This window comes from Neolamprologus brichardi, chromosome 3, assembly GCF_056152115.1.
Source record: "Neolamprologus brichardi isolate AB-2024 chromosome 3, ASM5615211v1, whole genome shotgun sequence".
NCBI classification, from domain to species: domain Eukaryota; kingdom Metazoa; phylum Chordata; class Actinopteri; order Cichliformes; family Cichlidae; genus Neolamprologus; species Neolamprologus brichardi.
This window is the reverse complement of record NC_142106.1, coordinates 43543097-43606026: the sequence shown is the minus strand read 5'-3', so window position 1 is coordinate 43606026 and position 62930 is coordinate 43543097. Positions and strand designations below refer to the sequence as shown.

General features: G+C 40.4%; 1 protein-coding gene across 1 annotated transcript; it reads right to left on the bottom strand.

Moving 5' to 3' along the window:
• Positions 1-54595: 54595 nt before the first annotated feature.
• On the bottom strand, positions 54596-61344 carry LOC102794487 (up-regulator of cell proliferation-like). The gene is made up of 2 exons (XM_087837703.1): positions 61283-61344; positions 54596-59580 (listed from the first exon to the last, which is right to left on the bottom strand). Exons 1-2 carry the CDS (start codon positions 61287-61289, stop codon positions 54893-54895), a joined length of 4695 nt encoding a protein of 1564 aa, XP_087693829.1. The 5' UTR covers positions 61290-61344; the 3' UTR covers positions 54596-54892.
• Between the last annotated feature and the right edge of the window lie 1586 nt (positions 61345-62930).

Genomic DNA, 62930 nt, shown 5'->3' with positions numbered 1-62930 from the left:
ATACAGTAATTCATACTTTAAAATATGCATTGCATTTTTAATTACCACTGGTGCTTAAAGTTTTAAAGGGCTACACCCATACTCATTCCACCTGTCCACATGCCTCAGAGTGGTTGGGTCTACTGCCTACTATTTTGCAACCTATGATCACAACCCTATATGAACCTGTATGATGTATTAATACAACCTATGTAACTTTGCTCTGCTTCACTTCAGCAGCATTAAGTAATGTTCATATGTTGATTCATAGTTTTCATCCATTTTTGATCTACTTCAGAATATTTTTAAGGCGGTTATCTGCTATAAAAAGCCAGGCCAAGAAAATCTCCTTCATGTTTTTCTGTGTTTTATCCTCAGTTACTTTGACACAAAGGCATCTGCTGTGATGCTTACACCTTTGATGAAGTGTATGTTTATACATAGATATAAAAATATGGATATGTACTGATAAATGATCAGAATTATATTTCTGACTGAGTCAAAACTGAATCAAATCAGTCATAGAAATCTGTAACAATACTGAGCCTCATGTATCACCGTGTTTTCTTGTCACTGTAGGTCAGTGGTTCTCAAAGTGTGTGGCGCACCTTACTGTTGGGGCGCAGAGTTCTGACAGGTGAGGCGCAAGTTACCTGACACATTAGTCATGCGGAACTAATGTTTAAAATCACTTTTACGGCAGAACAAAGAAATTTGCAGCAGTTTAATAATAATATGAGCATCCGCTGCATCTGCTGAAAAGCTGCACGGGCTGTAAAGCTGCAGCCGCGTGTGTAAGTTGACAGCTGCAACAAAGAAGTGTACTGAAAAGTGCGAACATGTGGTCGGGTCTGTCGTGCATCGTATACAGCGGTGCCAAAACCCAGGATTGGGGCACGAGAGACCCCACCACATGTTCACACTTTTCAGTACACTTTATTGTGGCTGTCGACCTAAACACACGGCTGCAGCTTTTTGGCTACAGCCTACACACATCAACAACAGGGCCTAGTTTATTCTTTTTTAAGCCGGCGAAGCGTGATTGCGGATGCTAGAGATGTGTCGGTCGTGAACGGATCTTTGAAGTGAACGACGGGAGCTGGTTCCTTATTGGGAGCTGTGGGAGCCAAGTTAAGATAGTTCATATGTTTTAGTATTTATATTTCGCTATTGTTAAGCTTGTTTGTGTAATTAATAATTTAAGAAGTAACTGCATGTTTATGGTGGAACTAAAATTATTTTATTGCTGTGTTGGTTTGGTTATGTAGTACATGAATACATGTGCCTTAAAGACTCGTGTTTATAGTAAAATCCGGGCAACACAGATATATGCAAATTAGCGCATGCGGTGGGGGAGGGGGGAGAGAGAAAAAGAGTTAATACGGCATAAGCTATACGCGGCAGCAGGGTAGAACAGAGCCACGTGGTTTTCCTACCGTAGTAGGTTATTTTGTTGAGGATAAGTTAAGCCTGACCACTCCTGTAAGATGCAAACTGTGGAATAAATTTTTTGTTACATCTTTTCACATCGGAGTCCCGTGGAGTTCTTTTTCCTCTTCACACGAGTGAAGCAGGGGAAAACTGGTCTCACGGCTTATACAGGAGCTGTGTGTCATTTTTTCTATCTCTCACCCTCGCTCTCTCACTTTGTTTCCTTTCATGCTGCACGTGAGCCTTGTGTTTGCGCTGAGCATAGGGGGTGGTAGCTTACTGAAAAGAGGGGGCGGTTGTTACACTTGCAGTAGCACAGGAACAGAGCAGGAGGGAGAGGGAGAGAAAGAGAGCCAGGGGCAACAACAAGAGACAACATCATCACATTAGAAAGGTATAGTAATGAAAATGAGTGACACCAAGAAAAGAAGCAAAATCTGGAACCATTTCAATTTTACTGACAATACATAGGCAGAATGTAGAGTCTGCAAGAAAAGGTTATCATATAGAGCCGGCTCCACAAACAACCTGCACAGGCACCTGAGAACTGTCCACCATCAGTGCAATGGAAAGATAAAACCCAGTCAGTTGAGTGTGATATTAACGAAGGTGCCAGTGTGTCTACTGCAACTGTTGCTCCTGCTGCTGCATCTATAGCATCTTGCAGTATACCACCACCTAACCCAATCCAGAGCTCTATTAGACAGTTTTTGCAGAAATCTGTGACCCCAGCAAGACAGAACTCAATTGATAAACCCTGGCAAAAATGATTTCCAACGATTTTCAGTTCTGGATGTTAAAGGATTCAGAAAGTTTATTCATGCACTGAATCCTATGCAATTCCAAGCAGGAAAACACTCTCCCAAAAAAAATCATCCCAGGACTATATGACAGAGAACGTGCATCTTCTTTTGTTTTGCATATTAATTTATATTTTATTGTGTTGTGGTTTGCAGTGTTTAGTGTTGTTTCACTTTAAATTTGTTTAAAAGAAAAAAGCTGAAAATGTAAATAGTTAAAAGTAGAATTGTAAAGAGTTGATTTTTGTATTCTATAATTTATTTTTTACATTTTATGTGGAGTGAATAAATAAAAGCATATTTATATAATGGATTGGATGGATTGGATTTATATAGCGCTTTTCAAGGCACCCAAAGTGCTTTACAACTCGCGCTTTATTTATATAATAATAATAATAATAAACATATATGAATAAAAACACATTTTTTGTGATTTCTTTTCTGCATAATTTTCTATTGTGTTGATAATACATTAATTAAAGCAACAAAACAACCTGAAGAGCCAGTTGGGAGCGGAAAGAGCCGGCTCTTTTTAGTGAGCCGAGCCAAAAGAGCCGGTTCTCCAAAAAGAGCCAGAATTTCCATCACTAGCGGATGCCGCTCAGGTGCTTCTGCCTCCCCCGCAGCCGCACTTTAGACCACGCCCTCTCTGCAGCTGAAAACAGGCTCACTGCAGCCACTAAGTGTGGATAGTATTAAACTCTCACTAAATTATATATTTTTCATCTCTGTTCACAAGTTCTGGATTTCTTCTTTTTTATATATATAAGACTAAGACTGAACTTTATTTTTCCATTTGCATTTTCCATTTTCCCAATGTTCCTAACAAGAATAAATTCTGCAGTCAAGCTGTAAACAAGCTCATCATCTGTGCCTCTTTGTTTAAATGTAAAAGGAGGTTAATGATGACTCAAAATGATGCTGCAGTTAGCAAGTACATAAATAGCTAATGAACATTTTATGAAGAGGATTCTTGTACATACCACAACCACAAACCACAATGTACCAAAAACATCAGAGCAATGGCAAAACGGAAGGGTGCAGAAAATGGAAGAATAAAGGGATGCAGACTTTGAAAAGTGTGGGTGCATTTAACAGAAAACAAATGTGAATCCAGACTGTGCACGCTACAACATTTCTTTCATAGCAGCACTCACATAGCAGCCCTATTCACATAACACCCACCCGAGTGCTTCTTTTTATGGATCAAGAACCCATAAAAAGAAGAAATCTGCGTTCAATCACCTCAGTGATGTGTAAAAGTAACTAACACTGAAAGAGACATGAGAAGCAGACAAATAAAAATATGGTTTAAGCTAAAACCCTCCTGTCTCTGATGAACTTGTGAAATAGCAGTTTCATTCTCTAAGCAGAATTACCATCTTAAAATCTCACCCACTACTGTGTCATAACACTGACTTAATTTTTTTTTTTTAAAAAAAACCTATTCCCAAGTATTAATATAGGTATCATAATAAATGGGGCAGTGTGGCAAAATAATGAGACCATAAGTAATAATAAGTCAGTGTCAATACTATTCTACCTTTGCACCACTTCACCATCTTGGGGGTCTCGGGAGACTGCAGCCTCTCCCAGCATTAGACTGATTAGAGTTGTTACACAAAGCATCTCTGCTATAGCTCTGTTTTAGTCTTCCATGTCATGCACATAACAGAACCACGAGTGACAAAAAAAAAAAAAAATAGCATAAAAATGACAAAAAAGCATACCTTTATAGAAGAGATCAGTCCGTTTTTGAGTTTCCTGTTTTTATCCTGTTGGCAGTAGAATTGTTGTTCCTTTGCTGTTGATATCTTTGAGCACATATAGAAAGTGGAGCAGGGAGATTGTGACCACTGCTTTTATGCTGTGAGGTGAACACTTTCACTTTCACTCAAGATCATGCGATTTTTTTGTTAAGCCTTTACCAGTAAACTGCCTCTGATGATATGGTGCAGAAAGGATTTCAGCTGTGTTAAAGATTGAAGGCTATTTATTATAAATTGAATTCTGAAACTATTAAACAGGTTAAATACACACCTTTCCGGCATAATGAAGTATTAAACGTCATGGTTATATTCACAAAAAAAGTGAGAGTTTATTTAATGAAATCTCCACAAACACACAAACTAAGAAGGGGAATACCAAAATATGTGATTTACAAAGTTTATAATCTTCTTTTAAATCAGTGCACTATAATAAAAATACCCATTTTGCCAGTTTTATTTTATATGAAAACTAAAATGCTGGTTAGTGGGTGGTTATTGAAAATACATTAAATGAGTTTTTAAACAAGAAAAATAATTTTTATGTTTTTCTTACTAAAAACTTTTTTTTTTTAAAAAAAGAGAGAGATCAATGTGTTTCACATTTAAATGCGGTATTCTATAAGCTGCAGTTTTTGACAGTTCATTAAATACATTAACCAGAGCAAACTTAGTAACTGTACTGACTTTCACTTATAGATCCTGTCACAGAGCTGACTGTGCGAGGGCATGAAGGTGAGGACCCGGGTGTGGACACAGAAGGAGACGGAGCAAAGACTTGATCCAAAAGCAAGACATTTTATTTAGGCTGGTAAACATGAACAAAGGTGAAAACAGGAGCGACAACTAAACTGCAACCCATACTGGGAAAACTAAAAGATAACTGACCAAACATGATTACTGCAACTACTAAGACTGTTATGATTTCAATGACTTGCTATGATGACTATGACTCGATGTGGGCGTTTGGACAAGGACAGGATGGAACACGCAGATTAAATACACACGAGGTGATCAAGGGAAGTGGCCCCACATGGGGAAACAGCTGACACAAATGAATCATAATGACACCACAGGGGAAGTGTAAACTAAGCGCATAGAACATGGAAACAAGACTTTAAAAATAAACAGGAAACATGACTGGACGCAGACATGACATGAGCTTGACCACAAGAAACACACAACAGACATGAAACATGACAGGTTAACAGGTTAATAAAATCACAGGGGGTGATGACACAAAGGGATCTAAAAAACAGAACTTAAGACTGAACAATTTAGGAGATTAAGATAACTAGATGAACTTAACATAAACAATGAATAACAAAATGCACAGACATAACACAACACATAAGGGATTCAAAATGCCCAGCCCCTGACAGATCCCCCTCGGCCACAAACACACACACACACACACACACACACACATTTGTTAGAAAATGAAAAATGAAAGCAAAGACTTTTTTTAAAAATCTGCCTTTTAAAGAAATATTGATGTATTGATGTGACCTAATAATCACAGTAATAACTGTACCTTTGAAGAGTTGTTACATTTATGGTTTAAACAGTGTTTGAACCATTCAAGTACATTTTGAGTGCTAAAGTTAAATGTCAGAACAAATTAATAATAGTACAAATATGTTGTTCAAGGCAAAGAGAGGATACGTGTTGCTGCCCGTTCTCACTCGAGGCGTATCATACCGACGATTTGTCACGTCCCGCGGCGTTCCTGAGGAACGCGAAAGGTGACCTTCGGCGTTCTTATGGTACGTGGCGGATTATGGCCGAAATCCAGTAGAATGACGGTCCCGCAGTAATACATGTTCCAGCCATGTATTCCAGCCCTAAACCTAACCTTACCCCTAACCCTAACCAGAACTTTAATGACATAAAATAGTGTTTTCCAAAGCGATTTTAAGAAAATGAACGAACATGTGTAGATTGAGTCCAAATGGTTCTCATGTTTTCTAATTTTTCTGATCTCGTCATTTAGGAACGTGCTGGGTAGCCGAAAGTGTAAAATATTGACAATTTGTCACCTAGCGTAAAATATTACACCTAGGGAGTGAGAACGTGTTGCGTGTTGGAAGTGTATCTCTACATTTCAGTTTCATATGAACACTAACCACAATGCTTAACACCAGTTTAACACCAGAATTTGATTGGACGTTGCTCATACAAGTACAAAACAGCTGTGCACATTCAAAAGGAGGTGCACTATGGGCAGAACTTTTTGCCATCAGAAATTGAATTTAAATAAGTTAAATTTCAATTTCAATTGCTCAGATGGAATCTGAATTGCTCAACTTTAATAAAAGCTTCTAAAACTCTGTATCTTTGTGTTACAACAGGTTTTTGTCCCACAGCCTTTTGCTGGGCAGAAAGCAACTCCCACTACTTTTCCCAGGAAGCTCGTGGCACTGGTCTGCCTGGGGGTTTTGTCCTTCTACACCCTAACAGTTAGCAGATAACATAGTGAAACATTGTTAAGCAAAGCTAAGCATTTTCCACCAGGTCATATTGACACATACACACATCCTTTATCTAAGAAGGAAAAGGTCATACAAAATTCTACAATAAAATTCTAAACACCTAAATCTAAATTTGAGGATAAACTAGAATTTTCCCCATTACATTCCACTCTTTGATTGTTGTTTAATCATACAAAAATCACCCCCCAAAAAGGTTCTAATTCAACACCAATTAACATTAACAACATTGCTTACTCAGAGAGGTTCACTATGTGGATAATTCTTTTTTTTTTTTTTTTTTTTTTTTATTGATTTTAGTTAGTATTGAAAATGTTAGAGTAAAGAACATTACAAACAAGAAAACAAACAGTCTGGGGTTTACATTTCTTTTTTCACCTTTTATGATATGCAAATCTCTTATGTCTTGTTTTTGGTACCACTTAAAAATGCTTTCCACTTCCCCCATTGTCTATCATATTTACACCTGTTGTGGAAGTTTTCCATTTAAATAAAGCCTGCAGACGAGCGGTGAGCGGAAATTCCTATACAATCCCATCCTTTGATTCTTAAATCAAGAATCACATTAATACCAGAATTTCTTTCCTGACATTCTGTATATTACATCAACATTATTGTACACTTAAAGGAGTTTCACACTGTGTATCCTCACTTCACTGTTCTCCCACCACCCTTTGTTCATCTTTAATCTTCCCCACAATCTAAGCTCTCACATGCAAATGGCAACAACAATGATGCAGAGGAAAGGTCTTCTCCAGAGTGTCAAAGTACTTTGCATGGCAATGTCATTCTCAGTCACGGTCATGGCTCCTGGTGTCTGTGCCATTTACAGAGTCATAATTCCAATGCTGATCTCCCTCTGCGCTGTCACCTTTGGAGCTTGGCACACTCTCTTCATCCCTCGATTTCTGTTCCAATGCGGCTGTAGATTTAAGGCAGAGCACGTCGTACACCTTAGTTGTCTTCCGTCAACGTCAAAACTCTTTCATTTTAGTTTTAAAGATTTTGCTGTGCGAAATCCCCCCGTGACAATCCTTTGGAAGCCCAGTGGTGCAGCCCACTGTCGTTTGTCTGCTGTCCTGCAGATGGTCCCTGCTTCTCACTGGTCCTCTTGAAGCCTTCTCTCCTGGTCATGGTCTGCATCTGCACCTCAGTCTCTTCTTCCATATCCCTCATGTCACGGTCTCTGCAATTTAAAAATGAAAGCTCCCCGGAAAACCCTCTTTTGCCCTCTGTCAGCTTATCACAATTAGACATGCACAATGAAGTTGTGCATTGTCTCTTAAAAATTCCAGGGATTCTCCACTGGAGTAGTTTCACTCCAGGCCCTGTTGTAAGAAAAAAACATTAGCCAGTGGTGTGTCCTGCTGTAAATAATGTGATTGGATCATATGATTAGTATCTGTATGAACACTTTCTCACAGTGACCTCTGCACTGTAAACAATACAAGGTCATGAATAACACACTGCTGGTAAATTCACAAAGACACAGAAAGTGGCAATTAAAAGGTTAAGTCAGCACGGCCCAAAACCTCATGCCTCAGGATGTTGCTGTCACCTTTCTGCTCCTGTAAAAAGAAACATACATACATCCACCCTTTTGTCACTCTGGGTGGAGGTGCAATCTTGCATACTGGTGTCAAGTCAGCCAAAGCTTTTGTCAGTCCAGTCAGTCCCCATTTTTTATTTGCTGATAGTAGAACCTTTCGTGATGCAATAAGTTTCTACTGCCAGCAATGACATCATTTCAAAAAAAGAAAAAAAGAATTTAGACTGGATTACCTCGCTGAATCCTTTTTGAAAGGAACTTGTTTTCTGATTGTCCCAAATAAGTGGCTTTCTCCCGAGCCCATTTTAATTTTGGAGAAGCTCACTTGCGATTGTTCAACATGTTGTGTAGCGCTTTCGATTCCGATCTTACAGGCCTGCTTGAAAAAGAAAAAATTGCCAAACAAAAATCTCCGTGCACTGTTAAAATCAAAAAATGTTAAGGCCTCTTTTAGAAGTTGTCTAAGCATACTCGTTCACTTAGAACGATAGATCAAAAGTTCAAAGTGGTACCAAAAGAAATTGCATCAGTAAACTTTCATCCACCAGTCACACACCTAACACAACAGCAATATTCTATTAGATGATGAGTTTCTTCCCATGTAACCAGATGTGTGTCATGATAAGATCTCACCCACACATCAGAAACAAGAAACTCAATAATCTATTAGTCTCCACTCATCCCCTGCAACATTCTGTTCACCCCTGCAATGATTCAATCATCCTTCCCCCAAAATAATACTAGTTCACTAGTCTAAGTATCACTTCTTAACCTACTAAGTGAACCGGACAAGATGATGGTAACAGAAACGCATGCTTAAAATGTTATTTGATCTTCATGAGCTTCATTGCATGTGTGTATGTGTGTGGTGGGGGGTGGTCTGCGGTGCCGTGCGGATGCACCTGCATGGCATCCGCAATCATGCCCGCCGTGTTAAAACACAGGGACTCAGGGGTTGGGGTTGTGTTGTGGTGAGTGTAAATAAAGATGGCTCTAGATGATACTCCGTGGTCCCGCCGTGCCTTATTCTCGCCACATTGGTGCCGAAACCCAGGAGGCGGCACGACGGGCCCATCCGGCCGAACCTACTCCCCCCCTACGCGCCCGGCCTATGGATCACCTTGAATTTAAAGGGCTGCAGAGCCAGATATCACCGAGTGATCCGGGCGTTGGCATCCTTCATGCGGTGGAGCCACTGCAGCGGGGCGTGGTCTGAGCAGAGGGTGAACGGGCGGCCCAGGAGGTAGTAGCAAAGGGAGTCGACCGCCCACCGGATTGCCAGGCAGTCCTTCTCCAGGGTGCTATACCGTGACTCGCGGTCCATCAGCTTCCGGCTGATGTAAACGACCGGCCGGTCAACTCCCCCTACCTGCTGGGACAAAACGGCCTCCAGCCCTCTGCTCGAGGCGTCAGTCTGCAGACAAAAAGGGAGGGAGAAGTTAGGTGTGAACAGCAGTGGCTGCTTCAGAGAGCCCGCTTCAATGTGTTAGTAGGATTAATGCATTTTTCTGTTTGTGTAATTTTTGTGTACCTCTCCTCTTTGCGGCACTCCAGACACTTTTCAATTCTCCATGCAAGGCAGTCGTTTTTTATTCCTAGTTTCCTAAACCCAAATTTCATTTCACACACTAAAATAGCTTCCTCCATGTCCTCCCCTGCTCCTTCCACTGTGGTCTCATTTCATCTCCCCCCCTTGCAGCAGTCCAGTGAGAGTCAGTTGTCTTTCAGCTTTGTCCTGTGTCTTTAACACTCTCATCTTGTCATTTTGCTCCAAAAGTGGCAAATGTCTGACTCAAGCAGTCTTTTCAAAAGTCCATTCACACACAGTGACGTTGCAGCTCGTTGGAAATGCACATCCATCCATCCAGTCATGATGATGCCATTTTCCTCCTTGCTGTCGCTGTCTTGCACAGCTGCTGCTGCTGGACCTTTTCTTAACTGCTCAGGATACTGCTGTAAGCTCTTGATATCCATCGTTGTTCTGGAACTGCATTTCTTGTCTTCAGAGAGAGATTCTTGGAGCTTGTGTTCTCAGGGTGACAAACACATGGAAGTTAAGCTTCATTTTGATCATTGTTCTCACTGCTTAAAACAACACGTCTCCCCTCTCTGGTTCTGAATTCCCCTTTCTTAAAATCCCAGAGAGATTTTAGTTGTTCTACGTTGAAAAACACCAAACCCTCTTCCTATTTTTTTCTTTTTCCTTTTTTGCTTATTTTCATCAACAAGTCTGCTTAAAAAAGAAATTTTCGTGTGTCCACCCTAGAGGAGCTGGTGGCCTGCAGTACCACCCTCTCCCTCTAGTTGGAAACAAGTTTTACACACATTTCTACACTCCTCTCTTTTTTTTTCTTGTTTTTGTTCCCCATTTTCAACATTTTTTAAAATCCCATTCTTCACTGTTTTTTTACACACACATCAATGTTTCCCACACAACCATTCTCTGCAATCTTACACACCACACATTTACTCAGTTCTTACCATACAGTCACGCATTGAGTTTTGTCCCTGGCTGCCCGGTGGAGCGCTTGCCGCAGCCGCCTCTCGAGCCGCTAATCCGGCTCCGCTGACTGCCCCTGGAATCTAGATTCTCTTTTACTGCACGAGACGTCTCTCGTGAGGTTCCTTGCCTTCTACGGACCAAGGAACGAACACCGCCACCCCCAGTCTCCTTTGAAGAAGTTAGGATCTTTTAGAAGACGCTAGGGATGTCACTCCGTGATTCTACACAAAGACTCTCCGTGATTCTACACGAAGACTCCTTCGGAGCTCTTGCCCAGGAAGGTCGTAACACCTTCACCTTCTTGAGCTCCCGGAAGGCTGCAACACGCTCACCTCTTTGGCCAGACACAAAACCTTCCATGACTGTATACAAGTTAGCTACAACGCACCCATCTGCAGGAGTCCCCTCAAAATGGTCTCGGTGGTGACTGAAACACACGGCTCCATGACTCCTCCATTTCCTTTGCTTCAACAGCTGGTAGGACAAAGGTACCTTTTTCCTCAGGGGTGATCAGCCCGTCCACGGAACCGTTGTTCAGCGACCACACGGACCATCCCATCCTCGTCGCCATTTTGTTGTGGAAGTTTTCCATTTAAATAAAGCCTGCAGATGAGCGGTGAGCGGTAGCTAACATTCTTTAATCAAAACACACAAAGAACATACAACCAAGCTTGTGGAGAGCCTATATGACTGCGGGACAGACGGTCAGCAGAGTTCTCCCTGAGCCTAGCATGGCTCTCAGTTAAATACCGTCTCCAGGAACAAAAGGCAGTACACAGCTGTTTCACACCTTAAGATTCACACTCCTTTGCTACCTCCCAGAGTCCTCGAAGAGACAAAAGACTCTTCCTGTGGAGTGTTTCCCCCAACCTCCTTACTACACCCCCTACCATTTGTCTTACTGTATGAGTGTCACACATGTTAAAATCCAGTGGCACCAAGGCATTATACAATGAAATGTGATTAATGCATAAGTAAAAGAAATTCCTATACAACACCCCATCAGTCTAATATTGTATGTAATTCTTTCCATCTCTGAGATCCCTTCTATAATGCTAATCCAATCTTGTTGAGTGGTAGGGTCTGGTTATAACCAGTTCTTTGTGATTGCTTTCTTTGTTGCGGCTAGAATTATTTTTACTAGATACATGTCCTCCTTCTTTACCAGTTCCTTTATGTTTCCAAGGTACATCACTTGACAAGTGTTTGGGAGTGCACAACCAAGAATATTATCTATGTTCATTTTGAGATCTTCCCAATACTTTTTTATTTTTATCCACTTCCAAAATACGTTTAGATGATCCACTATGTGCGTCATTCTATAGTCTTAAAGGTACAATTTTACACTTAGTGTTCATCCTCACTTGCACTATCCCTTCTTCTGAGACTAAAATTTGTCTGCAAAATATTAGTAATTATACTCAGGAAAAACTTCCAAAAATATCAGATTACACATGGAAATACGAAACAGCATTAGTTGTTCACCTGCAAAAAGAGAGAAAACCTCTAAAACCTTTGTTAAATTAATTTGTTCATTAAAGAGAAACTGTTGTTAAGATAAGGAAACCTTCAGTGAGAGACATATTTATCAAACCTCATCATTAAATCCATCTGCCAATGTTTCCAATTTAGTAACTGTTTCTGTAAAAGAAGCATTATCATCAGTACTGTTAGGGATGAGGATACACACACATCATGCTTATGGGTTACTTATCTGTACCACCTGTAGAGTTTTAATTCGTGTACATGAATTTTTAGTAACACAAATTATAGGAAAATCGCCAATTAGTTTTATTAGAGTATGCCTGGAATGGTCCTTCCCATGCGTCAAATGAGGAAAAGAAAAAGGTTCCGTAAATTTCGATCTTCTCCTGTGGAGTACCTTCTCTCCGGCCCATAAAGCTCTGATAGGAAATGAAATTAGTGTGTTTTTCATGTTAAGTCTGCTTTCGCCACCACATCTGCTCTATAATTGCCTAGTTATACAGAATCTTTGATTTAATATAAACTTCCCATTTACAACCAACTGTAGATCAGAGGAGTAATAAAGCATCCAGCACTACAACCACAAGTTTTTTATGTGCAATGGATTTCCCTAATTCAGTAAAAACACTATTTTGCCATAATGTGTTTATTCAGAATTACTGTAAGTAGAGACTAATCTTAAAGTAATGTCACTTTCTTGTTCTAATGTTATGAGCTAAGCAACTTGAAATAAATAATGATATAATAATGAGCCCAACTCTAAGATCTTCTTTGATCACTGAACATCCTGCTTTATTTTTACTCGTGTCTGTCTAAGTGATGCCAAATCCTCCACAAAGACCTTCGGAAAAAAAACAAAAAAAACAAAACATTAGCCAGTTATGCGGCCTGTAGATCAGATCTGGACAAACCTATTTTAGAAATGGCTGCAACAAAATCATGTGTTTAACCATCTGCTTCTTTGAAATAAGTGATGCTGGGTTTAACACAGTACATTTTTTTTACCTGTGACATTGGGGTGGCTGTAGCTCAGGTGGCAGAGCGGATCAGCCACTAACCAGAAGGTCGGTGGTTCAATCCCAGGCTGCTCCAGTCTGCATGCCGAATATCCTTGGGCAAGATACTAACCCCATGTTGCTCTCCGATGCATCCATCGGAGTGTGAATGTGTATGAATGTTAGCTACTTAGCACTTAAGTTTACAAGTGATTGGGTGAATGAATTAGCTGTATAAAGCGCTTTGAGTGCTCGGACAGAGTAGAAAAGCGCTATATAAGAACCAGTCCATTTACCATTTGGCATTGTCAGCAATACATTGTGGCATCATAAGGAACAACAGCTAGTAAATACATAGTTTTCCTTTACAAGAATCTGTGACACAGTAAGTGGCAGCTAAAGGTTTAAGTCTGCATGGCCCACAACTCATGTGAACCTAGAAAGTCTTCCCATTTCTGGTCACTGTCATTCCCTGCTTCTGCAAAACAAAACAAAACAAAAAAACAAAGAAAAACAACAAAACAAAGCACATACATCCACCCTTTTCGCAGTGTCTGGGTGAATTGTTTATTAGCATTTGCTAAACCCAAAGTTGGTGCAGCTTTAATCTCGGTTTCAAGTCTGTCGGAACTTTATTTACATCTTCAGTGTGTCATAGTCCACTCAGTCCCTTCACATGTATCATTGCTCATAGTGGAGTCTCTTGTGCACATATTAGAGTATCCACTGACAGCAATTTGACGTCATATCAAAAAAGAAAAAGAATTGTTTATTATTTTGCATCGGATTTAATTGTTGCAATCCCACTTGTCCCAGATAGGTGAATTTCTCCAAAGTCCATTATAATCTGGAGAAGCTCACTTTGTGACTGTTGCCAGTAAGAATATTTCATAATACTTTTAATTTTGATCTTGCAGGCCTCCTTAAAAGAGAGGTGATTATTAAATCATCAACACACAAAATATCACTCCCTGGAGGGATGATTCCGATCTACAGTCAGTAGACCTAGCAAGGGAAAGGTGTGAGGTGGATGTATCCGTTATAAACACCTTTTTTGTTACTCAGTGCGTCAAATCGCAAGCGCAGCAAATGTAAAGCTGCAAAAGAAACATTTCACTGTTAGTTTATCATTTTAAACTCTGTACCACTCCTTCTTATGTCTTTCATCGGGGCCCTGTGAAGCACAGTAAGACGTGCAGTTCAGGCCATAGAGCAGGCATCTGGAGGCATGCAGTCACGTGCTGTCTATGAAAAAAAACTTTCAGCAAGCGGCCCTGCCCCCAGCCTCCATTCATACATGAAAGCAGGGTTCACAGGGCTGTATTTCACCATTGCATAGTCACATTCTGACTGTGTGATTGTTGTCTGCATCACTTCTCATTGCACCAACATGTGCATGTGTGTATGCGTGTATGCATTTGCATCACTTCCCTATTTTGGTGTCTTGGGCAAACCACCGCTTGAAGCGTCCCCTGGGATCCTGCCCTCCTCCTCTCAGTCTGCTTGCGACCACTGCTGCTGCTGGTCACAGAGCTGTCCACTCTGGTTCTGACCCCGATTAGGGCAGTCCTTTCTCCAGTGTCCATTCTGGCCGCAGGGGAAACATGCATCTTGGTCTAAGTTTTGTCTGTTCTGAGGTGGCTTTTGACCTCGATTGGTCCTTCTGCCTCTGCCACGCCCTTTTCCTATACTGCCAGATCCTCCGTTCTGGTTTGCCATGGCCTTGTACAGTGGTAATGCAGAGTTATGGAGGTCAGCATTCTGTTGCTCTGTCTTGCTGTCACGGGTGTGACGTCGCAGCTCTGTCAGCTGAGGCCCTCTGGTGATCTCCTCCTGTCCATCTCCGCTGGGTGAGGTCTCCCCCCCGGCAAACATTTTGATCATGTGCATGTTGATCTGGTGGGTCCTTTACCTACAGCCTCAGACAGAGGCCCACCAGTTAGCTCCAATCACACCCAGTGTGAGGTGAAGTCAGAGGGTTAGATTTTGGCGCCTTGAGTGTTCAGCTGTGTTAAGCCAAGATTAAAGTTGGAGTGAAATATTGGGATCTCTCGTGTCGTCCTTGCATACCTCCACAATACATTTTATTAATTAGTGATTTAGTTCCTATTTTAATTAACTATTGAAACATTTAATCAGTCATTTATTTATGTATTTAATTAATTCACATTAGGACTCCTGGCCCAGCTGCTGTGTTCATGAATTGGATTTTATTTCAATCTAACCCATCATAGTCCATGGGCGGGGTTAACATTGATAAAGTCAAAACCATTGGTTTGGACTGATAGCCAGTCTTTTAGTGGGAGTTTTGTATTTGTCTTACCAAATAGGCCCACACACAGCTGCTTGGACCCAAACTATACGTAATGTTTCAAAAACATTACGTAAACATTACGTGTTTCAAAAATACCCTGTACCATGTTAAAGGTACAGGGTAAAATAAAACACAAGGAGCACGTAGAGTCCAAAGCAAAATAGCTCAGGAGGTCAACTGCACTGGAGTTCAGCACAGTTCTGGAAGTAGACATGGAGCCAGCAGCGGTGATGAGACAGTAAAGGGAGGAAAGTGGCGGAGGCGCAGGCAAAGTAAGTCCAGATTCCAACCACAGGGAAAGCGGCAGCCTTGGGAAAACAGGTCCGGAGGTCTATCATGATGGAGAAGATCCTCAGCCGATGGCCTGTAAATCTGAATCTAATTGACTTACATATAAAAAAATGCATTGTATATTATGCACAAACAGTACTGACACAAAAGTGTTCAGTTTCTTGTGTGAGTGTATGTAAAAGGGCAGTGGAATTTACTCCGATGCAGGGAGGGTGCCGACTAAAATCTTATCTAGGGTCCCAGGACTGTAGGTAGGGCCAGGACTGGAAATGTTGTAATAAATGTAGTGATCAGTTCAGTGTGTTACATTAAAAGAAAGACTCTTAATATGTGTTCTTATTGTAAGCACTACTAGTATGGCGTTATTTTTGTGCCACTATTCTGAGTGCACATAAAAAAAAATTGAGCGCACGTAAAAAAGTTTGCAGGTGCAAGTGTTGTATTTTGAGGAGAAATTTATTTTGAGTGAAGAAAAGCTGAATTTGTGTCACGGTCTGGCTGGCGGACCGTGGGGATGACCCAAAACGCAGGACTCTGCGATGCCACAGTGCACTTTATTTACAGTGAATAGACAGGTAAGTCCAACAATTAACTCGTTAATTTGCCAATGGTGCTCATCCCTTGCTCCCAGTGCGTACCGTGATGTAGCTTCCTTAGTGTGTGTGCTCCCCAACTTGCTTCTTCGCTCGACTTTCCTGGAGGAAGAAGGACTAGCCACACACGCTAGCCGACTACCAAGACCACACGCCTAGCACAGACTATACCGGTCAGGAGTAATAATCCCACATCGACTGTCGCCGCGAGTCCAGGTTAAATACCTCTTCCTAGCCGGGAGGGATGATTAGCTGCAGGTGGGCCGGCAACAGCGAAGAGGGACTCCCGATGACGACAGTCGCCCGGACACGCCTCTCCCACGACGCGCACTTCCGTCAACAGCCCCGAGGACCAGGGGGCAGTAGCGGTTGTAGATACGGGGGACACAGGCGGTTGCCCGGGGCGGCATCGTGGTGGGGGCGAAGGGCGCCCTTACTCCCAGCAAACGGGCGATAGAAAACCAATCGGTGCTTATGCCATTCCCAATATGCGCTGGCTGACGTCGGGGCAGCATGAGTACGAGCATTTTTTTTTTTGCTTCATCACCGGCAACGGCAAAAAAAAAAAATGCTCGTACTCATGCTGCCCCGACGTCAGCCAGCGCATATTGGGAATGGCATAAGCACCGATTGGTTTTCTATCGCCCGTTTGCTGGGAGTAAGGGCGCCCTTCGTTTGCGAGGTGCGCCTGCTGCTTGTGAGGAGAGGGCGGGGCGGCGGGGGATTTTCTGACCGGCTGGAGCAGCGTCTAATAACCAACTCGCAAAGTAAAACAAAATAAAAACAAACCAACAAACATGAAAACACCAGACATTATGATACAGACTTATAATTTGCACCGATGTTTTTTCGAAATTCTATACACAGAAAGTGAGCACGAGAGCCCTCGGTGCGCCTGCTCGCTGCTGAAGTCAAAGTAAACTTTATTGTCATCTCCGTTACATACAGTCCAGTATATAGAGAGACGAGACGACGAGGCTCCAGTTACAGCAGTGCAAGTAAACAAACAATATATATAAGAAGAGTAAGAAAATAAATATACACTTTAGGACTCGGGGTAAAGGGATCAATAACAATTTAGAATTTAAAATTTACAGATTGATGATTTAAAGTCTCACACACAAGCTGTCGAAAGGGGGGGGGGGGGGGGGGGGCTTGCTGCTTTCAAATAGAGCACATTTCATTCATAATGATGTGAATCCACGCCCATCATGTATTCATGATTTGAATCCTGGGTTGTGTGAAATCTCAGAAATACACCCTAGACAAAGCAAATCTGTGAACTAAGGTGTTGGTCTATTAGGTTATGTTGTGGTGATCCTCGGGTTGAGGGATGGGTGTTCATACTGGAGTGCAAAATTAAAACCAATGGAAGATGGACAAGAAAAGTTCAAAGCCATCAGGTCCTCAGTTTAGAAAAAAGAGAAAAGAAGAGGAGGAGAAACGAGCAAAAGATACAGGTAAGCAGATGTGTCATTGGATAATGGCAGGTCATCCTGAAACAATCAGAATCAGAATACTTTATTAATCCCTAAGGAAATTATGTGGGTTACAGTTGCTCCAAGAAGAAATGGTAAAAATAGCAACAGTAACAGACTAAACTCCAAACAATACATTATGTTACAGATTTCAATATTTAGTCATTGTCAATTGTTGATTTGTCCTGTTCTCATTGTATGACGAATTATGATGGCTGTTTGGTAGCCGTTTGTATACTATGCATACTCTCTCTCTCTTCATATGTGTGTGTACAACAGTTTTACAGTGGGGCAAAAAAGTATTTAGTCAGCCACCGATTGTGCAAGTTCCCCCACTTAAAATGATGACAGAGGTCAGTAATTTGCACCAGAGGTACACTTCAACTGTGAGAGACAGAATGTGAAAAAAAAATCCATGAATTCACATGGTAGGATTTGTAAAGAATTTATTCATAAATCAGGGTGGAAAATAAGTATTTGGTCACCTCAAACAAGGAAAATCCCTGGCTCTCACAGACCTGTAACGTCTTCTGTAAGAAGCTTTTCTGTCCCCCACTCGTTACCTGTATGAATGGCACCTGTTTGACCTCATCATCTGTATAAAAGACACCTGTCCACAGCCTCAACCAGTCAGACTCCAAACTCCGCCATGGCCAAGACCAAAGAGCTTTCGAAGGACACCAGGAAAAGAATTGTAGACCTGCACCAGACTGGGAAGAGTGAATCTACAATAGGCAAGCAGCTTGGTGTGAAAAAATCAACTGTGGGAGCAATCATCAGAAAATGGAAGACATACAAGACCACTGATAATCTCCCTCGATCTGGGGCTCCACGCAAGATCTCATCCCGTGGGGTCAAAATGATCATGAGAACGGTGAGCAAAGATCCCAGAACCACACGGGGGGACCTGGTGAATGACCTGCAGAGAGCTGGGACCAAAGTAACAAAGGTCACCATCAGTAACACACTACAACGGCAGGGAATCAAATCCCGCAGTGCCAGACGTGTTCCGCTGCTGAAGCCAGTGCATGTCCAGGCCCGTCTGAAGTTTGCCAGAGAGCACATGGATGATACAGCAGAGGATTGGGAGAATGTCATGTGGTCAGATGAAACCAAAGTAGAACTTTTTGGTATAAACTCAACTCGTCGTGTTTGGAGGAAGAAGAATACTGAGTTGCATCCCAAGAACACCATACCTACTGTGAAGCATGGGGGTGGAAACATCATGCTATGGGGCTGTTTTTCTGCCAAGGGGACAGGACGACTGATCCGTGTTAAGGACAGAATGAATGGGGCCAAGTATCGTGAGATTTTGAGCCAAAACCTCCTTCCATCAGTGAGAACTTTGAAGATGAAACGAGGCTGGGTCTTCCAACATGACAATGATCCAAAACACACCGCCCGGGCAACAAAGGAGTGGCTCCGTAAGAAGCATTTGAAAGTCCTGGAGTGGCCTAGCCAGTCTCCAGACCTCAACCCCATAGAAAATCTGTGGCGGGAGTTGAAAGTCCGTGTTGCTCGGCGACAGGCCCAAAACATCACTGCTCTTGAGAAGATCTGCATGGAGGAATGGGCCAAAATACCAGCTACTGTGTGTGCAAACCTGGTAAAGACCTATAGTAAACGTTTGACCTCTGTTATTGCCAACAAAGGTTATGTTACAAAGTATTGAGTTGTATTTTTGTTATTGACCAAATACTTATTTTCCACCCTGATTTACGAATAAATTCTTTACAAATCCTACCATGTGAATTCATGGATTTTTTTTTCACATTCTGTCTCTCACAGTTGAAGTGTACCTCTGGTGCAAATTACTGACCTCTGTCATCATTTTAAGTGGGGGAACTTGCACAATCGGTGGCTGACTAAATACTTTTTTGCCCCACTGTATGTTAATGTACAATCCTTAATATGTTTTGTGTGTGTGTGTGTGTGGGGTGGTGGGGTGGGGGGGGTGGGGTGGTGGAGGGAGTGTTCGCCCAGGGCGCCAAACAGGCTAGGACCGCCACTGCCGGGGAGAGAGAGAGAAGCAGACACACGCACACACACTCTTCATACAAACGTGGACAGAACAGTAGACGACACAGACCCCAAATAATAGTCGTAATAATAATAATAATAACCACTGCTCACGGACCCCTGAGTCCTCCAGAGCCGGGTCCGTGACAATTTGAGTGAACAAAATTAATTCCTGCATGCAAAAAATGTATTTCAGTGTTTGCTATTATCCATACACACACACAATAGCAGCCCATCTCGCTCATTTGCGCTCGCTCGCAATGTGTTGCTCGCGCTCTCAACATTTTTGCCCGTACGCGCTCAACTCTTTCTTTACACCGTTATATTTGTGCCACAAAACCAGCCAATCACAGACTTGGATGCAAAAAAAATCTGATTGGCTGTTCTGGTCTCCAATCAGCTCGAAATGACGAAATGCAATATCCCAGAATCCATTTCGTCCAAAACTCAAACGAGGCAGTGGCGGAGGAACACAGAGTGGCAGAGTTTGAAATATTACTCTTTCAGGAAACCTGCGGAGCTTATCTAGTTAATTTCTACGATGCCTAGGTTGCTGTTTTATTTCTTTGTTTTTTAGATCCTTTTGTGTCATCTCCCCCTGTACTAAGTCTCCCTGGTTCGTGAGTCTTCCTGTCATGTTTCATGTCTGTGTGGTTCTTGTTGTCAAGTTTGTAGCATGTCTGCGTCTCGCCATGTTTCCTGTTTATTTTTAAAGTCTTGTTTCCATGTTCTATGTGGTTAGTTTACACTTCCCCTGTGGTGTCATTATGGTCAGTCAGCTGTTTCTCCATGTTTCTTCACTTCCCTCTATTACCCTCCTGGGTAATTGTGTGGATGCTGATTAAGCATCCACACTATTGAGTTCCTGTTTCTCTTCATGGCTTCCCAAGCAGCCAATCATATCTGAGTGCTGAGACATTCAATTTTGAATATTGGGGTCTTCATGGCTTCTAACCAACCAATCATCCATGTCATATATCTCTAAAAATTCATATTTTTCTTTTAAATAGACAACACTTAAAGATTCCCCCATCTCTTCTGAACAAAATGGTATAAGAATGATAGTTCTAGACCCTACAGTTAGGAAATTACAGCCATTTGTTTGAGTGGAATCCTCAATATGAGAAAATAGATATCAAGAACCGGTCTCTCTCTCTCTCTTCCTGCATGTGTGTAAGGGTGCACCTGTTTTGGCAGGAAAAATACACAGCCTCTCTGATTGGTGGATTCAAATTGAGCAGCTCCAGGCTTTTTGACCCACCTAGAAACATACAGGAAACACTGCATGTACAGCCCCTGTTTGTTCACTTGCTGCTCCTGCTGCTGCTGTGTGTGTGTGTGTGTGTGTGTGTGTGTGTGTGTGTGTGTGTGTGTGTGTGTATGTGTGTTTGTGTGTGTGTGTGTGTGTGTGTGTGTTACAGAGAGAGAGAGGGGGACCCTTTTTTACAGCATCTCATTGTAGGAATGACATTGAATATATTCAGACTGGTCTACTGGCATCGATCCTGTATGTTTCTGTCTGTGCATGTGTGTTTACATATGTGTCTATATTTGTAATTGTGTGTATCTGCTTGCTCTTCTTTCTTGGTTTTTTTTTTTTTATTTCGGCCAATTTTTCACAGTTGAACAACCAGCAGTTTTGTAACCTAACCATGTTCAGGTTTTTTCAGATTTCCATTTTGTATTTCCAATATTTCTATGTAAGTTATTAGTATTCTGCTAAATCATAGCTTTTCTGTTAAGTTATAATATTTCTGACACTTTTCAGTGTTTGTGCTAAATATAGTATTTCTGCTATTTTATAGTATTTATGCTAAAACATAGTTGTTAAGAGATATATTCTAAAACACTACTTCAGCAGAGAATCAGAGAGGAGAAACACACAGAATTTCTTGCTAGCAAGGGCAGCCTAGAGTGAGACTCAGAGACTCGCACTGAGGACTTGCCCTGGTCCTTTATTTATACACTTCAGTGGGTGCTTGTTTGGTGTGTGTGTGGTGTGTGTGTGTGAGGGGGGGTCAGAGTGTGACCCCATAAAGACTTCCCTAAAACTGCTGGTCTGGAAAATCCAGCAGTTCATCAAACCAAAACCACTTAGACTGGAAACAGATATAACTACGTTAATCCTACCGTAAAACAATAAAACAAGGTACGAACTTTCTCATGCTCCTAGGATGTGGGGGTGAAAGCCAGAACACCCTGGAATGTTACAGACTTCCTAGGATGAGACATCTTTTCAATAAACACAAATGGTTACATGCAGTATTCTACCATATTCAAACTTATATCATTAAAAGATTATACTGACTACTAAGTACAATTTTCCATTGACATTCCCTCCTGTTGTCAGTATAAATTTAAATGAGATATCAGTATGTAACATCTTATTGTACATTTTCTGTCACATCGTCATTGGTCACACAAAGTCTTCATGTTCCAACAGGTCAGAGTCATTATCATCACTTGTCACGGCTATATATGCAGCAACAGTGGAAAATATTATGCGGTTAATCAAGAGTTTTAAACATGGCAGTATACACGTTACAAAAACACAAAATAAAAGTAGAAATATCCCAACTCCGATGAGTAGTCTTTTTAGCACCTGTAACCAGGAGCCAGTGTAAAGCCAAGAAAACCAGTCACTTGTATCGCTTACATAGTCCTGATTTTGGGCCTGCTGGATTTGTCTCAAAGGCGTGCTGGGCATATGAGAGCAGACATAATAGTCTGTATTTGCCGATTCTGTCTTTGTCCTGTAAAGGTGAGCGTCGTAGTCAAGGTAACCAGGAGGGTCCACCTTCCCATGGCTACGTACAGGTCCGTCACACCCTACTACTTGGTTACTCTAGAGTTGGCCAATGGCTGGAGGTTGAAGTGCGAGCAATTCCCTACGGGCGCCCAATCAGCACTTCCCCCTCGCCACTGAAGCAACCAAGTGAGGGTGAAACTTTCCTCTACTAGTTGATTTCTGTAAAGGAAGTGGAATCCTCTGGGACCTCAACCTTTTTGCAGTGGCTCTGATGTATCCAGGAGGGTCTCTCCGCTATTTTGCAGGCAGTTGGAGTGGTCAGAAGCACTTGAAATGGCCTCTATCAACCCCCATCACCTCACTTTAGGCCTTTGTCCTGCGATAGGAATACTTATGACTCTTCTATTGTCCATCCTCTGCAGAAAAACCCCTCTGTGGAAAGGGTGCTGGGACAGTTATCTTACTGCTGTTATGATCCCAGCAGTCTTCAGAGTGTCATCGTATGCACAGTACAGTGACACAGCATTAGGTGATGTTCATAGGAAACTGCTGTCATCACCACCATAGCTTCTGGTTCCTGTGCTTTTCACAGAATCATGATGTCATCCTCGGACTCCCCCTGCGCTGTCGATGGAGCTTGGCACGCTCCCCTCATCCTTCAGGTGCCCGTCTGTTGTCCACAATCTCCTCTGTTGGCCTCTGGAAATCCCCCTTGGCACAGCTCTCATTCCAACGCAGTTTCGTGGTCCTTGCTGTGGCTCCAAAGTCTAATCTCATGATGGGCCCTAACCAGCTTGACCTTTGACCTCAACCACTGCCTGGGCTGTCAGCTATGCCTGGAATGATTCTTGTTTCTCACTGGGCCTCTGAAGATTTCTCAGGAGATGACTGCTGCACCTGTATTTCCTTGCTAGGAGGAAAAACTTCTATTTGGAGAGCATGTCAACAATCATCAAACCACATTCTTTAGTTCAGTGAACTTCACTTATAGGCCATCAAAGCCTCATCTGAACATGGTTGCACCACTTGTATAGGTTTAATACCCGTTGAATGAACTGTTAATCACACAAATCGCTGCAAAAATCATATAAAATATAGTTTAATGTTAATTCATTGTTTCATGTTAATCCTGGGCCCCTCCTCTTGACGCATGGACACTCCCATGAGTCAACTCATCAAAACCAGATTCCTGTCTTAAAGAAAAAGGTTAACTAGCTCACGTCCCAGGCAACATCAGGGCATCTCCTCCTCTGGAGCAGCACCACCTTGGACCTATAATCCTGCAATAAAAGATGTTAGTGTGTTTTGCATATTAAATTTACTTAAAAACTGGCTCCGCCAGGAGCCGGCGTACACACCATCATGGCCTGAAAAACAAGATCTGGAAGTGAAATCAAACTTCACACTTATAAACAACTATATCATAAGAGTAATAAAGCATTCAACATCAGCAAGACAAGTATCATGTGCAGGTTTTTTCAAATCAGTAAACTACAATTATTTCCATAAACACTGCATCTCTTATTTGTTTTTCTCATGTTACTTGTCCGCTTCTGCTGAATTCTCTACATGTACTCTTAGAAAAACAAACATTAGCAATACACATTGACCATCCCGATGGTCAGACACAGGTCGACAGTTTCCAGAGGTGCCATAAAAAGACCATAAAGTTAGCCATCCATAGCTGTGGAAAGAAGTGACACTAGTTTTCAACACAGGAAACTTCTCATCAACATATAGCCTGTAACTACAATTTTCTTCATACAAAATCTCAGTAATCCTGTGGTAGAAAAACATTAACTAGTTGTCCTGTTATAAATTACATGATCAAACCACATGAAGAATTGTAATGCTGTAGAAAAGAAATGTAAATGTTAGCGCTGCGCGGGTGTATACACTCTTTCTCACAGTAATCTCTGTGAGCAACACAAACCCATGAATAACACACCCCTGGTAGATTCACAGACACAGAAAGTGGCATTTAAAAGTTAAATCGGTATGCAACCTCGAATGTTGCTGTCATCTTTCTGCTCCTGTAAAAAGAAACACATAAATTCATCCACCCTTTTGGCCTGTCTAGGTGGAGGTTAACTTTGAGTCGTGGTCAAGTCTTGTCAGGTTTTATCAGTCAGTCAGTTTGTTTTCATTTCCATTTCACTCATTCATTCATTCATTCATCCATTCTTTCTTTCTTTGCTGATAGTGGAAACTATCGCCGCATTTGATTTCCACCCTCAGCAAAATGACGTCATTTCAAAAGAAAAAGAAGAATTTTAGATCGGATTACCTCGCTGAATCCTTTTTAGGCAGGGACTCTCATTTTCTAAATGTCCCAGATAAGTGGCTTTCTCCTGAGCCCATTTCAATGTGGAGAAACTTACTTATAACAATTTTCTTGACGACGTATCGTATAGCGCTTCTGTTCTAATCGTGCAGATCTGCTCAAACAGAGATTATCAAACAAAACTTTCAGTGCACTGTGAAAGTATCAAAATAAAAAGGCCTTATTAAGTCATGACACAAGCTCCTCATCTCAGGAGGGTAAATCATACCATTAGCATGGTTTATCATCATACTAATTGGCAGGCTCAACTTCACAACAAAAGAAAAATCATCAGCTAGATTCACTCCAAACCAACCATCAGCTGCACAACACACAACATCAGCCTAATATGTCATTAGCTATGAGTTTAATCCCCAGATCTGTGCTTTTCACTCATTTGGGCCACAGATCCATATTATCCAGTTTTTCTTTTTTCCCGTCATCATAAAACGTGAGACATGTCATCAGCTATTTCACAAAAAATGTTTGTTCTTATGTATTCAGAGTTGTGTATCTAGGTACAGGATTCACTCGCACATCAAAACAGGAAACTCAGTGTTTTAGAGTCTCCACTCTAACAAACTCCAACACATCTCATTCACTCGTGCTAGAATTCAGTCACCTTTCATTAATCTAAAAACGATCAACTAAGTTGCATATCAGCTATTAACCCACTAAGATGACAGGACAACAGAAATGCATGTTCATAATATTATCACAAAAATAGAATTTCCCTCATACAGTAAATTATTTGTGCTGCATCAATCAAGCAGGAAGCACCTCCCAATTTACTATATTAACAACTAAATTTATTGTCTGATTTCTGGGTGGTCAAACCAGAATCTTTTTTCCCACAAAAGTTAAACTGTTGTCCTGCAACCTAGAGAGTCAATTTTTTGCATTGGATAAATTCAGCATTTGATAACAAGTGTCTGTTAAATTCACACTATTTTAACACTGATAAGAGATAACAAGCTAATTTTCATTGCATGTGTGTTTGTGTTATTAGGCAGGTTTAATGCATGTCTGTGGAGCTGCATCTCCAGCAGAGCATGTTCTTAAAGCTGCCTTTCCTACACATTTCTCTGCTATTATTTAATCATTTTGTAACAGATGTGCTATGAGTCCACTGATCTTTGCATCACTTCTCGTCACACTGAGTGACTTGGACAAGATGGTAAACAGACTCACATGCTTAAGATGTTGTCTAATCTTCATGAGCTCTCTTGTGTTTGGAAGTGTTAGTAGGGTTAATGCATGTTCTGCTTGTGTGTGTGTGATTTCTTTTTGCAGTGTTTCAGACTCTTTCACAATCTTCCCACTTAAGCAGTCAGTTTTCTTTTCCCCAGGTTTGCTAACCCAAATTTTGATTTCCCAGATTAAACAAAATTCCTATGTGATCTCAACACTCCTCTCACTCTGTTGTCCTCTCCCACTTCAACAGTCCAATAGCAGGCAGTTCTCTTTCAGCTTTGTCCTGTGTTTCACTGTCTCTTCTTGCCGTTTTCTCCAAAGGTGGCAAATGTCAAACTCCAACAGTCTCCTCAGTTCTCCTCAAACGTTCTTTTCACCTGCACAGTGAAGTTGCAGCTTGTTGGAAACACAGTGCCATTCATCCAATCAGGCAGGATGATGGGTTTGCTCTTCTTCTCTGATGCTGTTTGTCCACACTGCTGCTGCTTGCTGGGACTCTTTGCCCAGGACTTTGCTGCTGTCTCTTTATCTGCCATGTCATTGCTCTTTGGAGCTGCATTCCTTGTCTTCAGGGAGGAGTGAGAGCTCGCTTGTGAGTTTGAGAGACACATGGTGCTGTAAATAAGTTAGTCAGAAACTTGGCCTGAATGTTTCTAATGATGTTAAACTATAACTTTCTTCCGACTGCTGCATGTGGAAAATTGATTCAGGTCTGCTTGTCACCTGAAAGTGACAAACTAAGACATTTTCATTATTATTATCACTGCTTAATCAACACACACAACTCTCTCTCTCTCTCTCTGTTTTTGTGAACAGTCCTTTCTTAAAAGCAGAAAATAAAATTGTAGTTGTTCTTGGCTGATAAACACAAAACCTTTTTCCTATGATTATTTTTCATCTACAATGTAAATTTTGTCTCTTTTTCACTCTTTTTTTTTTTTTTCTTTACAAATAGCTGGTGACCTGCAGAATCACCACTCTCACAATCAGAGGCAATTACTTTTACACAGCGCACAAAAACACTGTGACGTCAGACACATTCACACTCACTTTTTTCATCTGCGTAAATAAATAATTTGGCCAATGGCATGTGCCATTGTGATCCATAAATATGATCACAAATTTATTGAATTATTTTTCAACCCAACAAAACAAATAAACAAAAACATAATGCTGATGCTATGAACACGCTACACACATGAGTCAAGATGCAGGAAAACTGCTCACGGAAACTCTGCACACTCCAGTTATCACAGTTATCATAGTTTCGTTTCCCTCTCTTTTATGAGTTCTTAGCCAGATCTCAATCTGATAATGTGTAGCTTGCTCATCAGCTCAGAAGAGACCACAACGCAACCTCACACAGTGGTTGCGTGCTTTGCCCCACAGTGGCAAAGACTTGCACTTTCATATTCAATTCAGCTTCTCCATCATGTAGTTTTCAGCTGCTTCATACAGGGTTCAGCATATTAGTTGTTTTCATAGGTGTGCTCTATATCTCAACAATGGCTCATATTAGGATGACAGTTTTTCAAACAGGTCAAATGCCTCTATGCACGTAATTAGTTAAAGTATTTACCTATTTTACTTCATATGTCATTGTACTGAATTTGAGCAACCCTAAGCTTAATGCAGATTACTTTCAACAATTATCCACCTCACATCATAACTGACTGAGGTGCCTCTTCATATTAATATTATTTCATCATTAATACCAGTTTACAGGTTGTTATCCTTGCTATTATTAGTATGAATACATTAAAGATAAGTTGTAATTTAGCCTTTTGTTTATTTTACTTTATTTCTCTTGTATTTATATCTATTCAGTCGGGTCTGTTTCCAACCCTTTTTAAACTACTACTACTTTGATCTCTAATTTTCACTTGGTGAGGGATTAGTACGTTCTTCCTAGTCTGAACTGCTCTCTTCACCTGAGCTGCTATCCGATTCTGAGTTACTGTCTTTGTTTCTTACAGTCACGTACAAAATGTCCCTCTTTTCCACACCTCCAGCATGTAGTGCTAAAGCCACTGTTTGGTGTGTGTGTAGCTCTGCCTCTACCTCTTGCTCTTCCACTATGCATTCCTCTCCCTTTCTTTTGGATTAGTCCTGCTCCGGCTTGTTGTTTTTCTAAACATTTCCCATCAGGTGTTAATTTCGCTTGTTTATTCTCCATTTTCAAAGATTTTGCTGGGCCGTCGCTGGCACGCTTGACTTCAGAGTGGTTTACTGATACGGCCTTCGACTTCACCCTAATGGTGAAGCGGTATCAGTTTTATGAGATGAAACTCAACCGTTCTCCTTTGTCCCCAGTACTTGAGCCTCAGCAAAGAAAACAAAAATGGAAGTAATTCAGCAGCTTATTGTGCTGTAAAATCAATTATTACTTCCAGACACACACACATATAGACATTTGCGCGCTAATTTGTCACGAAGTATTTCACGGCTACCTCTAAACCCAGTCTAAACACAGTTCCTTTTGGCGAACTTAAACCTAATTTGTCACGAAGTATTTTCAGCTACCTCTAAAACTAGTCTAAACACAGTTCCTTTTGGCCAACTCAACCTATTTTATCACGTGACTTTTTTAAACCTTTGCGGCCGTTTTATATACCAAAATAGTGTTTCTCACCCTCCGACGTCTCACTGGTGGTTCGGATCATCAGACTGAATCCCACCGCCGTGGACCAGACTAAAAACACCGGCCCAGACCCGAATTCACGTCCTGGGGCTCTCTCCTCGTCTAAGAGGGCTGTCGACAGGCTTCGGTGCTGGCTTCCCACGGCGTCAGGAATCAGTGCTGGATCTTGGAACAGAGTCACAGATAACAGTTCTGATGTTTTCTGCTCCGGCTACGAAGGACCAAATAATGTTAAGAGATATATTCTAAAACACTTCTTCAGCAGAGAATCAGAGAGGAGAAACACACAGAATTTCTTGCTAGCAAGGGCAGCCTAGAGTGAGACTCAGAGACTCGCACTGAGGACTTGCCCTGGTCCTTTATTTATACACTTCAGTGGGTGCTTGTTTGGTGTGTGTGTGGTGTGTGTGTGTGAGGGGGGGTCAGAGTGTGACCCCATAAAGACTTCCCTAAAACTGCTGGTCTGGAAAATCCAGCAGTTCATCAAACCAAAACCACTTAGACTGGAAACAGATATAACTACGTTAATCCTACCGTAAAACAATAAAACAAGGTACGAACTTTCTCATGCTCCTAGGATGTGGGGGTGAAAGCCAGAACACCCTGGAATGTTACAGACTTCCTAGGATGAGACATCTTTTCAATAAACACAAATGGTTACATGCAGTATTCTACCATAATCAAACTTATATCATTAAAAGATTATACTGACTACTAAGTACAATTTTCCATTGACAATAGTATTTCTACTAAATGTAGTATTTCTGCTTAATCATACTATTTCTTTATATTTCTGCCAGGTCCCCAGGCAGCCAATCCTCTGTGAGGACTGAGACATTCAAATTTACATATCAGGGCCTGCATGGCTTCCCAGCCAGCCAATCATATCTTAGGGATGAGACATGCTAAATACAGTATTTCTGCTAAATCATACTATTTCTACTCTTTTATAGGATTTGAGGTAAATATAATATTTCTGCGTAATTATAGTATTTCTACCAAATCATAGTATTACTGCTAAAACATAGTATTTCTGCCAAATCTTGATAGTTCTGCTATGTTATTGTACTTGTAATTAATTATAGTATTTGTGCCAAAGCATAGTATAGGGCTTTCGAGGGATGGGCGTGGAAAGGATTTTGGCCGATCCGCCATTTTGGGGGTCTAAACAAAGCGCAAGCGAAAAAGGAGCGAAGGCACACACAACAGCCATGGTTCGTTCTTGCTGTGTGGTCGGCTGCAATGTTCGATCGCACGACCGGCAAGAGAATAAGCTTGAAAAGGGTTTGTCTTTTCATTCTTTCCCAACCTGGAAGCAACATGAGGCAGCTCGTGTATCAATGTTACCAAACGAAGGCGTCTAGCCTGGATAGCAGCTGTGAGACGAGCTGATATCCAGTTCTCTTCCATCTCCAAATATCTGTTGGTGCTCCAGACATTTTTATTCCGGTAAGTTCTAAATATGTTCATATCACTCTTTATAGCCTATTAGTTTAATTTTCGATGCGCTCTGAGCTCAAGGCAAATTAGAACAAACATCCTACTGAGTGATTTTGCAGAACTACCTTCTATTTATAGAGTTGCTAATTATTTGGCATTATTGCAGCAAACCAGCCTATGAAATGGATGAAACACATCGTGACTGGGTTCCAGCGCTACAAAAGGGACCTGCTTCAAATATACCACCATGCCAATCAGATTACTTCTTCCATGTGAGGGAGAAGAGGTGACCCTTCTGGATAAGATGGTGAAGGTTTGCTGCGTTTGGTGAACAGTGTGATAATAAAACCAGGGAAAAATGAAACCTGCTCCTGTTAAATATTCTTAACTTTTGTGCTGTATAAATAGCGGCATTTCTTTTTCAAAAGATACAGTAAATAAAGTAATGTTAGTAGAGGGTGACATCATGTAAACACTGTCATGATTTTATGTAAACATTTTGTCATTTGTAAACTATAAATTATATGGATTCTACACTGTAACGGATGTGATGTTCTATAAAGTGGTTTTAATAAAATAAAAAAAAAAGGGAAAAATTAGTTTGTTTCTTTATTGAACTTTTGAACAGTGGTACTCAGTCAGTACATATTCAGTAAATGCAAATTATTTACACGCTAGTGCACTACAGGCATAAATCTAGACCCCTAGATAAAACATTATGGGTCATTCCCACAACCCACAGCTTTACTGTGCTCCAGCAAAGTATCCAAGTATCCTCCAGCAGTGACAACTCCTCCACAGTAGCAGGTGGGATTTTTCTTTTTTGAGGACTGCTCCTTTTACCTTTCAATACAAATGGTCTGTTTATGTTTTGATCAAGAGCCTTTTTTGGGGCAGCTGAAGAGGACGTCTATCTTATGGCCAACCTCTGGCTGTATCTTGGTCATATTACCCAGCAAAACCCAGTATGCAGGTTCATCTGTAACAGTCCTTGTGCCACAGATCAACACTGTTGCTTCTACATTAAACAGAAGAGCAGTGACATGGGTGCAGGTCTCTGAAACTCTGGCCTTACAGGTGCAGTGGGCGGCTTCAACCTTCTCTGTGATGCTCACAGTGACCCATAGCTGCAATGCTGGTTCATTCAGTCTTTGAGAGTGCAGGACCTGAAACACACACAGACAAAGTTAATTTAAAGACAAGAATTATGAGCCAAGGCTGACATAAATGTGTTTAATCTACTTTATCATAAATATAACAAAGTGTTTAGAAAGTTAGCACATACATCTAATTTTTCATTTCTGTATGTGTCCATCTATAGAACGCTGCATGTAAATCTACCTGTTCTCTGTCAGAAACCTGCCTGCAGAAAATGAACCTAAAGTATGTAATGCAAGGATGTCATCACTTTAGAGATGGAGAAAGCATAAAGTGACAATTATGAATCACTTAATATGATAAGGAGATTCTGCAGGTCATTAATCAATATATAAAATTAAAATAAAATGTATTTTTAGTGACACAAGATACAAATATGGAAGCAAGATGTATAATTAGAATTATTTATAATAAATATGAATAAATTATTGCAATTTCTTTAACCATAAAAAATAACTAAATCCTTCAGGACAATGTCACATCAATAATAATAATAATAATAATACATTTTATTTGAGGGCGCCTTTCAGAAACCCAAGGTCACCTTACAAAAAAAACACAATTAATAAAAGGAACAATAGTCATAAAATACATAAAATAAGTTAAAATTACAAAACAGAGCGTGACAACAGATAAAATCAGCACTAAAGCGAATAAGCCAGTCTAAACAGTTGTGTTTTGAGCTGTGTCTTAAATACGGAAAGGGTGTCAATATTTCTTAGTGCAGGAGAAAGAGAGTTCCAGAGCCGGGGAGCAGAGCGACTGAAAGCTCTGCTCCCCATAGTGATGAGACGTGAGGACGGAACAGTAAGATGAGTAGCAGATGATGATCTGAGAGGGCGGGAAACACTGGTGATATGGAGCAGGTCACACAAATATGAAGGAGCAGATTTATGGATACATTTGAACGTGAGAAGTAAGATTTTAAAGTTTATCCTGGCTTCTATGGGCAACCAGTGAAGCTGCTGGAGAACTGGGGTAATATGAGCACTTAACGGAGTACGGGTTATGATCCGAGCTGCAGAATTTTGAAGTAGTTGAAGTTTATGAAGGGACTTTTTAGGGAGACCAAATAGGAGGGAATTACAGTAATCAATACGGGATGTAATAAGACTATGGACAAGGATAGCAGCAGCATGGGGAGTAAGGAAGGGGCGTAGTCGGTTAATATTACGTAAGTGGAAGTAAGCAGACCGGGTTATGTAATTAATGTGAGACTGGAATGAGAGAGTATTATCAAGTATGACACCCAAACTCTTAACCTGAGGGGAGGGAAGGGTGGGAGAATTTTCAATGTTAATGGAAAAGCTGTGGGATTTGGTTAGGATAGATGGTGTGCCAACAAGTAAAACTTCAGTTTTATTACTGTTAAGTTTGAGGAAATTGGAGGAGAACCAGACTGTCTAATCTCAATAAGACAGTCTGAGAGGGAGGTAGGTGGGAGGGATGAATTGGGTTTAGAAGAAAGGTAGAGCTGGGTGTCATCGGCATAACAGTGAAAGTTTATATTATATTTTCGGAATATATAACCAAGAGGAAGCATATAAATAATGAATAAAAGAGGCCCCAATACTGAACCCTGGGGCACACCAGCAGAAACAGGATAGAGAGTTGAAGAATGGGCTTTAAGTTGAATAAACTGAGTCTGAGAGATAGGAGGTAAACCAGGCAAGGGGGATGTGACTAATACCAATGGAAGCTAACCGGTTCAGGAGAATATTGTGAGAAATGGTATCAAATGCCGCACTAAGATCAAGAAGGATGAGGATGGATAGGAGACCAGAATCAGCTGCCATCAGAAGGTCATTGGTAATTCTTAACAGAGCAGTTTCTGTGCTGTGATTGGGGCGGAAACCAGATTGAAATTGTTCATAGAGATTATGGTCATTGAGATGTAAATGAAGCTGGGCGGCGACAACTTTTTTTAAGAATTTTTGAAATAAAGGGGAGATTTGATATAGGGCGAAGATTATCAAAGTTATTGGGGTCTGCACCAGGCTTTTTGAGAATTGGGATAACGGAAGCCTTTTTCAGTGCTTCAGGGACAATTCCAGTGTTCAGGGAGGAATGAATAATATTGGTTATGAGAGGTGCTAACGAGGGAAGACAGGCTTTAACTAACACAGTGGGGAGAGGGTCAAGTTGACAGGTGGATGACTTAGATTTTTTAATGAGATTAGATACATCAGTTATGGAGGGAAGAGTAAAGCTTGAAAATAACTGACAGGAAGACAGTGGGGGAACCAGGAAGTCTACTTCAGAGTCAGAAGCTCCTAAAGAGTTAAGTTGACGGTGAATGTCTGAGATTTTAGAAGTGAAAAAAGAGATAAGAGAGTTGCAAAAATCAACAGAATACATGTGGGAGGGGAATGTGTGTGGAGGTTTTGTAATTTTACTGAATAATGAATAGAGGGACCTGGAGTTACCTTCATTAGAACTAATTAAACCATAGTAGTAAGCAGATTTGGCTGAGGCAATGCAGTCCTTATAGAACAAAACATGATCATTGTGCATTTCTTTATGTACAGTAAGTCCGGTTTTCTTGAATAGACATTCGAGTTGGCGTCCTTTAGCTTTAAGGTGACGCAGGTCGGAGGTAAACCATGGAGCTGAACGGGAAAATGAGACAGTTCGATGTTTAAGGGGAGCAAATGCGTTAAGAAGGCTATGAAGGTTGACATTATAATGACAAACGAGTTCATGAGGGGTTGAGGAGCTGTGGATAGATGGAAGGTCATGGACGGCAGATGAAAAAACAGCTGGGTTGATATTACTAATTTTCCTAAAAGTGATATTATGAGAGATACAGGTTTTGGAAGCGGTTATGTTTGCATCAAAAGAAATAAACATATGATCAGACTGGGGAAACAATGTGGCTTTACAATGGGTGGGGGTAATGCCAGAGCAACAGACCAAATCCAGGATATGACCTTTGGAATGGGTAGGAAATTTTATGTATTGTAGAAGCCCAAAACTTTCCAGGCAGGAGGTAAATTCTCTGGAAAGAGGGATTTTATTATTGTCCATATGAATATTGAAGTCACCAGCAATGATCAGATTTGGAGAAAGTACAGAAAAATGAGTGAGAAGAGCAGAAAATTCATTTAAAAACTCCTTGTTTGGCTTAGGTGGCCGATAAACAGTACATATGATGGTGGGGGTAGATACAGGGAGCTGTAGTGCAGTGTATTCAAATGAATGGGAGGGAGGAGCAGAGACAGGGAGCACTTTCCAGTGCCTCCGGTGAATTATCGCGAGACCTCCGCCCCTCCCCGAGATGCGAGGTTGACAGGTGTAAACAAACTCAGATGGAGTAGAGTCGTTGAGAGAAACAAAGTCATTAGGCTGTTGCCATGTTTCAGTCAAACAAAGAAAGTCCAACTTACGATCACAGAGGAGATCATGTACGAGATGTCCCTTACCAGTGAGAGAGCGGATGTTTAATAGACCAAACTTGATGCTGGAGTTACCATGCCGGACAGTAGGCTTAGTTGATCTAGCCAGGTGGGCCAGCACACTGTGGTCGACAGTCCGGTCAGTCTTGCAGGGAGGACGACGAGTTTTTGACCAGATGGAAAATATTGAGTTAGTGTCATTGATGTTGAACGTCTGCCGAAGCCCTCGGTGGATATACCTGCGGCGGGGCTGGAAGGCGATGTCCGGGTAGAAGTATAGAGCCACAGGTGGAGAGACAGCCAGGCAAAAACGGAGCGGCAAAAGATCCGTAGCAGAATACTGGAGATACTGTCGCCGGGTGATAAATGATGGATAAAAAAACCCAGGTGAGCACGAGCCACACCAACACCCTGGGGATCCACATCTTAATCAGGGCCAAGCACCGAACAGGACCGAACAACCAGCTGACAGCTGCAGTGCAAGCAATAGAAGCCCGCAGATGTTGCGAAAACAAGTCAAAACAGGGTCGCGCCTTAGATACTTGATTTAAATTGTCGTCAGCAACTTAAAAAATACAGTAAAAATAGTAATAGTAGATAATAAAAATAACCGGTGAGCAGCGGCAGCCAAACGCGCCAGCGTTCACTCGACCGGAAGTCCATGCACGTCAATGCACTATGTTATCCCTCTAACAGCCTCCACATGTTCTCACTGTAATTTCCCCTCATGAATGAATTTATGCTGCACTAATGTGAATGTTTGCAGGGAAATCAAACGCATTTTACTTGCAGTACTCGAGCTGACTTACCTTTGTTTGAATGACGACTTGTACGCGCTGATTCCACAGATAACAAAATATGTCAGGCTACGTCAATAGCGGTTGGTCTTCAGGGTTTCTACTCCACGGCCGTATTTCATACAGGTCCACATTTCCAATGCGCGCTATTTTCTGCAAGTACCGCCGCTTCGCCTCTGAACGAAATCGGTCTCTATACAGTCCATTCTCTTTTGAGCTGCTTTTAAGCATCTTGTAATTGTCGTTCCAACACAGTGTGTTTGTTCTGATTCGTAGAATCAAACCGAAAATGGTGCCGCGCTCCCACAATGCATTGCGGCTTGACGTCAACTCCAAAGCCCTATTTCTGCCAAATATTATTGCCAAATCATAGTATTTGAGCAAAATCATAGTATTTGAGCATATTCATTCTATTTGTGCCATAGCATAGTATATTTGCTGAATCACAGCATTTCTGCTATGTTGTAGTATCTGTCCTAAATCACAGTATTTCTGCAATGTTTAGGTATTTTTGGTTAAATAAAGTATCTCTGTAATCTTGTACCATGTTTGCTAAATTCCTGTATTTCTGAGAAGTTATCATGTTTCTGCTAAGTTACAATATTTCTGCTAAGTTCTGCTAGGTTATTTTATTTCTGCCGAGTATTATGTTTTCTTTTCATTGTTGCAGTTCTGCTAAGTTTTTACATTTTTGCTAAGTTCTTATGCTTCTGCAAAGTTATTACATGTTTTTGCTACTTTTCAGCTTTTTCAGCTATTTTTAGCAGACAGCTTCAGCGTTACAGCATCCACACTGCATTTTCGCAGGAAATGCAAATTTTTCTAGTTAAGTTTTGTGTCTCCTACTGTTAGTTTTCAGATCGCCTGCTTATGTTCTCCCTATGTAGTCACAGTCATAGTTAATGTCATAGTTACAGTTAAAGTCATAGTCAAAGTGTTAGTCCTATTTGTCGGTTTTGCTTTTGTGATTCACGTATCAGCCCAAATAAAGGCTCCTTAGCACCACCTTCCTCAGTGTCTGCTTTTGGGTCCTCTTCCTCCCTCCACACGGTCTGCCAGTTCAGATCATGACAATTATTCACTATTATTCAATATTTACTATTCAATATTATTCTGATTTCTGTGGAATTTGTGTGTGTGAAACTGCATGTGCTGCATGTAATTTATGACCTGTTCAACTTTAGAAGCACATTGTCAGCAGTGTAAAGTAAAACTAATTTTCTTAGTCAGCACAAAAATGCAGACATACATAAATAAAAATCCTCTATAGGTTAGTGCAGGATAAACAGGTTAATTTGCCATACTGTGATGGATTTAAACAAAGACCAGTGTGCTGGACAGGTGTCATGGTTGTGGTGGTCATGGTCAGCATTAGGTTGAGTAGTAGAGTTTAATTAGAATTTAAGCTGATGATGCTTAGATCCATTCACTGAATTTCACCTTTATACTAATTTTATATCACATAGTATACAGACATTATAAACAGTATACTGTCTTTGTAGAGGATGTAAACCAGCCAGAACAACTCCTGAAACATTTGTTGACTTCTTCAGTTGTGTAAAACCACAAAGAGCAGTAAACAGCAGCAGCAGAAGCACAGATCAGCTTATCACAGCCTGCAACACAAAATCTACTGAAGAAGTAGAAATTATTGTGAGTTGTGATTTCTTTCCCAATGATTAGATGCTACAACTGATTTCAAGGTTGCACCACCTGCTGAGTCCCTCATTAATTTCATTCTCCTTCTTTTTCTCTGCTCATGTTCTACACAACTTCGAGGTGAATACATTCATTAGAATTTAAATTTCAACTGATTTTAACAGTTTATATTCCCAATGTGCTAATATAATTTTATTACAATAATACAGGACAAGGTTCAGGTAAAAATCTTCTCAAAAGAGGTAATTTTTACTTACTCTGAGTACATTTCACAGCCTGCACTTTTTCCCTTTTACTTGAGTAAATAAGTTGATTTAGATCTTCAGCTTTTAATTCAATTCAATTCAATTTTATTTATATAGCGCCAAATCAAAACAAAAGTCACCTCAAGGCGCTTCATAGATACAGAGAAAAACACAACAATCATATGACCCCTTATGAGCAAGCACTTTGGCGACAGTGGGAAGGAAAAACTCCCATTTAACAGGAAGAAACCTCCTGCAGAACCAGGCTCAGGGAGGGGCGAGGCCATCTACTGCGACCGGTTGGGGTGAGAGAAGGAAGACAGGAGGAAGACAAAAGACATGCTGTGGAAGAGAGACAGAGGTTAATAACAGATATGATTCAATGCAGAGAGGTCTATTAACACATAGTGAGTGAGAAAGGTGACTGGAAAGGAAAAACTCAATGCATCATAGGAATCCCCGGCAGCCTACGTCTATTGCAGCATAACTAAGGGAGGATTCAGGGTCACCTGGTTCAGCCCTAACTATATGCTTTAGCAAAAAGGAAAGTTTTAAGCCTAATCTTGAAAGTAGAGATAGTGTCTGTCTCCCGAATCCAAACTGGAAGTTGGTTCCAAGGAAAAGGGGCCTGAAAACTGAAGGCTCTCCCTCCCATTCTACTTTTAAATACTCTAGGAACAACAGGTAGGCCTGCAGAGCGAGAGCGAAGTGCTCTAATAGGGTGATATGGTACTACAAAGTCAAAGGCTTTTCAGCGAGTTTTTTGGACATCCTGATAATAATGAATTGCAGTAGTCCAGCTTGGAAGTAATAAATGCATTAACTAGTTTTTCAGCGTCACTCTGATACAGGATATTTCTAACTTTAGAGATGTTGTGCAAATGGAAGAAAGCAGTCTTACATATTTGTTTAATATGTGCATTGAAGGACATATCGTGGTCAAAATTGACTCCAAGGTTCCTCACAGTGTTACTGGAGGCCAAGGTAATGCCATCAAGAGTAATCCCCCGGCAGCCTACGTCTATTGCAGCATAACTAAGGGAGGATTCAGGGTCACCTGGTCCAGCTCTAACTATATGCTTTAGCAAAAAGGAAAGTTTTAAGCCTAATCTTGAAAGTAGAGATAGTGTCTGTCTCCCGAATCCAAACTGGAAGCTGGTTCCACAGAAGAGGGGCCTGAAAACTGAAGGCTCTCCCTCCCATTCTACTTTTAAATACTCTAGAGACTGGGTGCTGGCTTAGCTCACTGGGATCACCAGGCAACTATATGTCGTATGACTGACAGCCGCCAGCCTGGGTACAAATCTGACCCGAGGCCGTTTGTCGCATGTCTTCCCCTCTCTCTCTGCCCCTCTGCTTTTCTTTCACTCTTCACTGTACCCCATCACAAAAAATGTAACTGAAAAATACTTGTTTCCTTGGTTCTCAGGAGGATGTGTCAGTCAGCAACCGTCCTTGCTAACTTGGTAATAAGATTCAATAAGCCTACACTACTTACATGTGTTTTTAACCTTCAAAAAGCTTTTTAGACACACCTCGTGTTCTAGAAACAGCCAACAACTTGCTCAGACCATTGATTTTGAGCTAAGACAGGCTAACTTTGTCATCCAGGAAATGTTGATAGCAAGATAACAGTTAAGACAACACTTAAAAACAAATTCGTCCCCCATTCTTATTTTTTAGTTCCTACATCCTCGATTCCTTTGCTCTAACTTCATTATTCACTTCATTACATCTCAGTCCTTCCTACCAGAGAAGTGTCCACGTAAAGTGAGAAAGACATGCAGAGAGAGGGGCTACAACAACAGGCATTTAACAAAATGAGACATTAATGAAATGAGACAAATACATATAGCATGTGGCACAGCTGTATGCTGTTTTGTGTTTTATGATCTTATGATCTTAGTCAGCTGTGACTTAAAAATAAATTCTCTGTCTTTCCAATTGTAGTGAAGTAGATTCTGGGGTAGGATTTTACATGATGTCCACAAATGCACCACTGACATCCACACCTTCCCAGCCGATAATTAGCAGGCTTATAAGAAACAGCTGCACTTCACTACCAGAAGGAGGCATTTGGCAGTCTTGTCCATCCAAGGTGGCTGAGAGCATTAGGCAGTTAAGCGCTGCAGATCTCTCAAGGAAAGCCACTCAGTTTAGTATTGCCCTTTAGAGAGTGGTAAGTGGGACTATTGTGTTCATCATAACGTGGCATATAGTAGGGTGGACTTTGACAACTGTTTCCCTCCTTTGTTGCAGGTTTGCACTATACTGCTGCTGTCTTGTCACATGCTGTTTTGTTTGTTATGTGATGCTTTTATAATGAACAGTACTTTGGGGTGTAATTGTTTTATGTAGATCTTTTATTAATGTGTGTAACGTTATATGCTTTGTTTTATTGTTTTAGTGGAGGTGCGGCCGCTTGTTGAGGGGGTAGGCACGTGAGGTGGAATCCCCTTCCCGATGCATGCAAGTGTACACACCGGGCATAGGTAGATTGCACCATTTAGAGTTTCATGTGAGTGAGGTCTGCAGTGAAATCACATGGGTGAGTAATTGGTGGCACCCTTGGGCACTCCTCCCTGTAGGTTGCCTCCTCAAGTGGCCGGTCTCCACCATTTTGTTTAGTTATTTTTTTATCATGCTGTGATTGTTTTAGGGTAGCATCATGGTACGGAGTCTGGTCATTTTAATCATCGTTTGTTAAAGTGTTTTAATTAACTATTTTGCCGTCTCAACCCTGCTACCTTAGGTGCCTTTTTGATTTTAGAATTCTCAGGGTAATTTGAGACCTAAGAGAGGGAAATTCCCCAGACCCAGTCACCGCTTTAAAGTTATTCACATGGACTTTATAGAGCTGTCCAACTGTAATAACTATAAGTACTGTTTAGTGATAGTGTGCCCTTTTTCAAAGTGGGTAGAAATCTTCCCAACTAGGAAAGCAGATGCCATTTTGGTTGCCAAAGCAATATGTAAGAATATCATCCCGGAACACGGGATTCCAGAGACCATTTATAGTGATGATGGTCCACACTTTGTAAATGAAGTGATTGGATTAATGGCACAGCATCTAGGGATAACACTAAAACGTCATTGTTCATATCACCCACAAAGTGCAGGGTTGATAGCTTTACTGTCCCATTAGTTATCTCTAAGACTTAGGAAGTCAATGGAAGAGACAGGTAGGACATGGTTAGACTGTATAGAATTAGTTAAGATGTACATGAGGATTCCTCCAACAGAATGGTCTGACACCCTTTGAGATTATATATGGTAGAGTATTAAGAGTTTTTAGTTTTCTGTAGTGATGATAGAAAAGCAGAAGAGAGAGCACATTACCAGATTGGATGTTTAAAAGTAAAGAAGTCATGAGAACAAATGATCTGCCAGATGATTCTGTTTCTCCGCAGGAGCAGAGTCTGGAGATTGGATGCTGATAAAGGCCATAAAGAGGAAGTTCATTCTTACCTTATACTAATCGTGGTGCAGGCCAGTGCAGTGCATGAACTTATGCCTTCTCCGGTCAATTCCGCTGAGAGTAAATGTAATGTCCCGCTTTACTGTACAAGACAATGGTTACCTGGAGGGATGTACCACTGCGAGAGGGGTGCTGCGAAATAGTCCAAGTGATTGCTGCTTTGATTTCCCAGTCAACTATACATAAATTGCACGTCGACATGATTTTTTTTTAAAGGTGGTGAACTAGACTTGAAATCATTAATAACAAAAGAACAATAAATCTACTTTCTCTGGTACTTTAAACCCGCTCAGTTGCAATGCAATTTAACGCTCAACTACAAATCAATGGCTTTTTGATGGTGACCGGTGCGGAATGATGGTCAACTATAAAAAGACGTTTTCTCGACGTTGTTGTTGTCACCTGGTCGACTACAAATAGATCAAATATCAATGACAAAAAACAACGGTAAATCAACATTATTACAACGTACCTATAGTAAGACCGTCGGTTTACCACAGTATTTCAATGTTGTGACAACATTGGCATTTCAACCCTGACCATAACGACGGATCCACATTGAAAGGAGCCAGCTGAGGTGGTTCGGGCATCTGATAAGGATGTCTCCTGGGTGAGGTGTTCCAGGCATGTCCCACCGGGACATGGGCCCCGGGGCAGACCAGGACATGCTGGAGAGATTACATCTCTCGTGTGTGTGTGTGTGTGTGTCTGTGTGTCTGTGTGTCTGTCTGTCTGTCTGTCTGTGTGTCTGTCTGTCTGTCTGTCAAAAGTGGGGACTTCTATCAGCTCACACACCAGTCAACTGGGGACACCTCTTCCGTTGGGGACCAAAACCACCGTCCCCAATTAGATTTACCTCTAACAGCATACTCTAAAACATATTAAACCAAAAATCTCACCTGTCCCCAAACGTGACTTTTTTGTTTTTTTTTGTGTATGACATTGCCCCCAAAATTTTTTGCAATCTGTGTATAACTCTATGTTGCCCCTAGTGGAAGTGTGTGAAATTGCAAAGATTTCCACTGTCCCCAAAAGTGACATTTCTTGTATTGTTTTGTGTGTGTATTACCTCTCCCTAACCCTTATATTATTATAGTGTTCTTTTAATATACTGATCTTTGTTGAAAATCTTATTCAACATTCTTTTGTATGAATGGTTTTATATAAACAAACATTTGTTCTCTTGACTAAATAATAGAAATCAGTAGACTATTTGTTAGAAAGTAGATTATATTTTCAAAGGGTAAAGAAGACACTAGAAAATACAAAAGAGTCATATTTCATGTAATTATGATATAAATAGTTTTAATATTTTTTTAAAGAATTATTTGGCATAATGTGAAGCAGATGCATGAAATAATGGAGCACTTTAGGTTCATATTTGCTTTCTGAACTGCAGCTTGACATAAATTACTCTAAATTCTTGATACTTGTATTGCAACATGTTTAAGATGTTTCTTGAATTTCTGTTGAATGGTGCAGGGATCCAAAATTTGGTGAAACAGCTGAGCTAAATTTAAATTTCAATGTTAATACCTTTTAGGCAGTATGTAAAATACTGCCTAAAAAGTCACAAGCATATGGCATAAAACTTAATTCTCACCAAAGTCTCTTTAAGAGCTGATCAAAAACTGTGTAAGACTATGGTCATTGAATATGGATCATGACAGAAAAAAAAATTATATCCTGGATACAAGTGGGAAAGATTAGCTTCTGTAGCATGGTTGACTGGGCCTTAGAGATATGTGCAGCGTTTAACTCAAGTCAAATTCAAAGTCAGCTTTATTGTGAAAACCCATATGTACAGATGATGCACAGGAATTTTAAATTGTAATGCTCCCACGGTCTACAGTGTACAGTGAACAACTTAAAGATAAAAACAAAGCAAAAGTCCTATGTACAACATAATACAATAAACACTAGTGTCATACAATCAGAGTGCTTTCGGGAAAGAGTTCGTGTGCAAGTGGGGGTGGGGCAGTCAGTCAAAGGGCGATGTTTAGAGTTTTGTATGTCTGTCGGGTGGGAGGGATCAGAGGAAAGAGATGAATGCAGGTCTGGAGTTCGTGTGTGTGAGAGTGAAGAGGGACACAGCAGGGACAGCCTAAAGGTAGGGGAGGTGAGGTAAGACCTCTATGTCACCATAGGCCTTGATCGCAGCCATGGAGGTGTGTGCAAGCAGCAGCATGTAGAGCAGCTTTAAAGGTATGACAAGTGATTAAAACTTTTTTAGTTTCTTATACCTATATCTTAAGGTTTCTGCTGAAAAGTTTCAGCATTTTCTGTTTGAATGTAAGAAAGTTATTTAGTAATGAATGCTAATACTGGTTTGCTAGATGTGCCCTTGATCATTTGGAAAAAAAAGACTTGAGCTAATTAGCCCGAAAAAGCTAGCCACGTATAAATTACACATTCAGAGATGTCTTGGATTAAAAATCAAGGCATGTTTGAATGAACCAAACTTTCAATATTTTAGGGGATTTCATTTTTTTTTATGCTTTTATGATTCTAAAATAAAAAAGGATGTTTATTAGCATCCTTAAGTTTTTCATGTGCAAGCTAACAATAAGGATTATCTTGTTAATTAAGAGAGGCTAATGAAACGGAAAAAATAAATAAGCTTCATAAAAAGGAATATTATGTTATTTGTTTAATTTATTTATTTATTATTCTGAAACAAAGAAACATAAATAAGCTGCAGGATTTTGAAGGTCCCCATTTAGGTTAAAGTGGAGTGTATTTGTGTTAGAAACGTCCCAAAAAGTCATAAGAATATGGCATACTAGTGACTATAGTTGGATATGGTTTTGTATTTTTTTTTCTTTCTTTTTTTTAAAATGGTATCATGTCCCTATTTTCTGTATAAACCCACCCATGAAGTCGGAGAACAATTTATCAATGATTCCCACACTCAAGTAAGGGTTATGTTGTAAAATCTTTCATTATGTCTAAGATTTGAAAATATGGAACAAATACCAATCAGAATGACGACTAAGATAAAGCAATCCATTCCCCAAATCATTACACATACCTCAACATATGCATGTGTTTAATAATCAGAGTTCATTGTATTTACCAGTTCCCTAAGGAAAGTTTCCCATTGAATGTCCCCATTTAGGTTAAAGCGGAGTATATTTGTGTTAAAAACGTCCCCAAAAGTCATAAGCATATGGCATACTAATGACTATAGTTGGATTTTATTTTTTGGATTTGTTTTCTAAAAAAATAGTATCATGTCCCTTTTTCAGTATAAACCTACCCATGAAGTCTGTAAACAATTAATCAATGATCCCCACACTCAAGCAAGGGTTATGTTAAAAAAAAAAACCCTTCATTATGTCTAAGATTTAAAAATATTTTTGATTTTTTTTTTTTTTTTTTTTTTTTTTTTCCTGTGGTCTTGGAGGAGTAAAACTGAGTTGCCAGCTTGCTTTTAAACCATACAGAAAGTGGTGTCCCCAAAGGGTGGGAGTTAAGATATGCGACCCCAAATGGGACTTAAGTGTGTGTGTGTGTGTGTGTGTGTGTGTGTGTGTGTGTGTCTCTGTGTGTCTGTCTTCACAAGGAGATGCCTGACTGAAGGAGATGAAACATGAGCTGGACACCAGACCGAGGACAAAAGGGGAGAGCCAATCCTAACCCGTAGCTCCTCTCCAACTCATTTAACGTTTGGTGTCGTAAACCACCGCCTCTTCTTCTATAGAAGAAGAGCCACCTCCACAGGACAAGACTCGGCTGTCTATCTGCATCTAAAGGATAAAGGTCACTCTTTCGAGGATGCCAATGTTCACATTTGGGACTTCCGTTTTCCGGCAATGGAGTAAGGTGTGTCGGCCACTAGCACCTGCCTAACTTTTTTTAAATTTTACTCTCTGAGCCCCATTTTGCTGTTAGATATGAATTTTTCGGGTCATTTGTAAGTGTCACGCTGGAAGGATGTCCAAGGGAAGGAGACAAATCGAGAAAAACCTTACTGGCAAGAGCTGTGCTAACGCTGGCGCAGCAGAGGATGCTAGTGCAGTCCTGAACCCGGCGCTTGTCGCCCTGCTTGAACAGCACAGAACAGCCATAGCCGCAGATTTTAAGGCTACATCGGATGTGATTAACGGTAAGCTGGACAAGATTCAAGCGGAAGTCGCAAATCAAGAACTACGAATTGGTGAGCTTGAATCGAACGCAGTGGATGTTGTTCAGCGTTTAGCAGCGCTCGAAGCTAAGTATGATTCACTACAGGAGGAAAACAAACTTTTCAAAACTCAACTTTCCGACCTGGAGAGTAGAAGCAGAAGGCAGAACATCCGTCTGGTGGGTTTGCCGGAATCGGTGGAGCCGGGTCCACGGCCAACTGAGTTCTTTTCTCGGCTGCTGGTGGAGGTCTTCGGCGCACAAACTTTGCCATCTCCCCCGGAGCTTGACAGAGCCCACCGTAGCCTTATGCCCAAACCGGGCCCTGATGGAAGGCCGCGCTCAGTCATTATCCGCTTCCACCGCTTCCAGATTAAGGAGCTGCTGATGAGGGAAGCACGGAGACGCCGAGGGACGTTAGAGTACTGAGGACATAAACTTCAGTTTTATGAGGATTACAACGCCGACGTCCAGAAGCAGCGAGCCCAGTATAAGGATGTTATGGCCGAGTTATACCGGAGAGGCCTTCGTCCTTCCCTTCTCTTCCCCGCCAGGCTCCGCATTACTCTTTCAGATGGGAAAATCCGGCGATTGGAGTCAGTTGAGGAGGCCTCTCGCTTCATTCAAACCATGGAAGAAAACCGAGGCTCTCCATCCTGAGTTGGACACTGTAGCCGGTTAGAGCACTCACCTTAATTTACAACTATAACGGGTCGGACTAGTCTAAGTGGCGTCCTCGTTGTGACTGACATTATACAGCTGCGCTGTGTTGCGAAATCAGTTTTACCCCTGTTCTTTTATTCGTCGAAACTTCCAGAGACGGCACCGGAACTCAGTAGTCATTTTCACAAAACTTTTATTTATCTTTATTCATCTTCATTTAAGCATGCACTTCTAGAAGGGAAGACGAGGCCGGTGTGTCCCTCTGCAAAATCTTCACCCCTTTGTTAGTTACAGCCAGCTTTATAGAGGTGTCCCCATCATAAAAACCCCCTACGGTGTGCTGCAAACTCTGTGTCTGTGTCTGTGTCTATGTGAGTGCTCGTGCGTGACTGTGTACGCATACCTGTGTGTATGTGTGTGCACGTAAGTGAGTGTGCGTGACAGTTAAAACACTGTGGGTGTAGGTGACTCCCTAGAGGTCATAAAAAACCCATTTCCCTTCCAGACCACAGTTATCCAGGTCAAATGTTGAGACCCCCACCCAAACATTCTCTGGGGAATTTCCTCTCAGGATTAACTCCTCTCTGTTTTACTTTCACAGTTCAACTGGGGAGGGGTCTCCTATACTCTGCTCCTAAGTTCATGACAGTCAGGCCTTTATCACATTGAGGGCAGTGTCAGTGTCTCTACAATAATTCTAGATTCTATGTTAACACATTTCTAAACTCCAAAATAAGCTAAACATTTCTACAGCTGTTGGCATAGCAATATATTCTTTGCTGTTCATTTTAAGGTAAAACTGGTTCGTTGTTTGGTTGATTTGTTTTTGTTCTTTCTCTTCTTCGTGGCCTGAAAACTGAGACCCTGGCTCGAGTTAAGGGGCTACTGTTCAAGGGTGCAGGTATGATGCTAGTGGTACAGGGAGTTCTTGACTAATATGGGAAGAAAGCAGGGGCTTACGCGGTTGCTTTTTAATGCAACCTGCTGGGTGATATTGGTGGGTGGTATTGTTTTAGGGTTGTTTTTTTTTTTACACAGTGATATGTTATTGTATTGCATTTTCTTTCTGGGGTGGGGTTGGTTGTCATGTTTTTTTTGTTTTTTTTTGTTTTGTTTGTTTGTTTTGTTTTGTTTTTGTCCCCTCCCTTTCCTCCTTGGACAACTCTGTACATAAAAATATGGGACATCCTCGATGAGCGGTAATCTTACCTTTGTTAGCTGGAATGTGAGGGGGTTGAACCACCCAATAAAGCGAAAGAGAGTCTTATCACGTCTGAAGCAATTTAAGCCCGGGGTAGTTTTTTTGCAAGAGACTCACTTGCAGGATTCAGATCACTCACGCTTGGCAAAATGTTGGTCAGGACAGATGTTTCACTCTAATTTTAAAGCAAAGGCCAGGGGTACAGCTATTCTTATCGATCGGAACATCCCATTTGTTCCATCTAATGTTGTGTCAGACAAAAACGGACGGTTTATAATAGTGTCTGGCAAACTCTGCGACAGGTCTGTGACTTTGGCTAATCTTTATGCACCCAATTTTGATGATGTGCAATTTTTTCAACGCCTGTTCTCACACCTCCCGGATTTAAATACTCGCTCTTTGATTCTGGGGGGCGATTTTAATCTTTATATGCATGCGGTATTAGATCGTTCATCCCCCAAACCTGCTACTCTTAATAAATCTGCAACTTATGTCAAGTCTTTTCTTGAAGAATATGGTCTGACGGATCCCTGGCGGTTTTTATTCCCTACTGGTAGAGATTATTCTTTCTTCTCACACGTACACCACACCTACAGTAGAATAGATTATTTTTTTATTGACAATTTGCTAATTAATAATATTAGATCCTGCAGCTATGAAAGTATTACTGTCTCTGATCATGCCCCCCTCGTGCTCAAAATAGCTTTTCAGGGCTGCGACTCTGTGAGAAAGCTCTGGAGACTGGATCTGTTGCTGCTCACGGATGAACAATTTGTTTCTAACATCTCTTCTAAAGTTAAAATTTTTCTTACTGAGAATAGAACACCTGGTATGCCAAACAGGACTGTGTGGGAGGCTCTGAAGGCATTTCTGAGAGGAGAAATCATCTCAGTGGCAGCATTTAAAAGACAGTGTGATCAGTGGGACCAGAGGCTTATTTCAGACCAGATTTTAAACATCGACAGGCAGTACGCTCAGTCTCCATCACCGGCGCTATATAAAGAACGCTTAAGTTTACAAACCAAACTCAATCTACTTTCCACTCGACAAGTGGAAGGATGTCTGATTAGGAACAAGAGCGATTTTTACGAACACGGTGGAAAGACTGGTAAGCTTTTGGCCACCCAACTGCGTGGTATTAGGGCTAAACAAATTATAACTGGCTTGAAGGCGGACGATGGAGTGGTGACTAGGGATCAGAAGGCGATTAATGACATTTTTTCTTCATTTTATTCTAAGTTATATACATCAGAATCTACTGTTAATGTAAAAGATTTACATGTTTTTTTTTGACTCCATTGACATGCCCTCGCTTTCCCCAGAGCTCAGACAGACTCTGGAAGCCCCTATCTCAAAGGTGGAAATTCAGGCGGCAATAGCATCTATGAAATCTGGGAAATCTCCAGGCCCTGATGGATTTTCTGCAGACTTTTATAAAATATTCTCGGACGATTTGGCCCCTTTCCTTTGCGAAGTTTTTACAGAGTCGCTAGACTCTGGGGCACTTCCTTCATCATGCTACCAGGCCTGTATCACAGTGTTACTTAAGTGTTACTTAAGAAGGGCAAGGACCCGACTGACTGTGCTGCTTATAGGCCTATATCTCTGTCAAACACGGATGTTAAAATTCTGTCTAAGCTACTGGCGCACAGGCTGGAAAAAATTCTGCTATAATATCTCCCGACCAAACTGGCTTTATAAAAAATCGGCACACCTTCTTTAACATACGGCGACTTTTTAATATTATCTATGCCCCCAGCCATGTTGTGCCTGAATGCCTTATTGCTATGGACATGGAAAAAGCATTTGATAGGGTGGAGTGGGAATATTTGTTTTTTACTTTAGAAAGGTTTGGGATGGGCACCTTATTTTGCTCATGGATCAAACTTCTTTACGCAAGCCCCACGGCTTCAGTGGTAACTAACTGTCGCTACTCTGACCATTTTAGGCTCCACTGTGGAACGAGACAGGGCTGCCCTTTAAGCCCTTTGCTTTTTGCCCTTGCAATTGAGCCATTCGCAATTGCAGTCAGTGGTAATGGGGACATAAAGGGCATATGGAGGGGGGGGATTGAGCATAGAGTTTCACTGTATGCCGATAACCTTCTTCTATTTCTTTCCAACCCGCTTACCTCCTTACCTGCTGTACTTAATATATTGAATGCTTTCAGTCGCCTCTCTGGATACAAAATTAATATGAATAAGAGTGAACTGTTTTTGATTAATGAGAGTGCTCAAAATCTGGATTTGGTAAATGTTCCCTTTAAAATAGTCACAGATCACTTTGATTACCTTGGGATATGTGTCACAAAGCAATTTAATTGTTTGTTTAAGAAGAATCTCCTCCCCCTGCTGGAACAGTGCAAGCACATGCTGTCCAGATGGTCCCCATTATCCTTATCTTTAATAGGTAGGATTAACTCAGTGAAAATGATGCTACTTCCAAAATTCTTATATGTTTTTCAATGCCTCCCTATCTTGATTCCAAAATCATTTTTTAAATCTCTAGACTCACTAATCACTTCATTTATTTGAAATGGTAAACCTCCCAAATTGAAGAAATCTATTCTTCAAAGGCCCAAGCCGGTTGGAGGTCTAGGCCTCCCTAATTTCCAGTACTATTATTGGGCCACCAATATCAGGTGTTTATTGTATTGGAGACACTACCATCTCGAACCGTCACCACCAGTTTGGGTTGCCATGGAGTCATATTCAAGTGGGAAAATTTCTCTACCTGCGACTTTAGGTTCATCACTCCCTTTGGTATTGCCTCTACCCAGTAACAATAGAGTTGTCCAGCAATCTCTTAGAATCTGGTCTCAGTTTAGGAAGAGTCTGGGTCTCCGGGCTTTCTCACTTCAAAGCCCGGTTGCAGCAAACCACCTATTTGTTCCCTCAATGGCAGATAATGCTTTTCATATCTGGCATAAAAAGGGCCTAAAATCCTTTGCAGACTTATATGAAGATGGACAATTTGTAAGTTTTTCTCAAATATCCGCCAAATTTGGCATAGCTCCAGCTCAGTTTTTTAGGTTCTTACAGGCCAGACACTACGTGCAGAGTGTGACAGCAGAATTCCCCCAGATGCCTCCACACAATCCAGTAGATGATTTTTTTTTAATGGTAAACCCAACCTCAAGGGGCATAATATCAGCCTTGTACAGCTCAATTTCCAATTTACAAGGCTCTTCAGTAGCTGTTATCAAATTTAAATGGGAAAAGGACCTTACCTTTTGTATTACGGATGAACTGTGGGACTCTATCCTTGGCCAGGTTCACAATATATCAATGTGTGCTCGACATACACTCATCCAATTTAAGATAGTTCATCGGGGGCATTGGTCCAGGGATAGACTGGCACACATATACCCAGGGGTGGACCCAGCCTGTGTAAGGTGTGGGGGTGCCCCTGGTACATTGTTTCATATGTACTGGTCCTGCCCTTCTTTGTCCACCTTTTGGAAATCTGTTTTCCATACCATGTCTGAAGTCCTGCAGCATCAAATTGAACCAGAGCCACTCTGTGCTATGTTTGGTGCGGTCCAGAATCTGAATCTGTCCAACTCCAGACTCAAAACATTAAACTTTTCATTATTGTTGGCCAGGCGAGCTATACTGCTGAAATGGAAAGACTCTTCTCCCCCCTCACACACGCAATGGCTAAAAGATGTAATGTCTTGTATGGATTTAGAAAAAATTAGATATACAGTTCGTGGGTCTAAAAATAAATTTTATAAACTGTGGTCCCCCTTTCTGGACTTCTTTGAAAGGCCCACAACTACTGTTACTGAGTAGTCCAAGGAACCACCCCCTCTTGTTTTTGTTTTTTTTGGTTTTTTTTGAGTCTGTTTGTTGTTTTTTGCTTTTGTTTGTTTTTTGCTTTTGTTTGTTTTTTGGTTTAGTTGGGCAGCAGGCTGCCAATTATTTGTTGTTTTAGGGGTTAGGGTGGGAACAAGATTGAAATTTTGGAATATTCTGAAGCATTTTGTGTTATTGTATACATTGTATTGGAACCTTTGTCTAATAAAAAGACCTTTGAAAGAAAGCCAATGTTCACATTTTGGATAGAGAAGACAGGTGGTTTGAAAGAGGAGTGAAAGAAGCCATTTATGTCCACTGTGAGCGACCATCTTTGAACAGAGGCGGTGGTTTACGACACAAACTGTCTGCCATCTATAATCCAGTTTTGAGATCCCTCCCCAGACGCCTTAACAGCCACTCACATCCTGGGCCATCTGACCTCAGGAAATCACATGATAGGGTGGGGCCAGGTTTCACAATGAGCTCACCTGAAACCATGGTTGATTGTGACCCACACCCGTTTTTACACCTTGGCTCATGTGATTAGGTAGAGGATTATCAGGGGGTCCTTTTGTCCCTCTTTGGGGGGACACTCCCACGGGGTTTAAATTTGGGACTCTTCACCATTTTACCCTAGAACTGAAGAAGCTTCTGAGAGGTGAAAGGTCCTCAAGCAACCTAAAGAAGTCCAGATGCTTTTCTTTCCAAGCTCCCACCATCTGTTTAGCTGTGGGGCAGACATGGAAAAAGACCCAGTGACACCAAAGCATTATACAATACACATACATAAAAAGAAATACCAACACAGTGGACACTCCTAACAGTCCTCATACATAAAGTGCTTTACAAACCCAAACATTACGGCTAACAGGTGGATTTTCCCGTTTGAGACCAGCTAGTCAAATGCTGACCAGCCACTTACTGCTAATGAAATAGACAGTGAAAATGGTTAGTCCATCTTGTGTCATTTTTTTGGCGTTATTCCTCTCAGTTATTGATTCTATCACTAATTAGCTAACATAAACTAATGCAAGTCTTTAAACCTCAACCAACCACCCGACCACATGACGTTGTGTTTTAGTACTGAGAGAAGATGGTGTTAAGTGTTTTCCCAAGCTGTCTAGTCTTATCATGTTCCTCTTCTGCTTTCTGGTATAGAATTTTTATAACACAATTCACGTGGAGTGGCTCTCCTGGATGTGTAGTGAGAAATTCTTCCTCTTCCAACATAATCCACTCCTCGTCCAGGGCTTTTACTTTGTCTTAACGTTAAATGAGTTGGAGAGGAGCCACGGCTTAGGATTGGCTCTCCCCTTTGGTCCTCGGTCGGGTGTCCAGCTCATATTTCATCTCCTTCAGTCAGTGGCCACTACCAGCTCCACCACCATCATCAAGTTTCCGAGCCCCCTACTTGCACTCAATCTACAGCAGGCAGTGTTGGACCAAGTCCAGGAAGATCGTGAAGGACCTCAGCCATCCCAACAACGGACTGTTCTCTCTGTTGAGGTCAGGAAAGCGAAGACCAACACAGAGAGACTGAGGAGGAGCTTCTTCCCGTAGGCGATACGGTCTCTCAATCACACCACCACATAATACTGACCCACACATATGGTTCTTACACACACACTGGACATTCTGGACTTTGTTTACACTAATTCGATTAGATGCGTGGTCATCTAATCAAATCACTTCATCACAAAATCACTTTAAGCATATTTGCTCTGCACAAGACACTTACAAATATGGATTGCACAACACTGGACATTATATTTCTTCATTTCTAATTAATACTTGTACAGCTGCTGTTATTGTATATATATATATATATATATCCATCCATCCATCCATCCATTCGCTTCCGCTTATCCTTTTCAGGGTCGCGGGGGGCGCTGGAGCCTATCCCAGCTGTCATAGGGCGAGAGGCGGGGTACACCCTGGACAGGTCGCCAGTCTGTCGCAGGGCCAACACACAGGGACAGACAACCATTCACACTCACATTCATTCGCACATTCACACCTAGTGACAATTTTGGATTATCCAATTAACCTATCCCCACAAGCTGCATGTCCCACGCAAACACGGGGAGAACATGCAAACTCCACACAGAAAGACCCCGGCCTGATGTTGGAATTGAACTCAGGACCTTCTTGCTGTGCGGCAACAGTGCTAACCACCGTGCCACCGTGCTGCCCAGTGTGTGTGTGTGTGTGTGTGTGTGTGTGTGTGTGTGTGTGTGTGTGTGTGTGTGTGTGTGTGTGTGTGTGTGTGTGTGTGTGTGTGTGTGTGTGTGTGTGTGTGTGTGTGTGTGTGTGTGTGTGTGTGTGTGTGTGTGTGTGTGTGTGTGTGTGTGTGTGTGTGTGTGTGTGTGTGTGTGTGTGTGTGTGTGTGTGTGTATATATATATATATATATATATACACACACACACACATTGGGCAGCACGGTATATATATATATATATATATATATATATATATATATATATATATATTTCTTCATACATTCTCATATATTTCTATACTGTGTATTGTGTATTTTGTTGTACAGTTATTTTATTTTCAACTTTAATTTATACATTTTATCTTATTCTTTCCCAGTTAAATTGACCCTTCATTCTAATTTGTTGTTGTACAGTTATTTCATTTTTAACTTTAATTTTTATAATTGATTTTATTCCTTCCTAGTTAAATTTACCCTTTTTAATTTTCATATTTATTTCCTATCTTATTCATAGCCTTTTTTTTCTTCACGAGCAGTTGTGTAAGCATTTCACTGCATATCATACTGTGTATGACTGTGTATGTGACAAATAAAATTTGAATTTGAATTTGATTTGATTTGATTTCCCGGTTCAGTATTTTTCCACTAGCCTGGTGTTGGATAGGTGTGGCACTTTCTTTCAACTATATATTCTATATTCTCCTGGAAAATATAAATGCGTAATACGCTCAGCTAAGAATTCAGTTTTAAAATACCAAAGCAATGGCTGCCAGGTCATACTGTATTTCTGAAGAGAGTCAACAGTATGTTTCAAATGTTCAAGCTTCAGACCTACGATGACCTGGATGATTGAGAACCTTCACAGACAAGAGACAAAAGACTCTTTCTGTGGAGTTGTCTGTTTCCCCCAACTTCCTGTGATACAATCACCTGGCTGTTCAATGGCTTGAATGTGTGAAACATTGACACATGCTAAAACCCAGTGGCACCAAGGCATTATACAATAAAATAATGTAAATAATACATAAATAAAAGAAATTCCTCTACAAAAGACAGTGTTACACCTATGCCAGTTTTTGCAAACAGGATTCAAACCACACATATAAAGACACATACTTAAAGTGACTTATATCAGATACATGTGGGATTGAACATAATTTATTTTTTGTTCAAAACATTAAAAGTTATGCAACAAAAAAACAACAACTAAACAAAACAACACTTCATGCATATCACTGCCATTTTGAGATCCTGTGCTATGTTGCTTAACAATACAATGACAAAGACTGTGACAAATACACTGAGTCATGCAAACCATCAGCCCAGTCTTCACTGCAAATGTATGCTGGTTGTCTTGATTTTGCATCTCTTTCTTCAATTTAGAAATGCTTGACATTAAAGAAAATATTGTACATTTTAAAACAGTGAACAATTTTAACTAGAAAATTAAAAGAATATTAAAATAAAATAAAAACTGACTTAATATAATGAATGATTCCTTAAATATTCATCTTCATTGATATTTCAATGAAAAACAGTTTTTCTAAATTCTGAAAAACTGTAATATACTCTGATGAGAAATTGTAAAGTTGTAAATTATCTTTTAATAGGTAAAGTATGTAAATGGTTGGTATCATATCTCAACACAAATAAAATTCGAATGAATGGGCTTTTTCTTTTTTTGTTCCAGTAGAATAATACTACATAAAGACTCAAAATCAAAACAAGACAAGTTTTAAGCAGAGTAATTTTCTTATAACCCTCTCAAGGCAGGCATTGCCAATTTGCAACAGTTAAAAACTAACAACCTGATTATCCCACATACATATTTTATGATTTTTTTTTACTCAGAAGTACCACTGCAGGACTTGGTTGTGCATTAGCAACAAAAAGTTTAATTTGAGCCTGAGAGGGTTAAGGTGTTAATTACAAAATCATGTAAAAGTGAGCAACAATAAAATATATTTTCCCATATTATTGTAAGTCATAGTAGCTAATGTATATTGATCTATGTCATAAAAACAAACTGAAATCACAATATCTGACAATGTATTCTCTGCGCTTGAAGAATAACAGTTTGTAGTTGCTAATTTCTAGTTCTACTTTCTCTTACTAGTTGCGAAATGACATTTTGAGACTTTTTTCTGCCATATCTTTTGTGATGTTTTCCCAAGTTTTAGGAATTTTAGCAGGTTTTGCATAAAATACTTCAGCAAAGGCAATGTTGTATTTTGTCATCACATATTTCCAGTAGTCTGATGCCTCAAGGCTCCCATCTGGAACAATTTTCCAGTCTGGGTAAATCTCCTTGTAACATTTATAAGGGTAAAACTCATTCTCTGTAGCATTGCAACAAAAAAACAGTTCACTGTTCACACAAGATGTGCATATTCCGGTGACAAGTTCCTGTGTTTTATCCACATTGTATTCACCGAGACCCTGAGGCCTATGCAGTGCAGCAAAGTGCTCAGTATGGGCTCCTCCTCCTGCATTACAGGGAACGTTGCAGAATGGACACTGTTTGCCACAACCAATCAGTTTGTTGAAAAGTTCATTCTGGGGTTGCACATGAACATGCTGTAGTTTAATTTCAAAGTTCCATTTCTGAAACTCTTTTCTGAGATATTCTGCCATCACCATTACACACTCTGTGAGCCAGTCAGCAAACTGTTCCTTGTCAGCATTGTTCAGGATCATGAAAGCACCAAGAGCATCCTGAGAAATGACCAGTTTATCACCAAGTTCTTTGTGAATATCTTCAACAAATGTCTTCAAATCATCACTTTTTCCTGTTTTGGCCTTGTTGATTGCATCATTTATGCTTTTGATACATGACTGGAGATGTCGGTCCTCAAACTCAGATATTTTGGCCACAGTTGAAAAGTGCTCCACTATTTTCTTTTCTATCACTTCTTTTACATACTCCTCATAATTCTGAATATATTCAAGGTAGTGCATAAATTCATCCTTTGAAAGTAAATCCAGTAAAAGTGAATACTCGAAGGACATCCGTGTGCTGAACTGTTCACATGTCAACATTTCACCAATGACATCATGTCCCAGAAAACAACTAACATAGTCTTCAACAGCAGGCTTCAAACATCGGTTGGTGAATTCTTCTGCCTTCTTCTGACACTGGTCTCGTTCATGAAACACATCAATGAAATCATCACGAAACTTTTCCTTGTTTTTCATCAGACATCTATAGGGATCATTTGTTTGGATGAAATCTTCGTGCATTTTCTGAAACTCTCTGGCTGCAAATCCACAGATGTGCTGTTTCAGAGAAACTTCAAAATTGATGTCTGTCTTAACATCTGTATTGTTATGTAGTTTTGTATCAATCATGTGTAGGATCTCCTGGATGTAAGTATCTGAGTAATTGTTTTTTCTTTTAACCTTTTCTCTCACAAACTGAGTGCAGACATCTATGATACTGTCAGCCAGTTTTTGTACAGCATTTATGTGATCTTGAATGTTGAACCACTTAGCCACTCTGCCCATTGCATGTGTAGCTCTGTGATAAAAGTTCTCACTTGTATATTTGAAAGTCTCTTTTCCACAATCTTGCAGACTTTTTTGACTTAATAATTCACATGCATGACTCCCCTTGTATGACAGATTAATTCTCAGGTAGTGATATACACTGGTGAAGATATTTGTTGTCTTTTGTTCAGAAAAAGAAAGTTTCTTCAGAGTTTCTTTCCACATTTTGTTAAATTCATTTTCCAGTTCTGTGTCTCCCATTTGTAAATTCTTTTTCCGACATTCATTAATTAGTGCACAAACTGCCTTCTCAATCTCTTGTGTGTGACTTTTTTTTATTTTTTCAATTTCTGCCATTCCCTCCTTGATTTCTGCTGCTGCTGTGAGCTGATTAAAAACACTCCTTTCCATTTCTTTTCGAAGGCTCTTTGCATTGTTTGAGAATTCCTCTCTGTATCCTTCAACCAGATAAACATGACCCTCTGTTTGCTTGAAATACTCTGTCAGATTTTCTAGAAGTCTTGTCTCCCATGTGGACAGCACTGTGGAGGCTTCACTTTTCAAAGATGTGAGAAATTCTCTCATGTCAGAAGATTCAGATTTTACAGCAACTTTACCAAAATTGGAAATTATTCTTTCTGCGTTTGTTACCCAGGTGTACATTTCTTTTTTGAATTCCCACTCCCATTTGTTAAATTCTGTGCAGAGTCTCATGTATGCATCAGCTACGAGGCTGTTTCTGAAGCTGAAGATAAAAGTTTCATGCTTTACTGCAGTCCACAGACTTGTCACCCACTCTTTAAAATCCATGATATCATTGGCAGATGACTCACAGTTTCCCAGCAGTTGGATGATGTTTTTCTTGAGCTCATATACAGCCTCACTGTACCCTACACTGACTGGTGCCATTGGTGGGTTTCCATTCCAGAGTACAGGAATGTACCAGTTCCCAGTGTCTGGACTGTACTCCATCACATCAGTGAAGCTCTTGTTCTCCTCTTTCTTTTCCATTTTGGCTGCTGCCTGGGTCATCTCATTCAACTGTTCCAGGAGCAGTTTCCTGTCTCGTAAGTTCTTCTCATGGGCTGAAACACTGGAAACATTCTGGTGAACAAACACACTTTTCGGCTTTTTGCCCACCTCCTTCATCCTGAGAAAAGCATGCACAACTATTTGTAAGATGTCCTTCATTTCAGGTGAATTCTCCATTGCAATATTAACAATGGTGATGTCACTCAGCCCTACAACAAGTGTAGCAAGCTCATTGTCATGCTCAAAGCTGTTGTCTAGTTGTGCATGTTCTGGTGACTTTAAGCCCTCAGTGTCAATGATCAGCATGAAGTCACAGTTTAGGACTTTTTTCATGTCTTCATTGATTTTGATGAGCAACATAAAGGCACCTCGAGTACATCGACCACTGCTGACTGCAAACTGCACTCCAAACATGGTGTTAAGGAGAGTGGACTTTCCTGTGCCCTGAACTCCAAGAACTGTGACTACACGTATCTTTCTGTTTGGAGACACCAAGTCACTGAGCTGAGAGAGAACATCACTCACCCATCTGAGAGGGATGTTGGATGCATCTCCATCTACAAGCTCAAGGGGAAATCCATCAAGCAACAACTCTGCACACAGTTTGGGCAGATGCTGCAGCTGTTGACGTGCTTGATCTGTTTGTGGAAGGGACAGTGAGGCTTCATAGATCTGACCCATTTCACGGAAGAAGTGTTCAGTCCCCAGTGAGCTGTTGGAAATTTGTCTGTCAATTTCTTTGATCTCCTCTTTGTTCTCAGAGTTCTTGCATTTTTCTTTATATTTCTCCCGAAGTTCAGACAGTTTTATACGTGACACGTTATCGAGGTTAATTCGCATCCATTTCAGGAAATAAAACCTCTCTGTTCCTGGGCTTGATATTGCATTGATGAAACATGTCATAGCTGCCAACATGTCATAAGAGTTCTGCTTTTTACGCAGTTCTTCTTTCTTCAGATGAAGATCAGTTTTATAATCTTCTATATTTTTTGATCCAACTTTTTTAAGCCGATATTCTTCCTTCTCTAAGCAGGTCAGTTCTTTCCATATTTCACCTTGCCGTGGAAGCTGATCTTCTTTGAATCTATGGATATGTTGAATTTCTGCAGTGATGGCTTCAGCATTTGTCTTTGCAGTCTGACACTCTGGAGAGTCTTCATCAACCAGGATTCCCAGTTCTTGTGCAATGTCTGCCATCTGCTCTATTGTCATCTTCATATTTGAGTTCTCAACTACATCTCTGACTGTTTCCCGCAAATCTTTTACAAAATCGGCATCATTTTTCTGTTTTGTCTTAATAATGATGTTGTTCTTAGTCAAGTCCAACTTGGTTGCTACTTCTTTTAAACGATCTTTACTGAAGTGGTTGCTCTCATAGTTACCCACTAAGTATATCTGTGCCTTTTGGTTTTGGTTAGTAAGTATACTGCGCTCAGAGTCCAATTTGTCAAAGAACACAAAAACTGCAGCAGATGTCTGGCACAGAAAGGAGTATTGTCTTTTAAAAGATTTAATGTCCCCACGAAGGTTAGCTATAGCCACTGGCTCACTGAAAATATCAATGTTTGTGTTTCCACCAGGAAGATACCAAGTAATTTCAGTCAGTCCGTTGGATATTTTTCTTGGACTGTCACCACAATCCATGTTGCGATGAACAAAGGTGTCATGGTACTGCTGAGAATTGCTCAGAAGCTTATTGAGAATCTCTGACTTGGACAAGGAGCACTTACCTAGTCTGACAAAAGAGATCATTGGAAGTTTAGAGAGAACGATTCTGTCTTCAATGAAGCCCTTGGACTCTGACAGAGACTGAGGTCTGTACTCCTTAACAATGTCTCTCATGGCCCACAACATTAGTGTGCACTGTTTGGTGTTACAATTGGGAAGCAGCAGAGGAACAGAGAACTGACACATGGACATTTTTAGTGCCATTTCTTGCTGTACAAAACCATCAGAACACAGAAAGAGAGCAGTGATTATGTCGAGGGGGTTTAGCATGTCATCTGTGTTTGAACTGTCAAACAGATCGTCAAGATCCGAGTATGTATTCTCTGATTTATCAGCACAATTCAACCCACAATCTGATACATATGTCACACTCCTAGCTGTTACATTAACCATCATCAGCTTCTTTAAAAAATGCCATGGGAGGTCAGATTTATACTCCAAAGAGTCATCAGAAATGGTCTTCCTATTAAGAACAAGTATTTCGCTGAGTGATAGCTTCGTTCTGTAGTTCTGCTCCAAGCCCACATCCTCCAGTAAGCTCTCCAGGTGTGTCTCTGTGGATATAGGGAATCAAATGATTGTTGGGTTTTTCTCTGTCTGTATTATTGCAGGGTGTACCTTACAATATAAAGCGCTTTAAGGCAACTGTTGTTGTGATTTGGTGCTAAATAAATAAAGTTTAATTGAACTGAATTGAACTGAATGAAGACATTATATCCAACTCAGTTTCCATGTTTTTGTAACTCATGTTGGTTCACATAGCCAAAGTTATTCTTTGTTTAGTCTTCTTTTTATTAGTTCAAGTTGGGGGGAGGGGTTCTTGCTTTGTTTCAAGATGCAAAGGTCATTGTTGGGTTGGGTATTTCTCATGGGCTACATTTAAATTTAGTACATGTATTATGTTACCAACCCATCTTACTGTTGACTCGCAATCAGACACTTTCTGTATATTTGTACTTAAATTTTAACTATTATTTTGGGTAAAAAAAATTGTTTAATTCTGTTTACCATTTTTTATGTCTGATACATTTAAAAATAACATTTTTCATTTAGTTAGTTTTAGGATTTTTTTAAGTTTTAGAATGCATTTATAGATTTGATATAAAGTGTTCATCACTCACAATTCAGTAATATATCAAATTTGAATATCAATATCAGAATAGCGGTGGGATTCTTTCAGGAAGTATGTAGATTTTATAAGGTTACTTTATATTTACTTTCTGTAATCGTTTTGGGGATATCATCTTGTTTGCTGCAGCATATCTGACTTTTTTGTTTGTTTGTTTTTGGAGTCCAGGACACTAAAGCCTGGAAGTGGGAGGGGTTGCTTAACCTTGATCTGTTAATGATGGGTTAGTAAGTTTGGCGTCTGTGTGAAAATGAACTTTGTGCCATATATAGGCCTCAGCATCTGTGGAACTTGTGTTCCCAAGTGTGTGCAATAAGAAGGATAAATTTTATGAAGCTTTAAATTATTTTTTTCTTTTCTCCAAAACATAGATTCGGGGCTTAGGGACATAGCTGAGGTGTTACATGCTTACAGTAACTGTTGCTTGCAAATGTGTCTTCAGTTATTCTTTTGTTTTTAATCATTTGAACAGTATTTCCACAGTCCTATACATGTCATTTTTTCATGTTTCCCCAATAAAGAAACAAATTAATAAAATATTAATTAACTAACTAAATTCATAATCATTTGAATTGTTATTACTTTGTGTTTTAGGAGGCTACGACTCTATCCTTTTCTTTTTAACTGAGTTCCTTTGTTAGTATACTTTCTTAATTTTCTGAGATATTTTGTTGTATGATACTAAAATAATTTCCCTGAGTTAAATGTTTTTATACAGTTAAATATAACATTTAGCATAAATAAAGTACTTGTTATCTCATCTTTAGGTACATTTTACTTTGGTGTGCAAGAATCACACCAGACTTGCTTAAGTTTTTGTCCTTCATTTCTTCATTATTCTGGGATAAGTTTTCTTCTTCTGGTTTGCATTTGCTAGCGACTGCTATCTGTTAAATATCTGTTAAAACCTGATTGAACATAGGTTTTAGGCTTTGAGTGTAATACCAAAGACCGGAGCAATTTTCCTTTTGAGTACACTGGATAAATGAAAATATAGTTCAGTGCTTACTAACCTGTAGTTTGCATGAAGATCTCATGCAAAATCTATCAATTTTGCTCATTTGTATGTGCTTTTAAGTAAATTGAAACAAATTTTACTTAAATTCACTTTTATTCTGGCATCTTACCTGTCATTTTAGCGGCAACGTCTGTGTTAACATCAGCTAAGTGTTGGGCTATTTGCTGATCAGAAACTAAAAAAAGAATTTAATACAAGAATTATTATACTGTACACATGTAAAAAAAAAAAGGAAGAAGAAGAAGAAGAAGAAGAAGAAGAGAATATTAGGAAATAAAATAAAATACTGTGACAGACTTTCTAGAAGCTTTGTACCCCGTGTAGACAGCACTGTGGAGGCTTTTCAAAGATGTGAGAAATTCTCTCATGTCTGAAGTTTCTTGTTTTATTGCAACTGTTCCAAAATTGGAAATTCTTGTTTCTGCATTTGTTACCCAGGTGTACATTGCTTTTCTGAATTCTCACTCCCATTTGTCGAATTCTGTGCAGAGTCTCATGTATGCATAAGCTATGAGGCTGTTTCTCATGCAAAATCTATCAGTTTTGCTGATTTTTATGTGTTTTCAAGTCTTGAAATGTAGAGAGACTAACTCCCTCTTGATATTAAACAATGCTGTCTTCACTTAACGGCATGGAGCTGTGGGTAAAATAATAGTAATGCTGTATTATTATGCAGTATGTATATATTAATAATATTTATAGTTAGATGTTCTTACAAAACATTATTTTGTATTATTTATTTCTGTCTTGTACCTACTAGCTGTTTACCTCCACTCTGAGTTCAGAATATGTCCTCCCAAGGCTCCAGATTATGAAGGCAGCTTCTCTCCAATGACTGTAATAAGCACAAGTAATTCTCAATTTATTAAACAAGGACTATTTCATGTGTCACAAAATTCAAAGCTTTTAAAAACACTGAAAACTTCCTTCCTCTCTCCTGGGTCATGTGAAAGATTTATGCATACACATCACAAAAACAACTTAAAAAAATCATAAAAATATATGAAAAAAACGTGGTGGTACTGGCCACCTGTGAAATTTGATTGAAATATTGTTTATTCTAAGAGACATTTCATGGTTCTTAACCAGCAAAGTACATAATGTCTGGCATCACGTACAAAATGCCTAAATGAAGCATGTGTGTTTCATGTGTATGTGTGTTATTTTGAATTAACAGTTGTCATTTCAGGAGTACATAGACTGTTGACTTATAACAAAAATATGTGTTGTACTCTAATTTCCCATGCTGTGACATACACATGGAGCTGTTAATGGTTAGTTAGAGCATTCTAATCTTTTTATTTTTGTTATTTGTACTAATTGTGTTAATTGTTAATTGTCTCTACCTTACCATATAACCTTACCTCACAAATTTGACATTATGTTTTATATAAATGAAACTGAATTGCATTTAATCATTCAAGTACATTTCAATTGCCTGAATAAAATGTCAGTACAAATTATTGATGGCACAAATTTGTTTGAAAGGGCAAAGAGGGGTATGCATATGTGCAAGTGTATCCATACATTTCAGTTTCATATTACCATATTACCACAATGAACAAGGCCAGTTCAAACGTACATTGGCTGTATCCCAATTCAGGGTCTGCAGCCTTAAAGGCCGCATTTTAAGGCAGATCGACACAGTCACAGCGACGCAACGAAGGCTGTCCCAATTCAAAGGCTGCTTGAAATGAGTCCTTCAAATACGTCCTTCATTTCCCCGGATTTGAAGGATGGGTTGGTGTAGCCTTTAT